The sequence below is a fragment of the Prionailurus bengalensis genome, chromosome A2 (genome assembly GCF_016509475.1).
Source record: "Prionailurus bengalensis isolate Pbe53 chromosome A2, Fcat_Pben_1.1_paternal_pri, whole genome shotgun sequence".
Taxonomy (NCBI): Eukaryota; Metazoa; Chordata; class Mammalia; order Carnivora; family Felidae; genus Prionailurus; species Prionailurus bengalensis.
Window position 1 is genome coordinate 103,868,105 of NC_057348.1, and position 72,089 is coordinate 103,940,193.

Here is a 72,089-nt window from a genome sequence, read left to right on the forward strand (position 1 = left end):
TGGCAATGCATGACTGCCACTCTTTTAGGGGCCCGTACAGTGTCTAAGAGTTCACGGATTTCCTTAGCGTATTTTATGTCCTTCCCTCCTGAGTTTATTAGACCCTTCTCTTTGTATAAGGCCCCATGTACATGGAGGATGGTGAAGGCATACTTAGAGTCTGTGTATATATTAACACGTATCCCTGCCGCCAGTTGGAGGGCTCGGGTTAGTACAATGAGCTCTGGTTTTGTGCTGAAGTCCCCTTTGTCGGGCCCGGTTTCAATGACAGAATTCAGGGTCACTATGGAATAACCTGCAAGGTACTCTCCCTTCTTTAGGAAACTGCTAGTATCAGTGAAATATTCAGCCTCGAGGTCCTTGAGGGGCTGGTCCCTTAAGTCTGGTCGGCTGGAGAACACCTCGTCCATGACTTCAATGCAGTCATGGTCTGGCTGGCCCAGCCCAACAGGAAGTAGGGTTGCAGGGTTCAGGGTCCGCACTACTTCTAGGTGAATGCGTGAGTTCTGACAAAGCATTCCCTGATATCTGACCATCCTGGCATGGGTTAGCCAGTATTGTCCTTTGTATTCCATTAATGTCAATACTGAATGTGGCACTGGGACTGTCAATCCTTGTCCCATGGTTAACTCATCAGCCTCAGACACTAAGAGGGCCGCGGAGTCAAGTTGCTTGGAGGGATATGCCACCAGGTGATGCCACGACCCCAACATCTGAGGTAGGACTCCCACTGCAATACTAGTGTGCTCCTGGACATGCAGAAAAAAAGGCTTGGTTGTGTCTGGCATTCCTAAACCAGGCGCATTAGTAAGGGCTCCTTTTATTTCCTCGAAGGCCTTTTGCTGTACTGATTCCCATATCAGGGTTCCCTCTCTCCATGCCTTTGTAGCCTCATTGAGGGGTTTTGCCAGGACTGAAAAGTTAGGTATCCAGATTCTATAGAAACCTGCAGCCCTGAGAAACTCCCGAGCCTGGCATTGGGTTGTTGGGGCCGGGATCAAGCAAATAGCCTGCTTTCTCTCTGGGCAGAGTTAGTGCTGCCCCTGGGACAGGTGGAAGCCGAGATATTTAACCTTTTCCTGACAGATGTGAGCCTTTTTCCTAGAGAATTGTACCCGGTTTTCCACAGGAGGGTAAGGAGCTGCTGAGTCCCTTCCATGCAGCCATCCTGGGACCTTCCAGCCAGCAGTAAATCATCTACATACTGAAGCAGGACACAGCAATATTGATCCACTGGGAAGCCTTTTAAGTCAGGGGCTAATGCAGTGCCGAAAATGGTTGGGGAGTTTTTGAACCCCTGAGGCAACCTGGTCCAAGTGAACTGGCTCTTGTTACCATTTTTAGAATCCTCCCATTGGAAGGCAAAGATCAATTGGTTCTGGGGGGCCAGGTGGGTGCAGAGAAAGGCATCCTTAAGGTCCAAACAGGTGAAGAAGGTAGCTTCAGCAAGAATGAGACCCAAAAGTGTATAGGGGTTCGGGACCACTAGGTGTGTGGTGACAGTTACCTGGATTACTGCTCACAGGTCCTGAATCGGCCAATAGTCATCTGTGCCTGGTTTTTGGACAGGCAAGATGGGTGTGTTCCAAGGTGACTGGCACGGCAGGAGGATCCCATACTTTAAAAGTTTCTCCAGGTGCTTTTGGATTTCTTTCTGTGCCTTGTGAGGGATAAAGTATTGTCTCTGGAGGGTGGGCTCTGCCCGGGCTTCTTCCTTGAGACTATAGAGACGCCACTCTTTTCCTTGGGGAATCGTGAGAGTCATAATCTTTGCTTCTGGTTTCCATAGGGTCAGAGCAGCCTGCCCCCAAGAGCTGAAAGTTATCGAAGCTTGTGCTTCTCCAACAGGTCATGGCTCATTAAAGCTGTGGGGCAGTTGGGGAGGTACAGGAATTCATGGATGACTTCACGGCCACCTAAATTGTATCACCGTCAGCAAGAAAGGATAGCACATCTGACTGCCTGTGGCCCCACTTGTCTCTGTGAGAGGGGGCCCATGGGTTGGGTCACTACTGAGTGTTCTGCTCCAGCATCCACCATAAAGTCAATGGGTTACCCCCCCCCCCCCCCACCTGCCACATTCATTCAGACCATGGGCCCCTGAGGGCCTAACAAAATAGAGCCTGACCTGTCCTAGTCCTCCTCACAGTCCTCCATGGCGGTTATCCCCACAGAATCATCTTTGGGGACCCTATGAGGCTTGGAGCCAGTTGGTACCGACCCTGGACTACATGTCCTCTTTCTGCTTGGGGCCTTGCTGAGAATTGTCCAGTCGCTGGGGGCGTTCACTTTTCCAGAGCCCTCCTGACTGCAGAAAGCACACTGATTCTGTCCTAATTTTGGTTCAGGATGAGACCCTCCCTGTCGTTCCACCATCTGGCCCTTTCCCCATGGGGCACCTTTCCAGGAGCATTCCTACCACTCCACCAAGGCAGCAGCTAACAAGTCTGCCTGTTTTTGCATCTTTTGGCGTTCTTCCTTTGGTGCTACCTGGTCACAGTTAACAAACACCTAGGTTGCTACTTCTAGCAACTGACTGGCATGCTGGTGAAACCCTCTGGTTTTTGCAGCTTGTGCCGAATGTTCCCCTGGGCCTCACCTACAAAAGCTGCACTATCTCCTGGTTAGCAGGCGCTTCGGGATCAAAGTGGGTGTGGAGACGAAATGCCTCACATAGTGTCTCATAAAACTGGCTCAGGTTTTTCTCGAGTCCTTGGAGCACTTCTGATGTTTTACTTATATTTATGCCCCCCCCCCATCTTCATGCCATTTAGAAGGGCTTATTAATACCTTTCAGTCCTTGCAAACCCTCCATCTATACTGGCGTCATTTGTATCCCATTTGGGGTCCTCCCCAGGGAAGTGAGCCCAAGTGTAGGCCTGGGGGCCTAGTGTCCCACCTGGGGCATTCTCTAACCATTTTAGGGCGGCATAGGTAATGCGGTGATGCTCCTCTGTATCGAAGAGGGTCAGAAGAAGTTGTCGGCAGTCCATCCAGGTAGGTTTTTGGGTGTGAATTATGGACTGAATTAGGTTGATCATAGCCTGGAGTTTTTCCATATAGGAGGGGGTATGTTGCTTCCAATTTAAGAGTTCTGTAGTGACAGACACAAAAACACGCTGGCCTCCTTGGGTCTGGCCTTCCTGATCATAATAGATGGGTCCCCTGGTTTCCCTCAGTGACATCTGTAGGGCTTCCCGGTGCTGCTGCAGGGAGTGGCTGCCTCCGCTGGCCTGATTCTCTAGTGCAGTCCAGGGGGCATATGCGGGGTTAAGACTGGTGGTCCGGGTGGTTCAGTCATGGTCAGGGAGGCTGGTGGTGTTAGAGGTGGTGAGGCCTCGGGACTAAGGGCAGACTCTGACAGGGTTTCAGCAGTGAGGGCTGCTGGGGGGCACAGGTGGCAGTGAGGGGTACAGTGCGGCATATGGTGGTGGGATTTCTTTAGGTTCTCCTGACAGTATGGGCTTTTTAATTTCTGGCCAGTATTTGGAAGAAGCCGTGATGTGAGACATCATAACTTTACAGCTTTCTTCAATAGAGACTTTTAGCCAAGGTGGCCGGGATAGGACCAGGTCTTGCCAACATTCAATGTAAGGAAACTGGTCAGAGTGGCCTGGGTCCCCTGCAATGACCCTGATCACTGGGCCAACTAGTTCCTTATCAAGTGAGCCCTCAGAGGGCCAGACCACCCCAAATGACGGCCAATCAATTTCACAGAATGTCCTGGGCTTTCTGGGAGTTAATTTCACACCATAATTTCCTGAATGTCCCTTTTTGAAATTCCTCATCGTACACTCTAGGGGAGTCAGTTTACTCTGTTTTTCACCCACTTCCTTCCCCTAACAGACAACTTTGATACACATGAGGGGAAAAAAAGAGGAAGGAGGGGGTACTATTTTGGAGAGGACACACAGTTGCTTTGTCTGTTTCTGGCCACTCTCATGTCAGAGATATTTCAGGCACCTCTTAGCATTGGTGGGTTCAGTTTCAATCCGTGACCTGGATCAGACTCTTAGGGAAGTCTGACGCTGCCTTAAGCTATATGAGGTTGCCACGGAACCTCGGATCAGGACTTGTCAGGACTCCACTCTCGTTTCAGCCTTTGGTCAGGTGGGAACCTTTCTGTTGTCGGTCTCATTCAAACACATTCACAGAAGGACTCCAACCCATTGCCCTACATTCAGCGCCTTACAGTTGTGGCTTTGTTCCTCTTCCCTTGTGGAACTACTAGGGCAACCTGGGGGGATGATCAGGCTCCCCTTCTGCCTCTTAGCGGCAGGTCTGCCAAAACCAACCTGGGTTCTTACCAGTCTGATGGGCAGCATTCCGTAAGCTGGTTCCTGGGCCTCATGGGTTCCTTTGTGCACACACAGGGCCTTTGCCCCTGTGCCTTGGTATAGGCTAATCTCTTAAGCAACAAATGGTCCACTGGCACCAGGCGAGGTTGCTTCTCCTAGCGCTCAGAGGTCATACCCTGGGGGCAAAGGAGGTGGAAACACACCATGGCAAGTTCCCAAATAACGTAGCAGGATTCTCTGTGACACTGAGGCTTACTTTCCAGGAAGCAAGTTTATTTGTGCTGCTCAGTTGGGTTTGTACCTGAAGAACTGAGGCCCAAACGCCATGTGGCATAGTTTTTTTTTTATACATTCTCTATTTTTTTGTCTCCAATATACGGTAACACACAAACATGCAGTCTGATTAAGTGGTCTCATGTTATAAGGTCGTCACTCTGTGTACAGCCAGGTTGCCTTGAGGTTTTGTTTTGCTTTTTTCTCCTTAGGGAGAGAAACTTACCACATGGTAACTTACATTGATTGACTTTCAAATGATAAACCAATCACATTCCTAGAATAAACATTACTTATCCATGATCTATTATTAATTTTATATATCCCTGGATTTGGTTTGCTAAAATTTTGTTTTAAGGGGCGCCTGGGTGGCTTAGTTGGTGGAGCGTCCAACTTCAGCTCAGGTCATGATCTCGCGGTTTCTGAGATAGAGCTCCGCATAGGGCTTGCTGCTGTCAGCATGGAGCCCACTTCTGATCTTCTGTTCGCCTCTCTCTCTGTCCCTCCCCTGCTCTCTCAAAAATAAAACATTTTTAAAAATTTTAATATTTGCATCTATGTTCCTGAGAAATAGTGATTTGTAGTCTTTATTTGTAATATCTTTGTCTAGTTTTAGTATCACAGTAATGTTCTTTCTTTTAGAATAAATTACAAACTGTTCTCTCTTTTTCTGTTTTCCAGAAGAGTTTCTGAGTAATTGATGTTTCCTTCTAGATATTTGGAAGAATGCACCAGTGAAGCCACCTGGGCTTGGAGTGTTCTTTATCAGAACATTTTTTAACTAAAAATTTAGTTTCTTTAATATGTAGGGGAATATCCAAGTTATCTATTTCTTTTTGAGTGAGCTTTGGTAGTTTGTGGCTTTCAAGAAATTCTGAGTTGGTAAATTATATTCAATTTATTGGTTCTCAATTCTGTGGAAACTCTATCAAAGTAGTTGGTTGGAGCAATCAAGGGATTTATCTCATTTATTTCCCATCTCTCAAGGATCATTTTCTTTTATTGCCTAATATCCAATGTCTTAAAAACTTCATGTATTTTGTATGTCTTTTGTTTTTTCAGGCAGGAGAGAAAATTCAGTTCTTGTTTCTCCATTTTGATCAGAGACAGAGGAAGGGACCCAACTATTTTAAAATTAAAATTTTAAATAGAATGAAAAGTTTCTTAGAAGTCAGTTTGTTGGGAGTCACTGTACCAGCCCACATTCATGAACTTGAGTCCACTTCCATCTATTCTGAGGAGTTATGTACTTGCTAAATTATATTCATATTAATAACACTTTCCCTAAATGAGATTAATTGGATTGGGCCTCTTGTCCTCATTTAACTAAGAAAATATGGAGAAGTCTATATTAACTCACTATTGGTAGTATCCCTCCTTTCCAAGACCAATCCTTTCTTAAAAGGAGAGGGAGTCTTTTCTTCAAGAGAGTATCAGAGATGATTTCGACATAAGAAACTCCTAGTCAGTTTTATTATTTGTAATTTAGGGCCTTATCCTGGATCAACAATGAAATTGTTGTTGGATAAAATCACAGTTCCAAAGAACAAGAAATAGCCACAATGTTGGCTGTGTTACTAACCAGAATAGCAATACATTATAACTACCAAAGGAATGTTTGCTTTATAGAAGCAAGAAATCCCTTATTTTCCTATTTGTTTGCTTATAATTGTTTATAGTTATGAAATATGGCAAAGCAGGTCAAATTCAATAAACCTTTTTAATAGTACACATATGCACTGTTTAAGCAAAAATCCTGACATCTGGGTAGAATATGAAGAAAACAAAAATATTTTTGCAGCCTTATATTTCAAACAGGTTGTACACTGAAAGACCAATTTTCTTTGTGAGCCACCAGTGCTCAGCTGCTCTGTTATACATAGCTTCTTTTAAAATTTAATCTTACTCCCTCCAAATGCTTTTATTTTAAATATATATACATATATGATACAATAATAAATGATACTACTTAAGTTTAAATCATTAGTTTTAAAATATAATTATTCCTATAAGCATAATTTAAGATAGTATTTTCACTCCACTAGTTTTATCCTCTTAAAAATATTAATAACAAATAAGAGTATATAGGTAAAAATTATTGTGTGGTGACTATACTGTTGCTAGTGTCCCTACTTCCCAAGTATCACATCCTCTGTTGTAAGAAGTTTCTATTTATTTTAATTACTTAAACATTTCTAAGCCTTAGGTCTTAAAGTTAATTAAGTCTGAAGTCTTAGAGTTAATTAAGGGTTTTAGAATTACAATTTAAGCTGACATTAAAGAACAGTAAGTCTACTTGCTCTTAAATGCTTATCCCTAAAATTTTACTCAGATAATACAAATAAGGTAATTGTGGAGTCAGGTAATTTTTAGCATTGCTTGAACTCTATAAAAACAATGTTTAAGATGTTCATTATTTTAACTCAACATGGTTTTATATACATATTTATACATCTTTGCAATCTTAAAATCTCACTGTAATTAGTGATTACTTATCTGATCTATATAACAAATGCAAGTTGTTGCCAATAAATTAGGCTCCTGTCAGAAAATAAATTAGAATCATAGATGAACTAAAATGTTGTTTGCATTTTATCCTGCACTGTAATAATATTTCATTTGTACATGTATTACCATAATTAGGAGTATTAAATAATGTAATTTTATGTAAAGTATTTATAAAACATTTATCAATAATTAAAACATTTCTGTACTAATATTTTTAAAAATTTTCTTTGAGTAATGATAAAAACTCAATACAGAAATGTTTCGTCAGGCGCTTGGATGGCTTAGTCAGTTAAGCCTATGACTCTTGATTTCATCTCAAGTCATGATGGTTGGTGAGACTGAGCACCAGCCCTGCATTGGGCTCTGGGCTGATAGTGCAGAGCCTGCTTGGGATTCTCTCTCCCTTTCTCTCTGTTCTGTCTTTGCTTGCACACACATGTGCTCTCTCTCTCTCTCAAAGTAAATAAATAAACTTAAAAAAATGTTTATTAAGGATGACCTGATGACTGTTTATCTTTCATTTTTTTGGTCTTAGTCACCAGGATCCTTTTTTTAATTAAAATTTATTTTCTTTAATGTTTATTTATTTTTGAGAGGGAGAGAAAGAGAGCATATTCAGGGGAGGGGTAAAGAGAGAGGGAGGCAGAGAATCTGAAGCAGGCTCCAGGCTCTGAGCTGTCAGCACAGAGCCTAAAGCAGGGCTTGAACTCACAAACTGGGAGATCATAACCCCAGCCCAAGTCCAAAAGGTGCCCTACCAGGATCCTTACCATTAAATATAATTCAGGGGTTTCCTTTTCAGAGATTTTTGTCCCTTTCTGGTAAGGGGAACATAATTATTTTTATGCTTTTAAAAAATGTTATTTATTTATTTCTAGGGGGAAGGGGCAGAGAAAGAGGGAGAAAAGAGAACCACAAGCAGGCTCTGCACAGTCAGCATGGAGTCCAAGGCGAGGCTTGAACTCACAAATGGACCGTGAAATCGTGACCTGAGCCAAAATCAATCATGACCTGAGCCTAAATTAAGTGTTTGACCCTTAACCGACTGAGCCATCCAGGCGCTGGAACATAATTATTTTTAGAACCAACCATGGAAAACTTTATTGCAACCCAATTAATGTGTAGGTTATTGTTTCTACTTAGGTTTCATTTTTTCAATCATCTATTTCTTTGCAAATATAGAGGTGAATCAAAAGGGCTTGACATTTACTGGGGATTTTGAAATGGATTTGGACTAATTCAGGCATCTCTGAGATCTCTGTACTTGCATGGATTTTCTTAATTGTTACATTTCTCTAACACTTATTTTTTGTAGATTTCTTATTGCCTTCTAAGATGTTATATTGGCAGTGTTCTTTTTGTTTTTGTTGTTGGCAATGTTCTGATGCACTTTCAATCTCATCCACAGTGGCTTTTTAGTAATTGAACTTTTGCTCTTCACTAGGCTTTGAATTTTAGAACTTAGCCTTAAAAAGTGTCAGTCAAAATGTTCCTATCTTATTTTAGGATATGAGATATCAGAATGTTCTAAAAATAACTAATAGTAGCAGACTTAGTAATTTGATACTGGCTTTCCAGAGTTTTGTATACATTTTTATATTTTGGTTCATACAGAGATAATTTAGGTTCCTTATTTGGAAGAGTAGTTTTAAAATTGATTTTGTTTATTTATTTAATCTTTTAATTATTTCAGGAAAAGTTATAAAGATTCTACAAAAACTTCCATATGAATTACCCTTCCTATAGATGCTGCAAATGTTAACATTTTAATCACACTTGCTTTGTTATTTTCTATGTAAATATGCATATAAGTATTAAAATTTTTGAAACATTTAAGAATAAGTTGCAGATCTATAATACTTTAAAGCACCATCAACACTTCAGTGTATATTCCTTATAAAGGGATACATTTTCTTATATCACCATTGCACAATTATCAAAATTAGGAAGTTAACACCAATACAATACTATTGTCTAATCCAAAAAATCTCATTCAGATTTCATTGTCTCACTAATATCCTTTAGGGCACACATGAGATTACTGGATCCAATCAAGGAACATATGTTGCATTTAACTTTCATGTCTTTTTAGTTTCCTTGAGTCTGCAACAGTTTCTAAATCATTCTTTTTCTTTTACTCCCTTGATATTTTTGAGTAGTGAAGTTCATTTATTTTGGTAAAATCTTCTTCACCTTAGTATTATCTGAGGTTTTTCATCTTGATTAAATTCAAACTCTATAGTTTTGACAAGAATATCACAGAAGTGATGTTTTGTTCTTCTCAGTACATACTATCATGAGGCACATGACATTTGTTTTTCCTATTACTGGTGAACTTAACTTGGATCACTTGGTTAAGGTCATGTTTGCCAGGTTTCTCTTTGCTGTAGCTAAAATGCCTTCATGGGGATTTACTTTAAGACCTTGTCAATACCCCTTTTCTCATCAAACTTACATCCACTAGTTTTAGTATCTATTGATGATATTTGCCTAGAGAAATTATTAAGTGGTTGTTAGATGGTGATTTGTCCAATTCCAGTATTCCTTCTTTATTTATTACTTGGACAACTACTGTAAGGAAGAACAGTCTTCTTTCCCTCTATTTCTTAGTATAAATTAATGGACTCATGGACTCATTTAATGGGATATAATCCATTATTATTATTGTTATTATTTATTTTTATACTGAAATTATTCTTCCTCTTGCCAGTGTGAACCTTTGTGCCCTTTTGCCATGTCCCCATCATTCTCTGAGCACTGCTCTACAAAGCAATCAAACAGTATTTAAGAGGACTTCACACTTGAGACTTGTGTTGTCTTTTTGAGAATACATTGCCTCCATGTTCTAGGGCAGACCCTGACTTCAAGAAATTTTGTCACTATTTTATTTGAAGCTTCTCAGCTTTGTTATAGTCATATTAAAAGACCACCTTCAGTGGCCATATTGATAGATTAAAAATGGCCATAGAGTCTTGCAGGCCCTTCCATCAAGCTTTGTGACTTGCTTTGACTAATAATATGTGGCAATTTCTACTTTCACCTTCTTGAAATTTTGCTCTGAGATCACCATGCAATAAAGTTAGTCTAGCCTATTGGAGGATGAAAGGCTACCCAAAGGAAAACAAAAGCTCCCAGTGAGAACAAGGACCAACATCTGACATGCAAGTGAGGCCATCATGTATGTTCTAGCACACATGACCCTCCAACTATATTGGCTGCATGAGTGAACTCAGGCAAAACCAGCAGAAACATTTGGCCAAACCACAGTATTGTAAAGAATAATAAACTTTAAAAAAATCTTTCAAATATTGGGATTGTTTGTTACATAGCAATAGTTAATATACCATTGTAAATTCAAATGATCTCTAATAATTACATGTTCTTAATTATCTTAGACCTTTTCTCTATATGCATACATAGATAAAAAGTCCTCTTGAGTCCCCTTGGGGGGGGACTTGACTGGAGATCTATTTGTTTTGAGTTAGATAACCCCATGGTTACACAAATGATGAACCCTGCAACTAATGACATTTTTCATGGAGTATTATTTTTACTTAAAAGAAAAACTCAGGTTATTCAGACTTGGGCAATTGGCAGACATTTCTCTGAAAATGAATTAAGTATCACTTCAAGAAAAACATCTGAGGAGTGCCTGGCTGGATCATTCAGTAGAGCGACTCTTAATCTTGGGATTGTGAGTTTGAGCCCCATGTTGGGTGTAGGGATTACTTAAAAATAAAATCTTAAAAAAAAAAAAGAAAACAGAAAAAAATATCTGATAGTATTTGTTTCCACTGATGAAATTTCAAGTAAAATTTTTGAATTTTAGAAAACTTGTATCCAGGGGCGCCTGGGTGGTGCAGTCGGTTAAGCGTCCGACTTCAGCCAGGTCACGATTTCGCGGTCCATGAGTTTGAGCCCCGCGTCAGGCTCTGGGCTGATGGCTCAGAGCCTGGAGCCTGTTTCTGATTCTGTGTCTCCCTCTCTCTCTGCCCCTCCCCCGTTCATGCTCTGTCTCTCTCTGTCCCAAAAATAAATAAAAACGTTGACAAAAAATTAAAAAAAAAAAAACAAAAAAAACTTGTATCTGTTATTAAGAGCTTCATAACTTAACAATCTTTTTTAAGTTTGGTGATGATATCAATTGAAATGATTCTTTTGTTTTATAATAAAATTTGTCAGCATTTGGAAGGTCTGCATAATTCAGTGAATACACATTGTCCAAATGACAGATGCGTGATATTATAAAATCATTATGTGTCAAAAAGATCCACTTAAGCAAAGTAGAACAACAGATTTTAATGTAATGACATATAAGAAGTTAATTCATACGGTATCAGGTTCCACATACCAACTAACATTTTAAAAACTGCCAGTTACAGAGTTTTAGTGTCAAAGAATATTCACAATTGTCTGAAAAGTTATTAAAGAATTCTCTCTTGGGGCGCCTGGGTGGCGCAGTCGGTTAAGCCTCCGACTTCAGCCAGGTCACGATCTCGCGGTCCGTGAGTTTGAGCCCCGTGTCAGGCTCTGGGCTGATGGCTCAGAGCCTGGAGCCTGTTTCTGATTCTGTGTCTCCCTCTCTCTCTGCCCCTCCCCCGTTCATGCTCTGTCTCTCTCTGTCCCAAAAATAAATAAAAACGTTGACAAAAATTAAAAAAAAAAAAACAAAAAAACTTGTATCTGTTATTAAGAGCTTCATAACTTAACAATCTTTTTTAAGTTTGGTGATGATATCAATTGAAATGATTCTTTTGTTTTATAATAAAATTTGTCAGCATTTGGAAGGTCTGCATAATTCAGTGAATACACATTGTCCAAATGACAGATGCGTGATATTATAAAATCATTATGTGTCAAAAAGATCCACTTAAGCAAAGTAGAACAACAGATTTTAATGTAATGACATATAAGAAGTTAATTCATACGGTATCAGGTTCCACATACCAACTAACATTTTAAAAACTGCCAGTTACAGAGTTTTAGTGTCAAAGAATATTCACAATTGTCTGAAAAGTTATTAAAGAATTCTCTCTTGGGGCGCCTGGGTGGCGCAGTCGGTTAAGCCTCCGACTTCAGCCAGGTCACGATCTCGCGGTCCGTGAGTTTGAGCCCCGTGTCAGGCTCTGGGCTGATGGCTCAGAGCCTGGAGCCTGTTTCTGATTCTGTGTCTCCCTCTCTCTCTGCCCCTCCCCCGTTCATGCTCTGTCTCTCTCTGTCCCAAAAATAAATAAACGTTGAAAAAAAAATTTTAAAAATAAAAAAGAATTCTCTCCTTTCCAACTATTTTCCATATAAGTCTGGATTTTCTTCGTTACTTAAACCAAAATAACATATTACAATAGGCTGAACATAGAAGCAGGTATGAGAATATGGCTTATCTTCTATTAAATCCAACAATAAAGAGTTTTCCAAGAAAATAAAACAATGCTAGTCTTCTCCTTCAGTATATTTTTGTTCTAGGGTGCCTCGTGGCTCAGTTGGTTGAGGAACCAACCACCTCTTGATTTTGGCTCAGGTCATGATCTCATAGTTCATGAGTTCAAGCCCCACAGCCAGCTCTGCACTGACAGACCAGAGCCAGCTTGGGATTCTCTCCCTTTCTCTCTGGCCCTCCCTGATTCATGGTCTCTCTCTCTCTCTCAAAAAGAAATGCATATATATATTTGTATATGTATATACATTCTGGAAAATGTTAGTTCTTTTTCATAAAATATGCTATTTAGGCTAATATGAAATTGTTTTATTAGTTTGTAAAATAATAAATATTTACAATTTTTCTTAGTTTTTATTTACAATATACTAAAAAATCAGTGGATGAAACTCCTATAAAAAAAAGCTGTTTGGAATCCTCAATTCTTTTTAAAAGTATAAAGGAATCCTAAGACCAAAAGTTTGAGAATAGCTGCTCTCAGCAAATGGGGAGTTATATATCTAAAAGGTTTTCAGAGAATTTCGCTGACCATAAACACAAGGGCTTACAAGTAACTTACTAGATATGTAGGCAAACATATAGAGACTCCTAAGTGAAATATAATATTCTAGCCAAAAGACAGACACAAATGTGTCCAAGAACAATCTCAATCTTGGCAGGAAAAAGACAATATATGATCATGAATTCCTCACATATGTCTAGAATTCCTGAACCAAAACCTTAAGATTTTGGTAAACATCTATCTAGTTCCCCTGTCTGAGGGAACCTGATATTCCCTATATGCCAAATCATGTGCTCTTGCTCTGGAGGAAGTCACTGATAGGACCCACACTACAGTCCCAAATTACCTTTCTAAGCTCTTACCTCAGATGGTAAGATGTCTCAAAAGTAGTCATCTTTTAAAATGGCTGAGTAATAGGCCTCCAAATATGCCAGTGCTCTAATCCCTGAAATCTATGAATATGTTATGGCAAAAGAGACTTTGCAGATATAATTAAGACATTAAGAGAGACATTATCCTGGATTATCTGGGTGATAGAATCTATGAGTTTGTAAAAGTAGAGACTTGCTCTGGCTGCAGATGGAAGAGATGGGGCTGAAAGAAAAGTCAGAACAATTTGAAGTATGAGAAGGACCTGATGCATTGTTGCTAGTCTGAAGATGGAGGGGGCACACATGACAAGGGAAGGAGGCGGAATTTTTTTTTAATTAATTGGGGTTAACTAATAACCTGAAAAAGGTTATTTCAGTCCTATAACCACACAAACTGACTTTGTTTAGCAACCTGAACGAATTCATAAGATTCAGCCTCAGAGCCTCTAGAATGGAACACAGCTAGCTGACACCTTGATTTCAGCCTATGAGACTCTTAAACAGAGGAACCAAGCCACCGAGTACCTGGACTTCTGACCTAAAGAATCATAAGATAATAGATTGGTGTTGTTTTAAGATGCTAATTTGTAGTAATTTGTTATTGTGGCAATAGGAAATGGATATAGTACCCATTGGACTTTGACATATGAGCAGTCTGAAAATGAGCCCAGTTTTTCACAGCTCAGCAGCACCTTCCAGTTGAAGTTCAGAATCTAGAAGTTTGGGACAATAGAAAGGATCTCACCAGCATGCTTGTACTGTTCCTTAATCCCTTTAACTCTGGTGGGTCCTTTTGAGAAAAGCTGATCTTAATGGGTTCTCCAAGACTGTTATAAATACTTTTGATGATAGTTACGAGCTCCTGTCAACATTTTATTATAATTTTGCAACAACTGAAAAGATCTCTAGCAAGCAACTCAGAGATTTACTTCAGTAGTGATATTTATAGAAAAAAAAAACAAAACAAAGGATGGTTCAATAATCATGCATGTAACAGACAGAAAGGGAAGCAAGTATCTGGTTAAAGGTCAAATGACAGTCAACGGGAATATACATATTCCAGATATAAACTGGATTATATTGCACTGAAGGTGCTGTCCAAGTCAAATGTGGGACTGTTTTTTCTTCTGCAATGCTCTTTACTTCCCTCTTGACTGAATTAACTTCTATTCACATTTCTTAGGTCATATCATGTATTACTTCCTCACAGACACCTGTCATGACCTTTCTAATTCCTAGATCCCTCTTTGCACCCATAATGTACTTCATGCCTCCAAAACTCTCCTTACACGGACAATTTTACATTTGTGCCATCCATTATGCAAACAATGCCTCTTTCACTTACTGGACTTTAATTTTTTTTTTTCAACGTTTATTTATTTTTGGGACAGAGAGAGACAGAGCATGAATGGGGGAGGGGCAGAGAGAGAGGGAGACACAGAATCGGAAACAGGCTCCAGGCTCTGAGCCATCAGCCCAGAGCCCGACGCGGGGCTCGAACTCACGAACCGCGAGATCGTGACCTGGCTGAAGTCGGACGCTTAACCAACAGCGCCACCCAGGCGCCCCTCACTTACTGGACTTTAAACTCCCAATGGGCAGGAGCTATGACTATTCTTGTTTATTATTAGATCTTCGGTGCTCAGTAGTGCTGTCCACATAGGAAAGGCTTAGTACATAGATTTAAATGAATAAATGAATACTATACCATTTAAATGAGGTCATATATATGAATATCCTTAATAGGAATATTGAACTTTTATCTTTCACAGTGGTTCACCGTCACTTGTGAAGACCAGTAAGAGGTACAGTATGAATGTATGAGAGCAATTGCTTTAGTTCACTGTGTTAAAAAAGAAATTTTGGTTGGATTTAGATAAACTCTGATGAGAAATTGGACCATTTTGTAGTTAGAGAAAATTTGGCCTTTAACAAGTTTACTGAAATCAAATAGAAAATCAGAAGTGAGATTATATTCTTAGGTTTTTCATCTATTACTTTAATAAACAAAAAAAGCACCCTTAGGAAAAGAAAATAACTTTTTACATTGCCAAGTAGCGACTGCAAAATGCTAATAGGAATGGGAGTATATCTATAAACAGAAAATTTAGTTTTCTTGATTATAAATAGGATAATATACTGGGTGTTCTACAAAGCTCATATATATATGCAGGGAGGGTTTTGTCAAGTCTTTGTTTTAGTGGCTTTCTATTCAGGATATGAAATATTGAGCCCACCATGCCTTCTCCCATTCTTCTCCACACTCCATTCTGCTGGTCACCTACTTATTCTTTTAGTGAATAGCTGTAAAATATCATGGTGCTTAGAAAAATCTCTTTGTAAATGTTTTTCTTGCTTTCTTTAGCCAGGAGCCAAAAATATCATGTGTTTCTGTTTTGGGAGTGTAACAAAAAGAGCTTCTGAAAAATACGGATGGTGTAGCTGAGATAGGATGGCAGTATTTTTTAGAAACACGTTTTTATAGAACCAGATGGTCTAGTATATTCTCAAACAAATATGTCACCTATAATTTGATGAATATCTTCCAAAGGAAAATAATTTTTTCAGTAGATAACAGATGGTATCAGTCAAAAGCATATCGAGACACTTTAAGAAAAACTTGATGGCTCAAGTGATTTAACCAACAGGATTTTCTTCAATGTACCAAGCATGTTTTAGGGTCTAAAATTTGTCATCTGCAAATAATTCAGCCTCATTTCCAAACTTCACTCCATGGAGAATTGAATGCAACCTGTTTTATATGCTAACTATAAAAATGATGAAAATTCTAAAGTTGTTTTCTGGCTGTGTTTTTGAAGTATCCATTATATTATGCTAAAAGAAAAAAGTACATATCTAAGTGTCTTAAAACTATAAACAATTTATACTCAAATATAAAAAATATTTTAATAGATCTGAACTACATTTTACCTATGGGGGTGTAAGGTTATGTTACTAGTGAACCTTTCGTTAGTGGTTTTCTTAAAGTTGTAGATATATGAACATAACAGAAAAAAGTTCTGAAGCTATAGATATAAATTATTAAGGAATACTTAGAATATAAGTATAATAATGTAAGTCATTTATTTTGCACTGGTTTTGGCACATGGTACTGTAACAGGACCATGGTTCAAAAACCCAACATAGTGGTATGTTGATAGTAAGATCTAATGACATATATAAACATGGGAGGTAGGAGGTACAGTGAAAATTGGAATATTGTCTTTTTTCATGCCTGATATCTATATATGTACTAAAGTGGGACCACATAATTTATCATTAACCTGTGATATGTTTTTGAGTAAAAGGGAAACTGCTTGTAGTTACTTAATCATTGTAAACATAAACTGGGACTGTCCAGGGAAAATTGGTCTGTCTATCTATATCTATCTATCTATCTATCTATCTATCTATCTCTCCCAGGTATACATAATTAGTGCCATGATAAAAGAATCTACTGCTTTCTAATTGGCATGTTTTGGAAAGTGGTCACATCTTTGCCACTTTAGACCTGGTTAGGTGGGGCAAACACAATTATTTTATATTATCTAGAGTATCATTACTATTTCCAGATACTGTTCAACATTATAGGCAAAAGACTTGTTTTTGAGACCATATGCAATTCTGTTTCTTAACGTGGATCTCAAATAATTAAACATGTTTGTTCGTTTAAGTGTAATAAGATTGAGATTATGATTACACGTATGAAATAATGGAGTATGGGAAGACAACAATTCCACTATAACAAATTTTAAAAAGAAGATAAATTGCAAAATTATGTTTACAAAATATTAGACTGTATATCAGTAAGGAGAATAGATGAACTGAAATTCCAGAGAGGGAAGAGACTTTTCCTAGATGAGTTCACAATTGCCAGTCATTTTCTTCTTTGGGGGCATTTGCTTACTTGGTACAGGTATATGGGCCTTAGTCTAAACAGAGGGTAATCATGGCGATGGGAAAACTGAGGATTTTTTTAAAAATTGAGATATAATTGACATATAACATTATGCTAAGTTTAAGGTGTATGATGTATTGATTTGATACATTTATATTGCAGTAAGATTGCCATTGTAGTATTAAACATCTCTGTTATGCCATATAATTATCATTTCTTCTAGTGGTAGGAACAATTAAGATTTAGTCTTTTAGCAAGATTAATGTTTATACTACAGTTTTCTTACCTATAATCACTTTAATGTGTATTGGATACTAGTATATACTCTTAAACAACATCACTCCTATTTTCCCATTTCTAGCCCCTGGTAACTACCATTCCACTGCTTTTTGATTTTGGTTCTTCTTTTTATTTTTTTCAAGTTTGATTCTTTTGGCAATTGTATAAGATAGTATGATTGATTGAATTCAGATTGGACTCAAAAGTATACTTCCTTTTTCCCATGAAACATAGATTAAGGACAAGGTCAAGACTTCTAAAACACAGGTAAAATTTCTTTCAGTTTCCTCATGTGTACAGACACAGCCCAGCTGGAACAAGGGGGGTTGGCATGGCCAGTCTCCACATCAAAATATTTAACACATCACTATATTTGATATGTATTTGAAATAGTGTTAAACAGGAAACTATAGAGTTAAGCTCAAAATCTGGAAAGGATAGAATAGAATCTCCTATAGTTTTTCAGGGCTAAACAAAGACCTGCCAGAGTCTACAGAAATAGTACAGAACATCCAGGCCCAAAAAACACTTTTGAAGTAATGGTATATACTGCATTTTACTAACACTGAAACCTAAGCCTGACTAAGTTAAATCCCTTTTTGGATTTAGGTAGCCAAATTTTCAACTTATCTGCCAAAGAGGGGAAAAGAATAACTATCCTTTGGGGGAAGTAATATCATCAGCAAGTGCTGCAAGTTACCCACCCCTCCCCCCACCCCGACACACACACACACACAATGTCAAGCATACAATAAAAATTACGAGACTATAACAAAGTAGGATAGTATGACCAATAAGCAAGAGCAAAAATAGACAATAAAAGCAGATTCTCCCAGCTATTAACATATCAAATATTGCTAACAAAGACTTTAAAATAATTTTTTAAATACATTAAGAAATAGAGGAAAATATGGACAAAAATGAATGAAAAAATGAAGTATTTTTCATTTTTGACGTCTTTATTGAGGTATAATTGTGAGTGTACAATTAAATTAGTTTTTAGTAATTTTATAGCATTATACAACTATGACTACAGTCAAGTTTTAAAACATTTTCATTACCCCTCCACATTCCCTCAACTCCTTATAGTCCACCTCCTGCCCCACTCTGCTTTCCTCAAGACTGAGGATTTTAATATAAGATTATAAATTATAAAAATAATAAAATTGACATTTAGGAGCAAAAATATAATATCTGAAAATCAGAATAGTTTGGTGGCTGAACACCAAACTGAATATAGTGGAAGATAGTGCTAGGAACTTGAAGACACATTAATAGAAACTATTTAAACCAAAGAGAGCAAAAATAATGATAACAAATCAAAGTGCAGGGGACACAAGCCACAGAGAAATTCTAGCATACATATGTTGGAATTTCAGAGGGAAAATTGAGAGAGAATCGGAAAATTGGGAATAAGCAATAATTGTAGAGATAACATCTGGGAATTTTCCAAAATTAAAAGAAAATATCAACACAAAGGTACAAGAGACTTCAGTCGACTCTAATCATGTACAAAGAAGTCTATATCTAGGCACATGATATTAAATAGGTGAAAGCCAATATATAATAAAAAGCTTTAAATCAGCCAGAGGCAAAATAAACACACCTCATCTTTAAAGTAACAGCAATAAGGGTAATGGCTAACTTTTTTTGTAGAAACTGTGTAATAAAATAGTCGAATGACATCTTTAAAGAGCCAAAAGGAAAATAATGACCAATACAGAATTTCATACACAGTAAAAATATTCTTGAAAAAAAGATGCTAGATGTTATACGCTATCTCAGATTGTATTCTAGGACAGAAGAACATTAGTGGAGAATATGGTGAAATATGAATAAAGTATGTAGTTTAATTAATAGTAGTGTTAGTATTTTTCTTTTGAAGTGTGCCATGGTTATGTCACATGGTAACATTAAGGGGGATCTGGGTGAAGGCTATAAACAGTACTACCTCTGCAATTTTTATGTAAATATAAAATCATTCAAAATAAATTGTAAAAAAAAGTTAAGATAAAATAAAGAAGTTCTCAGATAAAATCTGAGAATATTTGTCACGAGGTGAAGCAGACTCTATGATATGCTAAAGGAAATTCTTCACAGTAAAAGTTAGTGATTCCAGATGGATGCATAAAATGGCAGGAAGAAATAAAGGGCAATGGAAAGTGTAAATGTAGGGGTAAATATGAAAAGATACTGGTGTTTAAAACAGGAGAAATAATATCTTTGTGGTTTAAAATGGAAATATAAAGTACATGCCTATAAAGGCATAAATGTCAAGATGCATGTAAATGGAGTTAAGTTGTTGCCAGGTGATTTTATTGTTTGAAAGTGATGAAAGTACTAATGTTAGGATGATTGTGTGGAGGCAAAGATGAATATTGTAATTTCTAGGGAAACTTCTGAAAAGTAATAAAAATGTAAACAAACTAGCTAAAAGAAGAAATAAAAGGAAATTTAAAAAATTGATTAATTCTAAAGGAGGCAGGAAAAAATGAAAAAAGGAAGAAAGACCATATGGAGCAAAGAGAAATGACTGTTGAGATGTTGTTAAATGCAACTACATAAGTTATTACATATAAATGGATTAGGCGCTAGAAAGCAAATGGATTAAAAACCAAATCTGAGTATGTGCTCTGTAAAGAGATCCATTTTAAATATAGATGTAGATTGAAAAGAAAAGGATAAGAGTCAAAAGAAAAGAAAAGGGTAAGAGAAGCAGCCTGGGTCTCCCAGAGGCCCCACAGTTCACATCAAGGCACCTCACATGCCAGGCAAGGGGAGAGGAGCCCAGCGGTAGTTGATGCTATAAGCCCAGGAGGTGGCCAGGCCCTGGGCAGATGTAGCCAGAGCTGGCACTGGTCATGATGCTGTCCCCTCCATTGTCACAGCCATAGCCAGCCCCAGCAACCCCAATGGCCTCAGTGGCCATGCTGGACCTGGGCAGCCAGCAGGAGCACTGGGAGATGTCCCAGAAGTGGCTCATCTTCCAGAGCACAACCAAGCTGCTGCTGGATACCTTCCAATACCAGAGCCTGGTGAAGCACACAGGGGACTGCTACTGTGGAGCTTTGAAGTTTGGGCCTCAGCAACTTGCACATCTTTGACTGCAATGGCAGCATTTGCAAGAAGAAGAATAAACACTTCTTTGTTCTGGCTTCTTGCTTCAGGCTCAAGAAGGGCCCTAACCAAATGCACATTCAACAGGCACAAAACACAACACGCCTTCTGTAAGAGAAGTGGTATTCAGAGCTTTTACACTCCCTGTTCAAATCCCGGAGGCTCCAGAATTGCCCCCACACTGCCTGGATTGAGGGCACTGCCAGGGATGTGGTCGTTGAGAAATCCAATGACATCTATTGGGAGAAAGCCATAATAGAACATAAGACCATCAAGAACATGTCTAAAGGGTGAGCTCCTGCTTCTTCCTTCCTGAAAAGGAGGAATGATTGGGAAAAATAGCTTTGCTGTCCATGGTGCTCATGAATATGGCTGACCCAGGTTGCTGGTTCTGTTGGCTCATGGCCATCTTGATCTCTGCAGACTGCTCTAACTACCAGTCTCTCTAGGCAGCACTTTGTGCTGCCCAAACTTTGATGTTGGCTGGTTGACATCCTCCTTTCTCTTCCCAACTTTTGTATGATTTTTAACAAAATATTTTTAGCATTAAAACAAAACAAAGGGATGTAAGAAGATAGATCATATGGACAAAGAAATTTAAGGTGGCTATAATAATGTAAGGCACAGAAGACTTTTCTATAAGAAATATTGAAAGATATAAAAAGATAATTAATAATGAAAAAAGGTCAATTAAAAAAGAAGTCCAAATAATCTTAAACCTGTATGTATTTAATGACATAGCTTTAAAATACATATAAAGATGGACAAAATTAATCGTGATTGTGAATTTGTCTATTTCTCATTTTAATCTTGTCAGTTATATTCTAGATCTTGGTCTTGGCAGTGATTGAACTTAACATTTGTGTACTGTATATGTTATACCTTCATAAAAACATTTATTAAATAAGTTAATAAAAATGTATTATAGGCCAATTATCCAGGTAAAAATTTAATATAGTATATTTCTTTATTATTTTGCCAAATCCTTGAGACTGAATAATGAATAATCCTATATTAAAGTTTGCTAGCATGTTTAAATGATGTTTAATAGAAAGAAAAGGTCCTAAAACTCATTGTAGTAATAAAGATATTGTGACACCCAGTGTTTATAAATGTTCCATTGTTCTAAAAACATAATTAGACATATGAGTTAAACTGTGTTTTAAAATATTACTTAGCAAATACATGATCTTGTTTATTTTTAAATTAAAAAAAATTAAATTTTATTTTTTGATTAATTTTTTAAAGCATTCTTTTTTTTAATGTTTTTAAATTATTTTGAGAGAGAGAGAGAGAGAGAGAGAGAGCACAAGATGCAGAGGGGCAGAGAGAGGAAAAGAGACAGAGAATCCCAAATAGACTCCACACCACCAGCACAGAGCCCAACACAGGGCTCGTCCTCACCAACTGTGATATCATGACCTGAGCTGAAGTCAATAGTGGGGACTTAACCGGCTGAGCTACCTAGGTGCCCCTTAATTTTTTTATTGTAGAGAGAGGGAGAGTGAGAGAAAGTATAGGTGCATGCACTTTTGAGTGGGTGAAGGGCAGAGAGAGAGAGAGAGGAAGAGAATCTTAAGCAGGCTCCACACTCAATGCAGAGCCCTAGCAGGGGTTGATCCCACTATCCTGGGATCATGACCCAAGCTGAAATCTAGAGTTTGTCACTCAACCAAATGAGCCACCCAGGCGTCCCTATTTCCCATAAATTTTTATGCTTACTTCTTCCTAAGGATCAGTGGGCTTTAAGATTTGTGCTAGAAGTTTGAACTCTTACTCAAAGTATCTGAAACTCCTATGATATTAGATGATCTGTTAGGTTATTATCTCACTCTCCACCAAGTATGTCATGGAAAATTGCTCCTCAAGAGAAATAAAGGCATTAAGAGTTGGTATGTTTCCTTCTCATTTGAAGAGACAGATGTTGAGATTTTGTTAATCCTGAAAGCCATGTATTAGGAAGGGTTCCTTAGTTTTTAGCCTAACATGGCCCCTACTGATTCTTCACACTTCTTATGATTTGCAAATCAGTGGCTTTGGTCTGACATGCTAGAAATCTTGATGTTCTAGGTCTGTCATCTTCTCTGAAATGCTGATACATACTCTTGACATCTACTTCCCTTTTATTCTTTTGTCTCTAGAGGGCTATCACTGTAGTCTCACTAGAATTAATCACTCTCTATGGCTCTGGTTTGATAAGATTTAATGAGCTCTCTTGGATTCTCCAGAGAAATAAAGTTCTGTATGTTTCATATGTTCTATATGTTTTTCTTTTTGTCAGAACTCTGGACCACAAACTTTCCATAGTCTTTCTAGGGTTTACAGGGGATAACCTACTCTTATTTTCCAGAAGTCTTCTGGGTTTGGTATTCGATTGGTTTGGCATCCACTGCAGGATAGTTTTCATGCACTAGAGGAATATGTGTGTATTGAGAGTAAGGACTAAGCTTCAGCTTCCTATTGCTCTCAAGGACAAACCTATAAATCTGAATTACAGGATCAAAGGGAAACCTAGCTTATTGATTATAACAAGAAAATCTTGGGCATTTAAAAGGGCTCAGAAAAAATTCATAAGCCTATTTTCTTTTTTAAAATATTACTTAATATAATATCTTAAATCAATTTGTATTTTCCTGTTCATAGTTCTAAGTATGATCATTCCTTCAGTAGTCAAAGATTTCCACATTGTCTTGAAGAGAGTCAATATTGTTACAATTGGAAAGCAAAGAGAGAGAATCAATGGCTGTTCAGTTTTTTACTTCTAAAATAGGCTCTTGAAATCCACATCAAAATCAATATTTTCAAAAGCTGAAGATTTTGTTTTATAAAAAGCTGAATTGAATTGAAAGCAAAACAGTCTCTTGAGAATCAAAAGGAAAGACTTTGAAAGAGGCAGACACACAGGCATTAGGACTATAATAATAGGGGCGCCTGGGTGGCTCAGTCGATTAAGTGTCCAACCCTTGATTTCAGGTCAGGTCATGATCTCAGGGTAGTGAGATTGACCCCCAAGTCAGGCTCCACACTGTCAGCGCCAATTCTCTCTCTCCCTCTCTCTCCTCCTCCCCACTCATGCACATGCTCACTCTCTTTCTCTAAAAAATAAAATAAAATAAATTAATAAAAAAGACTGTAACAGTAAAAGAAATCCAGAAAAGTCTGGCAAGGCAGTTCCATGATATCAAGGCTCTGGCTTTTTGCTCTGTTATCCAGTTATCTCTGGTTCTCATTTACATGGTGATTTCATGGTCACAATAGTGCTCTTTCAGCCCCACATCTGTGTCCTACCTAGGTAGGCAGAAAGAAGAGGAGGGAAGCAATGAGGGAAGAGGAAAAGGAAAACACTCCCAGAAGTATGCTGAAGTATTATAGGCCAGGGGCGCCTGGGTGTCTCAGTAGGTTAAGCATCTGACTTTGGTGCAGGTCATGATCTCTTGGTGCATGAGTTTAAGCCCTGTGTTGCACTCTGTGCTGACAACTCAGAGGCTGGAGCCTGCTTTGGATTCTGTGTCTCCCTCCTTCTCTGCTCCCCTGCTCACACTCTGTCTGCCTGTCTCTCTCAAAAATAAATAAACATAAGAAAAAAAATTAAAGTATTAAAGGCCAAAGTTGGTTCTGCTATACTTAGTTGCAAAGGAGTCTGGAAAATATACATTTTTAAAATAGAATTTCCCCGGGGAAAGAATTACATTGGGTTAGGGGTGGAAAAATGAAGAGTTGGATGGGAAATACATTAGGGGATTTGGTGAGACCTGAGACAAAGGCCCTCCTTGGGGATACCATGTGGAGACAAGCTGAATGAATGTCATTGTGCCAATGCCTTGTGCTTCATGCAGTTTGTGCAAAAAAAAAAAAAAAAAAAAAAAAAAAAAAAAAAAAAAAGAACCAAAACAAACAAACAAAAAACCATTAATTTTGGGGGTGGAGGAATAGGGAGGGTTTTCCACTGACACTTGCCCAAAGCTTTTATAAGATGTACTTGAATTCCCTCCTTTGAAACCAACCTTTTTAATGGTTACAAACTCAGAGCCTCAGAAATAAAGGGTGGGCTTCATGATGCTTAAAGATGCAAGCCAGGATAAAAGGGAAAAATGCTAGCTCTTACTCACAAACTGGACTGGGTAGGAACAAAATCTCCTCCTGTTCACTGCTCTGCTAATAATTTATACACAATATCTCTTCTGTGATTTAACCTGTGTTCTTCTTTTTTCTTAAGTGTATTTACTTATTTTGAGAGAGAGAGAAAGCATGCAGGTTGGGGAGAGGGGCACAGAGAGAGGGAGAGAGAGGATCCCAAGCAGGCTTCATGCTTAGTGCTGAGCCCAACATGGGGCTTGATCTGATGCCCAGGAGATCACGACCTGAGCTGAAAGCAAGAGTCAGATGCTTAAACAAATGAGCCACCCAGGAACCCCTAACATGTTTTGTTAAATTCCTTGTAGCTCCAATTTCAATTTTAAGAAAATATCAGTCATGAACAAATTTGGAAAAGAAATAGGAGAAACCCAAGAGGAAATTTCAAATAAAACTGTATCTGAGCTTAATACTACAATAAATTCAAGAGACCTTCACCAACTATTCTAACTATAAATGCACTTAGGGAATGACCTTCATCATTGTTTTTAGCCTTTGTGTCTGTATGTGCACTTCCCATTACCTTTACTGCCAAAGTTGTTTTACTTCTATTATGGGGACTTTCAGTAATGGATGTTCATGTGCTTATCATTTTTTAAAAGAGTGTTGGGCAAACAGGATGATGTCTTTCACAGACTCTCATAGGGAGAATGCATTGTAAATAAGTAATGCACCCTAAAAGAAGAAGGGACCAAAGAAAGTGTAGATTTGGATAAATATAAGCCTTTTTAAAATTTTACTTCCATAATTTCAGAAATGAGATGCTTTTGGTCGCCCTAAAATGCATTAGATGGATACTTCCATAAGTGTGTGCTTTTATTATGCTATTCACTTGATCCATGATTCATAAAGCATCTTTGTAAGAAAGCTGGTTAGTGTCTAAGCCAATGCATTGACTTTAAAGGTAATGCTTTGGCTGTATTTTTGTGTGCTCTGACTCGAGCAGTCCAGAATGCCAACAGAATTTAAACTCAGTTTCTTCAAAGTGAAATTTGATAAAGAGAAGCCTACCTAAAATATTGTTGGTAAAAGTAAAAGGAAGACAGCGATTAGGGAAGGGAAAAAGAAACAGACTTGTTCCCTTTTGGAGTTGTATTTTGAAAAGAGTATGGTTAATATTTTCATTTTTGGTATTAAATTATTTTCTCCAACCTTCAGAAAAAATAGCATTATATTTTCAGGAAACAGTGGTTAGATGCTTTATTTTTAACTGGAGATTGAATATTGTGATTCTGATTAGTTACTGCAAGTTTTAAAATCTGAGAACCTCATCTGAGCCAGGAGTACATAAGGGCTTTTAGTGGATGGGGAGTTTGCCTGTTGATATTCTTCTTGACACAATTCCAAGGGTGCTGAATTCCAACCATCACAGACAAGTCTGCTCTCCATTTGTTTTGATGAGCAGAGCATTTCACACAATACCGATAAATTCTTTAAATGGTTTTGTGTAATGGGCTTTTACTCTCTTTGGTAACAAAATCAGAGAAGTAAATAATCGCAGTTAGAGCAGAATGAAACAATGTAGTCAAGGGGAGAACCCACTATTACTCTTAGGACTCTATCCCTCTAGCGCTGAAAAGCTTTGTAATAAATGCTTTTTACAAATCATTAAAAATTTTTCTACTAACAAAAAAGGGCACCATTTGGGGGATAACTTTCATAGTAACCTTATATTCATAAGCTTTAAATACATACAAAGCTGTGAATAGGGAGGAAACGTTTTGTGTTCAGCACAAGCAGAATTCTTTGTATTCTATATTTAGAGTCTTGGTTAGTAGTTGACATTATTGATGAAGGATAAGAAAGTAGAATCTCCAATTCTATTCTGCTTTGCTAGAGTCTGTCTGAAAATGCTGCTGCAGCCTGTTACCTTTTCTCTCTGTGACTCCAGCACCAGGCATATAGAAATCACACAGTTTAGGTCCTTCCAAATGAGCATGGGAATGGCTCTTCATTTTTCCCCCCAAATAATAACCACTTAAATAATACATACATATATGTGGCATTTTTATCTTTTGTTTTACAACAATACCTTATGATAATCAGAATATGGATATTCCCTTTTGCAGATATGTATGAGATCTTAAGGTTTGAAAAGGTTAGGTGACTTACCCACAAGCTTAGAACATCCTAGAGCTAAGACTAGGGTGTCCTAGAGTCTATAGTTTCTTCTTGATGTTAATATTCTATGGTTTTCCACAACAGTAAGATTGGGTGACCTCCAGAAATTCATCTGAGCCAGTGCCCAAGATGTCAGGCCAATTGGCTTGATTTCCAGCATTGGTGGAGCCCAGCTGCTCACTCCCCAACCTGAGAGTGAGGGAGATCAACTGAAAGACAAATATCAGATTCCTTTCTGGAGCCCTCCCCCTGCCCCCCCCCCCATCTTAACATTGGCCATTAAAAGTATGGATTCTGTCTTCTGTGGTAGTTTTATGTCTGGCATAGAGTTCTGGAAAGTATTCTTATGAAATACCTGTAGAAAAAGAGAAAGAACTATTTGCCTCTCTCTGTAGTTCTTAGCTCATTCTGCTGTGAGTAAGCAATGCCTAATTGTATGGAGATTGTCATGAGGAATAACTAAATCAATTCACACATGATGCTGAGGAACAAAGATAACAGCACCTATATAATATCCAGTTAAATGCACCATTCAATGTTTTTACTTCCATGACATGAAGTTGATATGTTGATTAAAATAACTTTCTGTTATTAGGTGTTCATTTCAGAAGGAAATGCTTTATATTTGGGTGATATTTTCCATTTTATTAATGAAGTGCTAATATATAAAAAAATTAAAAACTCATTAAAGAATCCAAAAGATTAATATTTTATAAATAGTAATCCCATCACATAGCATCATCTCAGAGTTGGAAGTGTCCTTGGATAAGTTGAGAGTCTTACCTTATGCATGAATTTCCTCCACAGCATGCTGAGTGCACTATCTCCAGCCTCTACCTAGCTCCCAACATGGACAAAATTATTTTCTTACAACAGTTGATTTGAGTGTTGGATTGCTGTAATTGTTTTTAGCCTTTTCTAATACTGAACTAAAATCAACTTCCTTTGATTTCCACCCTGCTAGACTTTTTTTTCCTGTTTCCTTTTCTTTCTTCTCCATTCCTCTCACTTCCTTCCTTCCTTCCTTCCTTCCTTCCTTCCTTCCTTCCTTGTAGAATGGCTCTAAATGCCAGAACGGTCTGGCATTTAAAGTTTAATTGAGAAATCAGTGTGTGGTGTAAGGCATATGAGTGCTTAAATGTGCTATGTGAATGATCATTTGAACTGGGTCTTTCAAACAATGCAAAGAGGGTAAAGAAAAAAGTGAAAATATTTCATTCCCCTCACCCCTCATTTGTTGTGTTTTTAAGCACTCCCAACACATTGTTTTACTTATCTGTGTGAAATAGAGATCTCAGTTTTGGACTAAAGTGGAATTCAAACATGAATGGGCATGATTGCCATCTGGTAGGTGAGTCTATGAGAAGGGCATTTGTATTTCAAAAAGTGAGGTGGTGTGAGGGGGGGGGCGTTTATGAAAAAAGTGGTTTGCTTTGCTTGTGCAGTTGATTTAGGAATTGAGACATAGAGAGCAAGAATGGCATTTGCCTGTCAGTCTGTTCCTACATGAGTCTATGGAGCTGCAACCAGAGGTAGAGGAACTCTTTGCATAAAGGACTCCATGAAATATGGGACTCCATCTGGGACTCCATGAAACCTGATAGTGCCTTTGGCTTCACCATGAGTTACAAAGTGTGAGTCAGGGAGAGAGGTGTTACCACTGTATCCCTTTGAGTCCCTGGAGGTTTACTGGTCTGAGAGTTTTTGGCAGTGGCACTTTTGCTCTGGAAAAATTGCACTGATGGAGTTAAACAGGCAAAGTGAGTGATTCAAGACCATCGTAATAGGGGAGTAAGACTGAAACTCAACTGCACTGAGACAAAAGACGAGAGAGTTTTTAAACCCTGGGGTGAACTTGTGGAAAGTAGCTAGAGGATGTTAGTGGGGAGGTTAGTCTATAATAGTGGTGAGTCCATCTGTTTTTGTTAATTGGCACTTATCAAGGTCAGGCTCCTACACTCCCACAGACAGGGAAACAGGTGCCCTATCTTTTGGGATGATTATATTTCAAAGAGATGGCTCCCAAGTCCTATAGAAAGACTTTCCTGGTTTGTAAAACTGGCAAGAGGCTGGGAGAAGATTTACATCTCAAAGGGGCAGGAAAGAATTTATAATTACAAGTCTTCTAAAGTGAATGCCCTAAGAAAAGGGAAAGAGAGGGTGGGGGGCTAGAGTCAAGAAGAAGCCTGTCTGAAGTTTAGTCAAGCTGAGGGGCTGGTAAGGCCAATTTGGTCAGACATCCACATTGTCATGGGAAACAGCTATACGAGTGGTCCTGAGAGGCACTGCCTTCAGGTGGTTTCAAGAGAGTGGGCATCACTGAAAAGACAGAGCTTGAAGACAGTGAGAGAACAGCTTGTGATAACTTGCGAGACACCCTCGAAACTCCTGGATGCATGTGGAGGGGTTTGCAAAGGGCTGAGAGTATGTGTAACAATGGTAGGAGGCAAGACCAGTGAAATCTGAGTTATTACCATTAAAAGCATCCTACAGATTGCCAATAACTGGCAAGGCCTGAGGAAATACTGATTACTGCAATAAAACATTTCAGACTGACTTTAAAATTACTATGCTCTTCAGTACTAGAGTGCTTCTCTGTCCTTCATTATCTGAATGCTCTGGGAGAGCAGAAGTGGCATTGATAGACAGCTAAAAGATCTGAGTTTTTGTTTTGTTTTGTTTTTTGCTTTTATTTTTATTCTACCTTTTATCAGCTAAATGAGCTTGTATGAGTCACTCATATTTCTTTTACTTCTTTATCAAGAAATTGGTTATAATATATCTACTTCATATGGTTGTTATCAGGATGAAATCAGTGTATGCCTTCAGTAAGATGCCTTTCTTTTGACCTCTAATGTTGCATGCATGACTTAAACACAGCCTTAATGTGACCCTAAGTAGGACTATTGTAGCTTTTCATAATCAGATCACTTCTCCTATTCTTTGTTTATGCAAATTTATTCCAGTTCCCATCAATTTCAGCAGCACATGCATGTTTTAAATAGTTTTTTTTTTCCTATTTCATCTGCCATGCTTTATCTATCTCCCAGCTTACCAAGTGTTGGACTTGGGCTTCCTTCGTGTCTACATAATCCATCTCGCAGGAGGGCCTTTAAGAAAATGTAAGTCAGAAAGAATCTTGCCCCATACGCTCCCACCTGAACACACATGTCACTATTTGCTTGTCAGTGTTTTGGTGTTTTGTTAGTGGTTTTTATGTTCTTTATGCATCTGCTGGAATCTGTCCAAAGTATACTATGTAGCCATAAGCTGTTGGATGCCATTATCTATTATGATCAATGATCCAGTTTAAAGAACATCTAAAGAAGATGCCAAGGAAAAGTGTGTAATCTTTGATAGAAAATGTGGGTGTTGATAAAAAAAAATCATTGTTTGATGAGTAAATTAAACATTTGCTTATCAGAAAAAAAAAGAAATTCCTAAGTTCAAAGGAATTGCTTATTTTTTCATTAAATCCTCAGGATAAAAAAATAACTATTTTGAGAGGACTGTCTAAAGATGCAGTCACAGTTACTTTGGTAGCTGGCCCTTGTTCTGTACTAATTTAGTCTGAACAAGACCCGAGTGTGTGCTATTCTTTGGCTTTATAGTCCTCTAACCATAGGCACTGATGGCATTCATGATTATGGATTAAATAGGGCCAACTCTTGTCAGTAATTTGTTAGAAAAGTCCCACAGAGATACCCATGGTGCTGCTGAACAATGATGTTGGTAGTGTGTTGTTTTGCTTTAGGAAAAGCTATAGCATTCCAACATGAGATTCAATGCCTGGTTCTGGAAGCCTCCTCTCTATTTGATGTAAATTAAGCCCTGAGTACACTCTGCCTGGTATTGCAATTAGCTTCTGCGGCCTGACCAAATTCTAATGTGTGCAATTGCAGATTACTTACCACTGGATAAGAAATACACTCCGCCATAGCCTAGCTTTGTTATATAATTTTGCCTGGGGTTGTTAAATCACTGTTGCATTCTGACACTGTGTGTAGCCAGTGGGCTTTTAAAGATTTCAGCATGAAAGGCTCTCAAGAAAACATGAAAATCTTTTAACATAAGGTTATCTCCAGGAGACTACTTTTTGGTTTAGTTATGTGATTATATTTGAACAAATGTATTTTTCTTCACTTCTACTCAGTGTTTTTTAAATCGATGGACTTTCACGATAGGTTTTCAGATCTTGTGCTTTCAATATCATTTTTAGGGGGTAGAAGTTTCAGAGTGAGATACTAAGTGTTTTGTGAGATGAATAAATTAAAATATCAATTAGACAACATTTTGCTGATCTGATTTTTTTCTGGAAATACAAATATTAGAAAACTGGTATTCTTAAGAGAAAATAAAATTTTTGGAGGGTAGCTGCTGGATAGTCTAATATTTTACCTACTGATGAAGTCACATTTTGAAGAAAGTATTAATTGAGGTGCAGTTGGATTCTTTGTGAGGGGGCAACAAAGGGCTGCTTGGTTAACACCAGGATCAGCAAACTACAGCCCACAGGCAAAATCAAGCCCACCAACTCTTTTTGTAATCAAAGTTTCAATGGAGTATGGCCACACCCATTTATTTATGTATTTCCTATGTCTGCTTTTATAGAGACTGTATGGCCTAAAATATTTATAGCTGGCTGTTTCTAGAAAAAGTTTGCCAAGGTGCCTGGGTGGGTCAGTCGGTTGAGCGTCCAACTTCAGCTCAGGTCATGATCTCATGGTCTGTGAGTTCGAACCCTGTATCGGGCTCTGTGCTGACAGCTGAGAGCCTGAAGCCTGCTTCAGATTCTGCATCATCTTCACACTGCCCCTCCCCCTCTCCCACTCTGCCTCTCTCTTTTTCAAAAGTAAATAAATATTACAAAAAAAAGTTTGCCAACCCCTGGTTATACCATTAACTTTATCTTGTTGAATCAGAATTGAGTGTGCGCATCCTCCAAACTATGGGAGAATCAAACCACATATTTGACAAACAGTATAACCTAGGACTTTCCCTTCCTTTGGACTCTGGTTAGACATTGATGGCAACTGCAGGCTTCCCTTTGTCTTTCCTCTTTCTCAAGGTACTGGACCCTAGCTTTCATTTGTAATTGTGGCACCAGTAATTTGGAGTTGATAAACTATTGTTGGACTGATGGTGTGTATTTTTACCCAAATCATTGGAGTTATGTTTTGAACCCAATGAAAACATTATGTGTTTTGCAGCAGCTTCACATTTTAGGTGGCCTGTTTAGAACTACCCTTGTACTATAATTTGTTACATTATAAAGTAGAAAAACATACTTCTCTTTTATCGTTGGCCCAAGCTGGTCACACGTCCTTTTCTAAAACATTACTATAGACTTGATCAGAATTGTTACCTGCATTTTGGAATAGGCTTACTTACCCCTGCATCACTTGGGAGATGGAGGGACACTGAGAATGCTTATTCTCCTTTGGCCCCTCCAGAACTACCCATTCTTCGTCTATTTTATCTCGAATTCTTCCAAAAGCAGAACTTGAGAAAATGAATACATGAAGGTAGTTATTTTGGGATATGATGTTAGGGAACACTAACTGGGGACTGAGATTAGTAACACCGGGAAGGAGGTGAAGCTAATCCAAGAATGGAATTATTGAAGTTGAGTGTTAGTTACTGTTATGAACGACTGGGGCTCAGTCTAGCTAAAAATTCTCTGAAGAACTATGTAGTTCCACTCCCAGAATGGTTTGCTCAAGACATGGAAGAGGATATATTTATTGACTGGCTTCCAATCCTGATTGGTTAAGGGTTGCCCCAGCAGCCACTAACTACCTTGCATGTACACTTTTGAGTATGCTGCAGCATGGATAGGCAGTCTAGTTTCACGTAGGGGTCTCACCCAGTGAAGGCAAAAGATTGCGAGGAATAAGAGATAGCTAAGTCCAGGGGCTATTGCTGCAGCTGGTTGACATAGAAATGGCCAGAAGAGAGTAGTGGGCCAGGGGAATGTGAGACAGAACATAAAAGATGTATGTCTCACTGCCCTTCTTAACCTGCTCCATGCCTCAGAGGGCTGATCTCTGTGGCCTAGATCATCTGAGCTCCCTTGCCAATTTGACTTCTCATTGAGTCTTGGTACTAGGAGACATGACCAGAGATCTGAAGGCAGGAAAATAGAATGGTTGGGGTATTTATTTCCCCTGCTTCTTCCCTCCCTGTACTGCCACTGGATGCAAATCCAACTGGGTAGTGCTGCTTCTGAGGTTCCAGCTCTCTTTCAGTTTTGGTATTGCCATTCTCTTTATACCAAAAGCCACAGATACTTCCAGGAGGCCTTCTCCCACAGCTGTTGCTCTCCCTTGGATACAATAACCTCTTGTCCTTTTTTTTCTTCAGGCCTAGAGTAGGTTTTTAGTTTTCTGCTGCTGCTGATCCTTGGATCCTGCCCAACCACTCTAAACAGTCTTTTCATTAAACTTTCATCTGTTTAATCCTTTGTGCTTTGTTTTCAATCTAAATAAAATTGAGATTCTGTTAGCAGTAAAGAAGGGGGAAGTGTTTTTGGGGTTGGCATTAAAGAGCATCCATTATTCCTGTTATAAGGGCCAAGATCAACAGAAAGCTTGCCACCAATGTAATGACTTCAGTACACTTTGAAAAATAGCATAGAGATTAAATTCCTATTCTGGGACAGTTTTCATCTTCAATGGCCCCTATTTCCACATTTTGGATTATTGAACTGAGGCAAATGCTATATTTTAAATGCTGTATTTTAAATTTTCATTGCATTATTTTTTCTTCTTATAACATTACTGTTTTCTTTTCAGTGTAAAGAATTAAAATAATGCAAAAAGGTTTAAAGATGAAACTGAAAATCTCCTTTAATTCAACCTCCCACAGAGAAATATTAATATATTGGTATGTTTTCCTTCAAACATTCCTGAATGGAACTATAAAATAAGTCAGCACTTCCATTTTATGTGTGGAAGGAGGACACAGAAAATATGTAGGTGGGGGAGAGTAAAGGAGAATTAAGTCACTTTGTTGCTGGGCAAGCACCAAGTTTAAATATCTCTTATTATTCAAGGATGCACAAACAAGAAAAAAGAAAATAGAAGGAAAAAAAAGAAAAAAAAGCAGTAAATATTTATAATTTCCCCCCCAAAACATAAGTCAACAATCAAAGGAAGACCATGCTTTTCAAGAACATTTTCTATGGTTAAATACTTGTGGCAACTTAAATGCCATCATGGGGATATGGATAAATGAATTATGGTGGGTTAATTCAGGTGTGCTTGCTCATTACTTTGAGAACAGTGTTAAATTTTTGAGAACAATGTTATTTCAATGAATGGATATGATAGCCATTCTGTGATGCATATGAAGTATTTATAAGCATGTTAAGATATTTGTTCAAATGCTATTTGTGCACTACTTTGAGAACAGTGTTATATGTCATACTTTAATAGAATGAGGTAGACTACTATATGATAATATGAAATGATCTTCAAGATGTATTAAGTGAAAAAATCAAGGCTAACATAAAATGATCCCATTTGTATTAAAACCAGAAAACATAGGGGCACCTGGGTGGCTCAGTTGGTCAAACATCCAACTCTAGATTTTGGCTCAGGTCATGATTTCATGGTTCATGAGTTTTAGTCCTGTGTCGGACTCTGTGCTGACAACGCAGAGCCTGTTTGTAATTCTCTCTTTCCCTGTCTCTCTGCCCCTTCCTTGATCTCTCTCTCTAAATAAATAAACTTAAAAAAAAAGCACAGAAAACATAAATATGCATTTACATGCTCTTGTATACATAAAATATTTCTGGAAGGAAATGAAAAATTATTAACAAGTTTTGATTTTAGGAAAGGGGTAAATATTTGGGATGAGAGATTTGCTTTTAATTATATATATTTTTGTCATGTTTGATTGCTTTTTCTGTTCACATATTACTTATTCAACTGGAGGAGATTACTTGAGGGAACAAAATCACATTTTAATTGTGTACTCAATTAACTTTCAGAAGGCACAGAATCTCTGAAAATGAGAGAAGAAAGAGGATATAAAAAAAGTAGAAAGGGGTTTCTACACAGTTGTAAGTAAAAAGGGAACTGACAAGAAAAGTTTAAATTGGAAAGAAATTTAAAATGTAATGAGGAAATTAAAGCATATGTTAGAGTACAGATAAAAATCATTTCTTAAGAGAAATAATGGTGACTTGAAAGACTTCTTTCAACAATTTCCCGGAATTCATAAGATAAGAATAAGAAAAAAGGAGAAGATATTAACAAGAAAGAAGAGGACAGGTGTATAAGGCAAAGAAGAGAAGTTCAACCTACAGAAAATTGTTCTTCCAAGAGAAGAGAAAAAAATTGAACAGAGCAACATCAGGAAATAATGGCGTAAAACCTTCTTGAGGTGAAGAACATCCTGCAGCAGCACATAAAAATTGGGCAAAAGAAAAACAACATTTAGACATATTCTAGTGAAATTTCTGAATTTTAACAGGAAATAAAGAATCTTCAACGAAGAAGGAAAATGCAGTGAGAACTGAAAATGTAGTGAAGCTGATCTTAATCCAGCATAATAATGAACATTAGATGTCAGTGGAGTAATGTCTACAGAATTTTAAAGTAAGTAAAAATAATTTGAGATCTAACCCTGAATTTCCTGTTTAGTCATGGTAACTATCATGTATAAAGAGAGACTTTTTATTTAGTATATATTGATGTACTTATCATGAACTTTAGAAAATATACCCCACATATTACTCCTGATGAAAAAAGATTACATTAAGATACATTTAAACCAGACAAGATTTTAAAAATAATTTTATTTTTAAAGAAAATAAATGTTTTTCATCCTTTCTTCTCCTGAAAGGATGAAATAGACATGTTTCTCTTTATTCTTCCTGCTAAGTACAAACTTCCTGCACATTACATATAAAACAACTATAAGAAGACTTTGAAAGGTAGAGAGAAGTCACTAACTGACGATCTTGGGACCCAAGAAATAACACAGTGCTAAATTCCCTTGGATTTCCTCTTTGCCTCATACATCCCAGATTTGGAGCTAAAGAAGCCAGCAACCCAGAAAAACCAATGGATACAGATTTAAAAATCCCACCAAAAGCTTCTTCCTTCTAGTCAAAGGACCAGGTAAGGGGAAGCCTAAAAATACTGAAAACTTTTAGACAATAAACACTCTATTATAACAAAAAAACTCAGAAATTCTCTGACCTCTCTCTCACCCATGACACCAAAGTTTGAGTGGGGATCCTAGACTTCTGTCCTTGCCAGAATGGGACAAGGTTTTCATTCTTTAGGTCAGGGTGGTGTCAGAGAAGGCTGGGTAAGGGCCCAAACTTCCATATCTGTTGGGCAGTAGTAAGGAGGCCTCACACACTCTGCTGTGCCAGTGGAAACCACATAGAAATCTTGGACTTCCAACCCAGTGCAGTAATGAAGCACTTCTACTCCTCCTTCTGGAGTAGTGTCAGAGGACATCTAGAATGGAGTCAAGGGTCTCATCACTTCCCAGGTTAAGAAGGCCACTCATATTTCCCATGACGTCAGTTGAGACCACAATGAACAATTTTATACACATAAATTTGATAGTTTATATGAATGGACCAATTCCTCAAAAAAGCAAATTACCATAATTCACCCAGTACAAAATAGATAATTTGAATAGCTCTGTAACTATTAAAACATTGAATTCATTATTTTAAAACATTCTAAACAGAAATCTCCAAGCCTAGATGGTTATCCTGGAGAATTCTACCAAACGTTCAAGGAAGAATTCACAGCAGTTGTATACAATCTCTTCCAGAAATGAGACAAGAGGAAAGTATATCCCAACTCATTTTATGACACTAGTATTACTCTGATAAAAAAAAAATTAGTCAAGGGGTGCCTGGGTGGCTCAGTCAGCTAAGCATCTGACTCTTGGTTTTGGCTCAGGACATGATCTCACAGTTCATGAAATTGAGTCCTGAGTCAGGCTCTGTGCTGACAGTGTGGAGCCTGCTTGGGATTCTCTCCTCTCTCTGTCCCTAACTCCCACTCTCAAAAATAAATAAATAAGCTTAAAAAATTAGTCAAAGACAGTACAAAAAAAGAACTATAGACCAATCTCCTTCATGAATTTAGAGGCAAAATTCTTAACAAAATATTAGCAAGTAGAATTCAGCTAAATATAAAAAAATTATGCATCATGAATAAGTGGGATTTGTTCCAACAGTGCAAGGCTGGTTTAATATTTGAAAATTAACCAGTGTAATCCACCATATTAACAGAATAGACAGAAGAAATTACATGCCTATAGCAAGCAATGCTGAAAAAGCATTTGTCATAATTTAGTACCTATTATGTCAAAAAGCACTTTACATAATTCAATACATATTTACCACAAAGACTTTCAGAATAAATAGGAATAGAATGGAGCTTCTTAAATTTGATAAAAATCATGTACAAAAATCCTACAGGTAATATTTTACTTGTGAAAGACTGAATATACTCCTCTAATATTGGAAGAAGGTAAAGAGATATCTACTCTCAACAATTTTATTCAATATAGTGCTAGAAGTTCTACCTAAAGCAAGAAGGCAAGAAAAGGAACTAAAAAGTATTAGATTAGAATGGAAGAAATGGAAATGGAATTAGAATGGAGGAAAAAGCCTGTTTCTGTTTTCAGAAGACATAATCATCTACAAAGAAATCTCAGAGAATCTACATAAAAACTCATGAAATTAGTGGGGCACCTGGGTGGCTCAGTCAGTTAAGCGTCTGACTTCAGCTCAGGTCATGATTTTGCAGCTCGTGGGTTCCAGCCCCACGTCGGGCTGTGTGCTGACAGCTCAGAGCCTGGAGCCTGCTTCAGATTCTGTGTTCCCCTCTACTACTTGTTCTCTCTCTCTCTCTCTCTCTCTCTCTCTCTCCCAAAAATAAATAAATAAATAAAATAAGCATTAAAAAAACTCATAGAATAAGTGAGTTTAGTAGAGTCACTAGAGAGGCATAGAAAAATCTATTTTATTTCTATATACTAGCAATGACCATGTAGAAATCAAACTTAAAAATAAAATACCATTTAAATTTGCTCAAAAAACCCCAGAGAAAAATAGTTAGGTGTAAAACTATCAAATCTATCAAAATGTGAACAAGACTTGAATACTAAAAACTACATTCTAAATCCAAACATTCAATGCTTTCATAAGAATGCTGATGAAAGAAATCAAATATTACCTAAATAACTGAAGAGATGTACTGTGTTCATGAATTGGAAGACTCAACATAGTAAAAATGTCAGTTCTCTACAGATTGATGTACAAGGTTTTCTTTAATATCTTTAATTTATTTTTGAGAGAGTGCAAGTGGCAAGAGGGGCAGAGAGAGAAGGACAGAGGCTCCAAAGCAGGCTCTGCACTGACAGCCGCGAACGGATGTGGGGCTTGAACTTATGAACCAAAGATCATGACCTGAGCCAAAGTTGGATGCTCAACCAACTGAGCCACCCAGGTATCCCTTGATATACAGGTTTAATCAATTCCTTTCATAATCCCAGACATATATTTTGTAGATACGTGCAAGGTTATTAGACTTTTTATTTATATTATTATTCTTAATTAGTTATTTATTTTGAGAGAGAGACAGCATGAGTGGGGGAAGGGAGAGAGAAGGAGAGAGAGAATCCCAAGCAGGCTCCACACTGTCAGTGTAGAGCCTGACGTGGGGCTCAAACACATAAACCAGAGATCACGACCTGAGCCGAAACCAAGAATCGGACACGCAACTGACTGAGCCACTCAGGTGCCCCAAATTTTATTTTTAAGAGAGAGAGAGAGAAAGAGAGAGATGCCTGTGTGGCTCAGTCTGTTAAGCCTCTGAATTTGGCTCATGTCATGATGTCATGGTTTGCAGGTTGGAGACCCAAGATGGGCTCTGTGCTGACAGCTCAGAGCCTGGAGCTTGCTTCGGATTCTGTGTCTCCCTCTCTCTCTCTGGCCCTCCCCCACTCGCTGTCTCTCTCTCAAAAATAAATAAACATAAAAAAGAAAGAGAGAGGCAGAGTGTGTGTGTGTGTGTGAGAGAGAGAGAGAGAGTGTGTGTGCTTGCATGTACACAAGTGGGGGAGGGGCAGAGAGAATCTCAAGCAGATTTTACACCCAAGACAGAGTCTTACACAGGACTCTATTACACGAACCATGAGATCATGACCTAAGCCAAAATCAAGAGTCGAACGGTCAACCAGCTGAGCCACCCAGGCACTCCAAGCTTACTCTACCTTTTAAATGGTTAAGTCAAAGAACCAGAATAGCTAGAACAACTTGAAAAACAATAAATTAGGAGGAATCAGTGTACCCAATTTCTACAGCATCCTGACTGTATGTTATTGGCAGGATAGATACATAGATCAATGAACAGAATACAGAATTGAGAAATAGGCCCACACAAATATGCCTACTTGATTTTTTACAAAGGTACAAAAGCAGTCCAATGGAGGGAAACTAGTCTTTTCAACAAATGGTGCTGGAGTAAAGTGGATATCGATAGAAAACCAGATATATAAACCTTTGGAAAACCAAAAGTAATCTACTAGTTAAAAATAGAAGTAAAACAAAAAGTATGACCAATATAGCAAAACATGGGAGAAAAAAGAGTAGACATAAAAGAATAAGTCTAGCAAGTAGGGGGCATAAAACATGTTATATATATAAAAGGAATAGAGTAAGACCCAATATATAAATTATGATAATACATATAAGTGGGTTGACCTTTCTAATAAGAAAACAAAGATGTTCAAGTATAGTTAACAAACACATATCAAATAAAATTGCAAAAAAAATTCTAAAAAGGTAAATGCTAAAGAAGAGATATATGAAGAAGGAGTATTTCAAAGTAAAAGCTAGTAAGAAGATACATTAGGGAAACACAAACAGATATAAAGCACAGATAGTAATATTAACATCAAAGAAAATAGAATTCGTGGCAAAAACCATTAAAGGGGACCAGGAAGGTTTTTTTTTTTTTTTTGTATAGATGTAATAGTTATTAATTTGAATGTACTGAATAAAATCAAAATATATAAGAAAACACTAAAAATATGAGATTTTGAACACACCTCTCAGGTTTTTTTTAATGTTTATTTATTGTTGAGAGAGAGAGTGAGTAGGGGAGGGGCAGAGAGAGAGGGAGACACAGAATCTGAAGCAGGCTCCAGGCTCTGAGCTGTCAGCACAGAGACCGATGTGGGGCTCGACCCAGGAGCCTTAGAGCTGTGAGATCATGACCTGAGCTGAAGTTGGCTGCCCAACCAACTGAGCCACCCAGGTGCCCCCATACCTCTGAGTTTTGAACAGATCAGTCACACATAAGGAAAAGAACATTTTAATCAATTAATCGTAGCATTTAATAGTATAATTTATAACATTTATATTTATAATATATAATAAATATCCTATGTAGTATTATAGTATAATATGGTATATAAAATAAAATAATAGTGTCTGAATTAAATAATTTATAATATATTTAATTCAAACTCTATTTATTACTAACAGAGTATACATTTTTGTCAACCCACAATCAAACATTTACAAAAAAATTGAGAACTTATTAGTGCACAAAGAAACCATAAGTTCTAGAAAGCAGAATATAATGGGTACATTTTTGGCTCTAATGAAAATAAACCAGAAATTAATAATAAGGAAGCAAAATATCTCCAATTTTTTGTTTGTTAAGATTAAACAAACATTAATACAAACTGGTGTTCTGCAAACTCAAAGAGAAGTTCAAATCAGTTATTAGAAAAAAACAATGGCAAGGAAGTCGTTAAGTAAAAACATTAATGGCATCTTATCAAGCCTGCAATCAGAAGCAAATTCATAGTTTTACATTTTTTCATTATTAAACAAGAAAAAAATAAAGCAATTAACTCAGTAAATTCTTAAAGGTAAAGCCAAATAACAGGAAGTTAAGCAGGACCTTGTGTGTTCTGTTCAGAGCTGGGGGCGCAGGCCTGTGTCCTGAAGCTAGGACATGTGCTCTGTAAACATTTGTTAAGTTGATATGTGAATGAGTGATTAAGCAAATAAAAATAGAATTTGTGGAATAAAAAGAATATTAATAGAACTGAAAATCTATGACTTCCTAAAGAGGCTCAGTCTGCATTCTTCTTAAAAAAAAAAAAGTTTATTTATTTTTCCTGAGAGAGAGAGAGGGGGGCAGAGAGAGAGAGGGGCAGAGAGAGAGAGGGACAGAGAGAATCCCAACCAGACTCCAAGCTGTCAGCACAGGGCCCAATGTGGGTCTTGAACCCACGAACCTAAGATCATGACCTGAGGCAAAACCAAGGGCTGGACGCTCAACCAACTGAGCCACCCAAGTGCTCCATCAGGGTGCATTGTTGAAGAGGACTCCACCCTTTGCTCTAGGAAGGTGTGAAAATGGACAGAACGGTGCAAGTACCTGTTTCTAGGGCAAACGGGTGAGCCGAGCCAAGTGTGGTCTCAGATGTACGGGTGGGGGTGCTAGAGGCCTCATGGTTCATTTCTGGAATGTTCGGCACCTTCTAGGGGGAAATCTGTCACAGTGGGAGGTTTGTCTTAGAACCTATCCTGAACACGCAATTTTAAATAGGAGAAGGTTGTTATACTGCTGGGCCTGAGAAACGGAAGGAGAGGGAGGGTTTTCATTGCTACAGGAAAGAATGTAGAATCATTAAAGACTCATTTTGATTACTCACTTCCTTCCAGAAAAGAAAGAGCAACAAATAGTATCCCAAGCTAATGACACATTGTGAGGTATATTAACTGTAGAGAAAGTCACTTTTCACAGTTTCCTGTTTCAAGTCACTCTGACTGGCTGCTTTCACTTCTATGTGCAACATCCCCAAGTCTTCTGCTGTTGAGGGGAAATGATATATTTTTATCCATTATCAGTCCTTAGCTCTCAAAAAATTCCCATTCCTTTTACCTGTGAAAAAAATCAGCCAAATTGAAATGAAAGTCTTCAAATTTCAAAATATTGAATAATATAGATAATTAAAATTTCCTATCATAACCTGGCCTCCCACTTAAAAGAGCCCAACATACTCCTTTTGAATTAGATAGTATTTTTCAAGATCCTGTTTAGACTCCTAGTCAACCCCTCTAACTTCTCAGGTGCTTCACACAAAAGACTGGTTTGCCTTTTTGCTTTTGTTTGGAAGGTCACCTTTATCAGGGCTATAATTAATTCTTGCCAGGCTAATAGTGTTCCCTGTGATTCACACAGGTCTTAAGGGGAGAAAATTGATAATCTAATAACCATAGCAAAGTGAGACATCTTCACCTTCCAGACCAGGTATCTGGCTTTCTCTTTTTTGGCTTACAATGTGGTCTGTGGTTATGAGTGCTGCTAGCTGTAGGAGAAATTAAAAAAAAAAAAAGTTCCTTGGCTTTCTGCAGGTTAGCAGCATGTCCCGGTTTTCAAGTACAAAGTCAGATTCTGAGTCAGCCCATCCCTGTACCTGGAATCAGAGGCTTTTCATGCAATAAGATACAACAGCTTAGCTTGCATGAGGTTTTTGGGAAAAAGCCAAATATTCAAAAAACCATCTGCTTGCACTGCTCATAAATCACAGAAATGATTGCCCTTGATCTGCAGCCATTCCCCATTATAGAGGATATTGGTTTCCAAAAGATGTCACAGCATATTGAAATGAGACAGTCTCTTCCAAGCAGAAAATTCCTCTTCACAATTGCATGATATAGTGGAGTAGAATTATGTCATGTTAGCCCTCAAAGGCAGATAGGATCTCAGAGAAGATGCAGGTGGAGGAGTGGTTGTAAATTTTGCAACTAGCATAAAGAACAAGCCACTAACATTTTTTATGCTTTGCTCCAGTCAAATGTTGTAAGAGTTCGAAATGATTGGGAGCGATGAGTTGTATTTCTGAAGATGTCTTTTAACCAGGTGTCCGTCTTGTCACTCGTAATACTGTTTCTCACCAAGAGTGAAGACAACGGCAGTTAATAGAATGAGTATAAAGAATGACTGTACTGCAAACAGCCCTTGAAATCTAGACACCGTTATTATTTAGCACTTGGGGAGCCATCTGCAGAATACTTGGCATTGTGCAAAGCATAAGGGATGGCAGGACAGCTGGCCGATGGCTCTGATGATCTAAGTGAGGCACAACCTTCCGAGGAGCTGGCATGGCACATGCATGCTCCACTCATTTACCCTCTGTTGTAACAGCTAGTGAAGGACTGGGCCTGAAATCCACAAAGCATTGGGAAATTCCTACTTTAACACCCAGGGTTCATTCCAGCTGGGCTGATCTGACAGCATGTTTCTGGGTGATCTGTAGGGAACAACTTGCAGTAACAGGCTCATAAGTAGTATCTTTGTGGAGGAAACGGTTCCAATGGGGGTTCTCTTGTCCTAAGTTTACTTCAGCATCTGGCCTGAAGTCACTCATGTGGTGTATACCTATCTTGATTGACATGAAAATTCTATTGTTATTAAGTGGTGTTATGTGTCTCTGGTAAGTATTCAGATGGTCTTCAATAAGCAGTAAGTACTATGAGTGTTAACCAACCTTGATGATCATTTTTGGTTTAAATTTGTTTTTCATGATGGTCCTGTGAGATTTTATTGACCTGTTTTAGCTACTGAGGATGTTGGGCTATCTTATGTCTCATGCTTGGGACTGGGAAGTAGGGAAAAGTCCAGAGTGGGAGAGAAAAGAAGAAGACAGTGGATAAGCGAAAGATTTTGGTGTTTTACAGACTTGGGTTTGCATTCCAGTTCTACTGCTTAGGAAATACATGATGTTGGACAAGTTATATAACCTCTCTATGGCTAATTTTCTTCATTGATAATAATAATGCTACCTCATAAGAATGTTATGAGGAATGGGGCGCCTGGGTGGCGCAGTCGGTTAAGCATCCGACTTCAGCCAGGTCACGATCTCGCGGTCCGGGAGTTCGAGCCCCGCATCGGGCTCTGGGCTGATGACTCAGAGCCTGGAGCCTGTTTCCGATTCTGTGTCTCCCTCTCTCTCTGCCCCTCCCCCGTTCATGCTCTGTCTGTCTCTGTCCCAAAAATAAATAAACGTTGAAAAAAAAATTTTTAAAAAATAAAATAAAAAAGAATGTTATGAGGATTAAAATATATATATATATATATATATATATATATATATATATATATACAGCCAAATGAGTACTCAATAGTGGGTAGTTATTATTACTCCCATTCAAGAAAGTGATAATTCCAGGACAAACTCTGATAGAGTAAAGTTAGTGTCTGAGACAGAATTGAACAACCAAAGTGAAAATAAAGACTAGGGCAAGATCATTTCCTTTATCCCTCAATTCCTTATGTGTTTCATCAGTTCTTATGGGGATAGATTGTTCAGACCGAATTAATATTGAACATTCTGTGTGTGTGTGTGTGTGGGGGGGTGCATGTACACATGCATGTGCCTGTTTCTGTGTGTACATGCTTCAAGGAAAAGAAATAGGCTCTGTACCTGAGGGATGGAGATCTGTCTCAAGGACACATAGGAAGTAAAGAAATATTGGGAGCTCTTTGCAGCTACCTTGGGCGTCAAGAGCCTGGAATGAGGTTCCCAGCTGTTTAGGCTACAGCAGCAGCTCCAGTGACTGCTGTGTGTGTGAAGACTCAAACATTCATCATTCCTCAGAAAGATGCCCATTACCCACTGCCCCCGTGCTTTAGTGAGCACAATTGTCTTGGCTAAAGTTGTACCTTACCCTCCTCCTCTTGACTTTCAGAACAACTCGTTGTCTGCCTTCTATTGCTTCTCTCTGAGGACCAAGTCTCCAGTTGTCTTGTATGTACTCCAAGAACTTGCCTCCTTGGCATAGTTGAGTGATCCAAGGATGGACGCCTAAGCTGAGACAATGTTATTCTTTCTCACAGGAATTGCAAATTCAGGATGGATAGGTAGGGAGGAGCAGCTGAGTGTTGTTAACAGCCACCCTCCAGAGCAGGGTTTCTCAACTCTGGCACTTTGACATCTTGAGCTGGAAAATTTGTTGTGGGGGCTGCCCTATCTGAGCATTATGGGATGTTTAGCTGTATCCCTGGCTTCTACCCACTAGATGTTGGTAGCACACTCTCCGTACCCCTCTCTCCCCATCAGTGTGACAATAAAAAATGTATCCAGATCTTGCCAAATGTCCCTTTGGGAGGGAAAAGCACTTCTGGCTCGGAACCATCACTCTAGAGCAGTGCTAGAAAAGTGTGGCTTAAGGACTGACAGCGTCAGCATCATCTGGGAGCTACTTACGCATAGAAAATATTGTCTCTTACATCAGAACCAATGAATCAGAATCCAGTGGTAGAGTACCAGAAGATACATTTCACAAGGTTTGCAATGACTTTTATGCTTACTAAATTTTGAGAACCACTGCTCCATACTTTGTTATCCCAGGTGTGATTGGAGTGTCCACAGCCTCAGGTCATATGAGAGTTTGTTAGGAATACAGAATCTTAACCCACCCCAGACCCAGGTTCAGCATCACCTAGGAACTTGCTGTAAATGCAAATTATCTCTAATTGATTTTTATGTATATCAGAAACTCGGATTGGAGCCCAACAATCTGTTTTAATAAGCCTTCTAGGTGATTTTGATACAGATACCTTCAACAATGGCTGCGGATTGGAATCACCTTTGGGATTTTAAAGAATATTGATACTTGGGTCTTATTCCAAAAGATTCTGATTTTAACTCATTCAGGGTATGGACTGAGTATCAACACCAGAATTTTATAATTCTCTTGTAATTATCATGTGCAGGAAAACTCGAAAACCACCACCAAAGGCAGAGGGTCTTCAAACTCAACTGAAAATGTCTGGAGTTTCCATGGCTTCTTCACATCTCAAATCTTCATTGCTCAACCCCTATTTTAATTTGGGGGCCACTTCTATACTCTTCCAATAACGTTTTCAACTAAGCTAGCCAGAACCCATTTCTGTTGCTTACAACCTTAATAACCTCAACCCAAATAGCCATCATATAGGGGAGACATTGAGGTAGACTCTCAGGAAATCTATAAAGTCAGGTATTTGGAATTGGTCATTGGATTGTGTGTGTGAGGGGAAAGCACCCCAGTATATTCTGGGATAGAAAACTAGAAGTCTGTGATACACAGTCAGCCATGAGGGACACTGTTCAAAAAGTATCTTCCTGCCTGTAGCCATTGGGCAAAAGGTTGCAGCTAGAAGTCATTAGCTTGTAGTACTCAAAGGAGCTGAGGGATTGGTGCACTGGCTTGGACATGGAGGTTTGGGTAAGCCATCAACAATAGCTTCTATATGGGTTCATTACACTGATGATGTTAAAGTGATGGGCCTCGGAGAACAGGAAATGGGGGATACCTCAGATGTTTGGGTTCAAGGGCTAGGAGATAATGCCTACAAAATTTCTGGGGCTTGATACTTTGACATTTCTATGGCATTAAAGATTTAGAGTATTCTGGGATATTATTTCTATTTTATTTTTTATTTCATTTTAATTTTTTTTTGAGAGAGAGACAGAGAGAGCATGAGCAGGGGAGAGGGGCAGAGAGAGAGAGGGAGACACAGAATCTGAAGCAGGCCCCAGGCTCTGAGCTGTTAGCACAGAGCCTGATGTGGGGCTCGAACTCATGAACTATGGGATCATGACCTGAGCCAAAGTCAGAGGCTTAAATGACTGAGCCACTGAGGGCACCCCTGGGATATTATTTCTAAAGTAAAGGGCAAGTGTATGTACCTGGTGTCTCCTACCATGGAGAAGGAGGCACAACACGGGGCACAGTGGTCTTCTACATATTCTGAAGATAGTTTATGATTATTTGAAAGAACATGTTGTGTATTGTCTGTGACCTATTTATTTGTTAATTTGAGTCAGCTTTTGTAGGTTTTACTGTGTAACAAAAGCCTTGAGAATCTGAATGGCTTGCAAAACTAAGCATTTACTTTTCCTTTCTTTGAATCACACATTGCCATGGCAGCTGTCCTACAGGTAGCAGGAAGGCTCAGGTGTGCTCTATGTCTTTTCATTGTAGGCCCAAAGCTGAAAGAGTGCCACCTACTTGGGATGTTCTCCTGGTGCAGGGTGGGGGCACAAGAGAACAATTCATACACGTCACATCTTAAAGTCTCTTTTAGGAACTGGAATACTGTCATATTCACCCATATTCCATTGACCAAAGCAAGTCATATGGTGGTGAAACCCACAGTCTGTGAGAGAAAGAAACACAGAGTAAAACATGGCAAGATAAGACAGAGAAAGAATTATAAATTTATCTGAAAATCTCCCAGACCAAGAGATTTGGCTCTTTCATAGTAAAGTTCATGTTGTTTTTTACTCAACCCTAATTACCCAGCAGTTCCAAAGGTACTGTTTGGAGACCAGGATGCACAACGGAGTCTGTGATAAGCCCTCATGGGACAATCCAGTCATGATCTCTAGAATTTGAGAGCAGAGCCATGCTCATCTTTCTAGGTAACTCCTCCTTTTTAAAGGGACTCTGGTGAAGACAGAATCCCTGCTCTGGGACAACTACAGGCTTTGAACTATTTATAAACAACTAATGCTATTTGATATACTTAGCTTGAAAGCTGGGTATAGCTAGTAATATTCCATCATCAAATCAGATACCAAAGGCATGAATAGTTTGTACAATCAGGTTGCACACGTTCCCATCATTCACATTGCCATGAGTTCCTCAGTTTATACCTATAGATAGTTTCATGTGTAGTTTCCCATAACACGTGGCTAAAGATAAAACATTCTCCTTGGCTCTCTGTAAAATACTGATATGAATTGGAAGTAGCCTGTTGTATTACAGCTCCAGATAGGAGTGGCCCTGAAAGATGGTGGAGAAAATTAAACCTCTCTCTGGCCAGAAAACCAAACATAACAATTTGCTATTTACTTTGCCTAGAAGGAAATTTGGCTTAAAATCAGGATTTTTATTGATTTTTAGGCGATTGTTTTTGTCTGACCCTTGTTGGGAAAGAGCAAGATTAGGATAGTGTTGACAAGATAGTTAAGGAATAGTTTGACTGGATCTCACAGAATGAGCATGGAGCATGAAAACAGTTGTGTCTCATTTATACCTTTCAGAAGACTTTCACTGTGGAAGAGACTCTTAGTTGTCAGGTAGACAGGATGGCCCATAGCTACCAGTCTTTTTCCGTTATTAGGCAGTACAGGTTTTAATCAGCCGGCTTATGAATAAAGCAGGCATGGTGGCAGAGATAGATGCTATACTTGCTATAGGCTTAACTTTGTGAATTTCACCTCACTAGATATGACTTGCCTAGTTAGTATCATTGCTGAGTGACCAATTTTTCAAGCAATGGCTTCAAATCCTGAACCACAATCTGGCACCAAACCTCAGGGGTGCTCCCTGGATACCCAGTAATTAGATCAACTAAACTGGGCACCTGTCATCAGTGAATAAATCAGATTCTTTCTTTTCTTTCTTTCATTTTCTTTCTTTCTTTCTTTCTTTCTTTCTTTCTTTCTTTCTTTCTTTCTTTTCCTATAAGAATACATATGCATGTTCTGGACTTATATTTCTTTTTCTTCCTATACTCGTCTTTTTTGAGTTTATTGAAGGTCATATACTCTATCAGAGTAAACATGTGACCCCTAAATTCACAGCTAAAGTAGTAAACAATGGGATGATACCCAAGGGATTACTGGACCCTATCATATGCCCTGTCATTCAGAAAATACTGGCCTTATAAGACGATTCAATGACCTAATAAAAACCCAGCTGTGACATGAGCTGGCGGTTATCACCTTGCAATTTTAGGGTGCTATTTTGTAAGATGAACTATTTGGTCTATATCTGTTATTGGCAGATTTGTAGAGGAAAACTCCAAGACATCCTTGGAACATCCTTATTTTTTTTTTTCTTTCTGAGAGTAAGTTATTCAAACTTTTCTTCACTTTTATGAAATAACTTGGTACATGTCCAACAAGCCACCTTCCACTTTTTTGCCTTAGTTTGTCAGTTGGTTTCAGTTGCTTGCAACCAAGGATTCTTTTTTTTTTAATATAATTTATTGTCAAGTTAGCTAACATACAATGTATACAGTGTGCTATTGGCCTTGGGAGTAGATTCCCATGATTCATCGCTTACATACAACACCCAGTGCTCATCTCAACAAGTGCCCTCCTCAATGCCCATCACCCACTTTCCCCTCTCCTCCTCACCTTCCCATCAACCCTCTGTTCTCTGTATTTAAGAGTCTCTTATGGTTTGCTTCCCTCTCTCTTTGAAATTATTTTTCCCCTTCCCTTCTCTGATGGTCTTCTGTTACGTTTCTCAGATGCCACATATGAATGAAATCATACGATATCTGTCTTTCTCTGACTTATTTCACTTAGCATAATACCCTCATGTTCCATCCATGTTGTTGCAAATGCACCCAAGGATTCTTAATGAATACACCCTACTACTAAAGTATGTTTCTTCTTCTTTTAAATAACTATAAGAGAAGCCATAATGATCATTTTCACTGAAGCAAATAAAATAGTTGACAATTTTTCAAAAATATGGTGGACATTTTAGTTGTACACTCAGTATCCATTCTTCTTTACTTTATTCCTAAAAGAAATCCTGATATTCTTTAAGAAAGAAAGGTGCCCACTTTTAAAACATGAATTGCCCAGCCTCTTCTGCTGCTGGGGATGACTAAAGAGAGACATAGCTCTAAGTAGATGCTGCTTTCGGAAAAGCATTTGAAAGGGAACAAGTAAGTCTTTCACCTTTTGCCCTCAGCATTTCCTTCTTTTCTCTTGCCTAGAATTCAGAGTGAGTTGAAGTTAGAGCATCTATCTTGTATCCCATGGATTAACAATGTAACGCAAAGCCACTTGCTGAGGATGACGTAGCAGAAGATAGGAGCTGAGACACTGATGTCATTGTGAAGTCCTTGGACTAACCACAGATTGCCAACCTCTGAACTTACTCTAATGAGAGAAGAGCTGAGACCTTTTTGATTAAACCACTATATTTTGGGTTCTGTTACATTTAAATGAAGGCAACATTGAATTGGCACACATAACTTCCCTTTTTATTAGAGTTTCAGGACAGAACAAAAACCTTTTTATTTCCATATAGATGACAGAGCTGTGCAGATTATTTGAGGCTGTTGAAAGAACAATTTATGGCCATTTTTTTTCTTTTTTAGAGATTGAAATAACTAATAACTTTCATTAAGATTGCTATGATTTTAGCTGACAAAAGGAACATAGATGAGGAATTTAGGAGAGGAATATGTTTTGATGTGCCAATTTCAGGCACATCTGCTTATCTTCAATTTATTTCCCAAACACAGAAATTACCTTATTTGTTAAAAGGTGCTATTTTTTCCCTGTTACCATTGAATTCTACCATCACCAGGGAATGTGCTCTTCCCTTTAGTGGTGCTGATGGCTTTGTGTTTTACCTTCAGCTCTGCAGAACTCTCTCCAGATTTCCTTGAGGAATATTCACATTTGCTTCAATAAGTAGTCCATTGTGAAGATTTTTTGCATGGCTAATTTAAGGGCCTTGTCTTTAGCTTCTCTAGTTCTCTTTCTTACTAAATAATCTTTGAGGTTTTATACATGACCATCTGTGGGTTTCCTGCATAAAATGCAGGATTTTATGTCACTGTATCTACCATGCCAGAGCACAGGAAGGTAAACTTTAAGAGCCCCAGGGTTGAACACTGAAATATTTAGGCCAAAATCCAGACAGAAATTTGAGTATCACAGTATCCTAGAGCTGGAGGAGGTCTTCAGGATCATGTCACTTAAGTCCCGATGTCAAAGATGCCTAGACAAAAGCTAAGAAGGCGAGAGGACCTACCCTACTCTGTAAGTAGAATCAGGAACAACGGAACCCTAATTTCTGATGTAGAGTTCTTTCTAGGGCCTTACACCTCTCTTTCCTTCTCTGTTCAGGTTGAGAAACCTCATACTTGGTTTCTCTTTGAACTTCCTCCCAAGTCACCATTCATTGCTATTCCTACTTCTTTTGAACCTTTCCCCCTTAAAGCAGGAAGCATTTGTATCTAGTTGTTCAGTCATAAGGTACTTTCTTTGCATGTGTCTGAAGTTGCTACCTAGAAGTCAGACACTGGCTAACACTGGGACACTCCCCTCCTGAGGCGGGATTGTGGAGGCTTCTTCTGTAGTGACAGCTCAGAGCTTTACCAAGAATTCTCATCCTAGGCATTTCCACCCCTCCTTGTATTTTAAGAACTTCTACATTAGTTCCCTATGGCTGCTGTAATAAAATGCCACAATGTTGGCTTAAAACAGCACAAACTTATTTTCTTACAGTTCTGGATGCCAGAAGTCTGAAATGGTTTTCACTGGGTTGAAATCAAGGTGCCGGCAGGAATGTGCACTCTTCTGAGACTCCAAGAGAGAATCTTGTCTTTGCCTTCTCTGGTGTCTAATGCCTGCTTGTCTTCCTTGGTCTGTGGCCCCTCCTTTCATTTTCAATCATATCACTCCACTCTCAGCTTCCATCTCCTTTAAGTGGAATTTCCCTCCACCTGTCTCTTTTAAGAACACTTGCTTCCATTAGGGTTCACTTGATCATCATGGGTAAACTTCCTATCTCAGGACCCTTAACTTAATCACATTTTCAAAGTCACTTTGGCCACATAGGTAATATTCAGTTTCCAGAGATTGGAGCCTGGATGTCTTTGGGGACCATTATTCATCTTACCACAACCATCCTCTCTCTTTTTGACCTTTATCTGGCCATTTGGTTGCATTGGGTACTGACATCTACATACACCTGAACACAGTGTACATCCCAAGATTAAGGTGCCTTCATAGGAAAATCAAAGTTTTAGCCTGCATTTTAAAATTTGTTCTGGGAAAGATAATTCTGTTGTGTGTTTCTGCCTTAGGAACAGAGAAAATGATACCAGCATTGGCGAGAGCAAAATGAGAAAGACTGAAGAACACTCTGCAGACATGGGGTGCGGAGCCTTGCCATGGTCCTGCTTCCATTCATGAACCCCATCTGAGTCTCTCCCCTTGCTGTGGTCTGCTGGTCAACCCTTTCTTGGTTTCTGTGAGATGCCTTCTCTGAACCACAAATTCTTTTCTTTCCTGTGAGTCCACTTTTGCCACTCTCAACCAAGAGTCTTAACAATTGCAAGATTAGAAAGACAGAGAGAGAATGTCGCTGTTCATGGGGTAGAGAACACAAGACCTGTAGGTAAGAACCTGACTTTGATTCCCTTGATATTGGGCAGCAGGAGGGTAATGACTGGGACTGGAGACAGAGCTACCAGGATGCTCTGTGAGTGTAATATTCTGGCTGTGGTAACTAGCTTTCAAATGTCTAGGCACTGTGTAGTGAAAGCAGATAATATGTGCAACCAAAGAGTAGGGAGGGAGGTATTTGTGGCCTTAACAGAATAGTTCTTTTGATTCCCTGAAGCACTATTACTTAATCTCTTGAAGATTCTATAGTTCAAGGTGTTCAAGCCAAAGGACAGGCATTTTATTACAGAAAGGCTATTAAGATGAAGGAAGGGGAGGACACGGTGAAGGTCCTTGCTCTCTTGAAAGTCTCTAATCCTGGATAACATCCTTGGAGTCACTTCAAAGACTTTATTTAGATCACGGAAAAGCAGCCTTCCAAGGTCATACAGCAGGCCTTCCTTGCTTCTCCCTCCCTGGAAATGGCCCCAAATTAAGCTGGTTTTAATGATCTTTTAGCTGGCAGCAGACAGCCAGCCAGAAGGAAAAATGGGGAAGAGGTGCCTGGGCAAAGTGGGCTGATAAAGGTGGAGGTAGTTTTGCCCCAGGTGGGCTGTGCCACCTCCCAGTCATCTCCTATGTCTAAAGTACAGGGATGGAAACCCATGCTTTTTTGAGCTTGATGACTGGAAATCAAGTTTTCTTTATTATATACTATATTATATGGCTATTATATATACTAATATATACTATATTATAGTCCTATAGTCACTATAACACATATAGTCTCACATTTTAGTGAGGGTTGAGAAACTTGTGAATTGAAGAGGAAAACTCAAGTGGGATATGCAATGTAGAGCCTGGGAGGAGAGACGCCCTGCCATGTAGTTCTAGGACACCATTATAAGCCCCCAAATGACTTGATTTATCAATTCTAACTAGCCAGGTTTCCCAAGAGGAAATCAACAATTCCCACCTAATGCAGAATGAATGAATTATGGCATCTAGGACATTGGAAAAATAAAAAGGATTCTCTCTCCTGTGAAACAAAAGGGTTGGAGATGATCGAGGTCTTTCCAGCAATAGAGGTGGGTAGGGGGAAAGAGAGAGAGTCAGGGACCTGGGGTACGTGCACGTGGCAGTGGGGATGCTGGATCCTGTTGAGGCATAGGTGAGGGAAGATACTATGGTGAGTTCAGAAAAAGGGAAAAGCCTCTGAAGGAAATGGAATAACAGTATAGTACACTCTCTCCTGGAGGAGATAATCCCTCTCGAATCAGTGTGCCCACTTGCTTCCTGTGAGGGATGAGGACTGCTCATTGCTAGGGTTGTGTTACAAATGTTAGCGCGACTGACACGACATCTCTTAATAAGGGGTGAGTCCTTCGTGTATTTTTGATGGTGCACCGGTGACACAACCCCTCTCAGTTAAGCAGAGAAACAGTGCAAGAGTAAATTGTCAATGACAATATCAGAGTCCTCACTCGGCTTCAGGGATTAAGTGAACAACAGCCTGGCCAGGCCCCGACATGGCTTTAGGCACCTTTAAAAAAAGAAAAAGAGCAACCAAATTAAAGCCACATATATGAGAGAGGGAAGCCTTTCGGCCCAGCAGGGAGATACCTTTGATTAAAGCTCAGTCTGACCTTCCTGCTTCATCTGTGCAGAAATTGAGACACGATTCCTAAATGGCAGGACTTTGCAGAATCATAATGAGCAAGGACCGGGATGCTTTGGGTAACATTTCCATCATCATTCCTGGAGTAGGCAAAGGTGAAATTCAGGGAGGGTCTCTGTTATTTGTTATCAAAAGAACAATGCACTCCTCTTCCCCCTGTTTCTTTTGTGCAAAGGCAGGATTATCTGCGGAACAAATAATTCATTCCTGGACACTTCAGATTGCTTTTCTGCACGGCTGAATTCTTAGGTTATTAGTGTTTAGTGGATGCCAATAGTTTGATGGGAAATCTTCTATTTGAAGGGTGATATGTATTAGTAAAGAATTCACTCTGGGAAAGCAACTCAAGCTTCAGAGACTTTAAAACAAAAACAAAACCCAATCAAACAAACCTGTTTCATAGTTAATGAGGGTAAAATAAACCAGAATTTTATTTTAAATTCTATTATGTTTCATTGAGTTACAGTTACTTAAATGGCAAAACGCCCAAGTAGTTTATGTGGTTAACTTGGCTTTCACATTAATGGTGTGGGATTAAAATAATTTCTACCATTTTGGAAAATACATCTATTACAGCATTGTCTTCCTACAAATTAAAATTAAAAAATTAATAAAATCTGGACTCTTACATTATTAATACCCTCCATTTAACTTTATTTTCTATAACTATATGAACTATAGTACCTAGCGCCCTTTTGGTACTTAGAAGATTAAAACATTGTAATATAATATTTATATTGGAAGCAAGGTCCTGGCGAAATTGTATAGATATTTTTGAAACTTGAGAAACAGTACCCTTATCCGTCATATTTTTACACTAAGGAGTATATGTTGCTATAAGATTTTGGTGAATATATACTCACCCAAGAGAGAAGGGTAGATTTTTCTGAAAGTCAACAATGCTTATTAAAAAGAAAATTTCTGCCAACTTGTGTAGAATGAAATTACAGGATCTCAAACAGCTTCTCCACTGTCAACCGTTGTCATTTAACATGCTTTTTATGCCATGTCAGGTCTGTGTTCCTGAAAATGGCGAACATGTGTCCAATAAAATCTCACCTGTGTCTGCATCGGGAAGGAATGTATTATGTTCACATCAGCGTTCCCAGATGAAACCAAACACGTTTATGTTTAGCAGTGGTCTGCTAGGGGAAAAAAAAGAATTTTGACTGGAGAAGGGAATGGAAACCAACCGTAAGCCAAGCCCTATTCAAAAATGAGGACATGCTGCCCTCTTGTGGAAAACTGTCGTGCTAACATGTGCAGCCTGAATTGAGTGCTTTTTATTTTCCTGAAGAAATTGTTTTAAGGTGGCACTTAATTCATCGCCCAGAACAACACTTGAACATTTCTAGTGGCATCCATATACTATATTTATTCTTTCACCTACCCTTCTGATGCAGAAGTTCAAATCTAGACCCAAAGGCTAGGCTTAACAGTTGTTATAAATACATACATACATACATACATACATAAATAAAATCATTGATGTTCCTTCCCCTGAAAGAGAATATCCATCCTTTTCCTTTAACAACCTTCTCTTTCTCATCTTCACTGTCCTCACCAATCATATCGTGAATAAACTTTGCAGCTTTCTGTGTGAAGTAAACTAGAGAAATCTGGACATTTCAAGCTTTGTTCCAAGGCATGGCTAATCTTTTCCTCTTTTGTAATATACACTTCTAAGGCGTGTTTGCATTTTGAAATTCTGCCCCTCTACTCACCCATTACCAGTTACTACTTACAAACATATACATGTGTCTTCCACATTACAAACAGAAACAGAAAGAGAACCCACAAACAAAGCAGTACAAAACACACCTGCCCCCAATCCTATACTGCCCTCTCTCTCTGATCCTACTTCTTTGAATTTTGCTAAAAGAAGAGGCTACACTGTCTTACTTCTTTATTGTCCACTCATTGCTCAATCTGCCTGCCCACTACCTTCTCAGAGACTACCATGCTGTTGGCTCTTCTGTGGAAAGAGGTCGCAGCCATTTTCTCACCACCAAGTAGCTCAGCATACTCTCCAAGTTCTTTCTCTAAACCACTAGTTCCTCGTATCCGTGAAAGATTTTGGTAATTCAGTAATTTTTTAAGTGCTGCCTGCTATTGGTCTTCATAGACTCAGAGTGCAGGAAGCACATCTGATGCTCTGAGAAATCCCATGGCAACAAAGTTGGGTCAGTTTAATTTAACTTAAGAGTTTCCTCAACCTACCTGACTGAGAAATCCTTTTTTTTTTTTTTTTTTTTGCTTAATACCAGTTAAGCATCTGGGGAGATAGTGTTTCTCTGCACAGATTTTTTATCATACAAACAATTCTTGACGTATCCTTGAAGATTCTTCTTGTGGAGGTGTGCGAGTCTTCTAGGTGGCATTCAGAGGAGGAATGCAAGGAGTCTTAGATACAGTCAGAGAGACTGCCCTCCAATGGCCGCCATGCCACCTTGTAGTGCCCATGGTATGCAGTGATCTGTTTGCTCACCCCGTGCTCAGACCGTGGTGTTATCAGTTTTTTTTTTAATTTGATGGGCAAAAAAGGAAATATTGAGCTTTAATATCTAATTATCCAGTTTTTAATGAAGTAGAGTTACATTTATGTGTTTTCCCCTTATCTGTGAGTTGCTGTATATATGATTTGATTTGGGGGGGATGATTTTTATTCTTTATATATATTCTGGATTCTGGTCTTTTGCCTTTTATGTATAATGGGAACATTTGTTTTTTACTCAATTTGTTACTTATGTTTTAATTTTTATGGTGCCTTTTGCAACTTAAAAAAAATGCCCTTTGCAAAGTTTTAAGTTTTGACATTGTCAAAATTATTAGTATTTCCTTTCCTGTGTTTTAAAAAGACTTCCCTGTCCCTAAGGAAAAAATGTGTGTTGTCTTATGTTTTCTATATCAAACTTCTTAATTCAACATTTTCATTCAGTCTATTGATATTATCTCAGTATCAACTTGTCTTGGCACATTTGTTCAAGTAAATACATGTGTTTCTATAGATTTATTTTACGGTGAATTTTATTTAAAGCAATTTCTTTAAGCGTATTAATTTATTTTTGAGAGAGACTGCATGCAAGCAAGGGGGAGAGAGAGAGAGAGAGGGAGAGGGAGGGAGAGAGAGGGAGAGGGGGGGAGAGGGAGGGAGAGGGAGGGAGAATTCCAAGCAGGCTTCACATTGTCATCATGGAGCCTGATGTGGGGCTTGAACTCACAAACTGTGAGATCATGACCTGAACCGAAATCAAGAGTAGGATGCTTAACTGACTGAGCCACCCAGGCACCCCTGTAGTGAATTTTAAAACATAATGCATGGAAAGTGTTGAGGGGCACCTGGCTGGCTCAGTCAGTGGAGTCTGTAACTCTTGATCTCGGGGTTGTAAGTTCCAGCCCCATGTTGGGTATAGAGGTTACTTAAAAATAAAATAATTTTAGGGGCGCCTGGGTGGCGCAGTCGGTTAAGCGTCCGACTTCAGCCAGGTCACGATCTCGCAGTCCCGGAGTTTGAGCCCCGCGTCGGGCTCTGGGCTGATGGCTCAGAGCCTGGAGCCTGTTTCCGATTCTGTGTCTCCCTCTCTCTCTGCCCTTCCCCCGTTCATGCTCTGTCTCTCTCTGTCCCAAAAATAAATAAATGTTGAAAAAAAATTTTTAAATAAAATAATTTTTAAAAAGGCTTGAAAAGAAGACTTTCAGGTGCACATTTTGGTACATATAGAGGACGATTTGGATGAGAAAGGACATCTTTATTTTTCTTTCAAATGAAGAATATTTGGTTAGATAGAAAGATATCTAGTCACCACATTTTTGAAATAGGCTAGGTACTTATGCTTATGTTATTGTATTCCACGTAATTGATAATGTTGCATTGCTTGATAGCATTATTTTTAATTTTGGCAGTTGAAGTTTATCTAAGTTTTGATTGTTCTGGTTGACTATGTTAGAATTTAAAATTCATGTCCTGAAATTCAGTCCAACATTCTTGAAGATGTAACTGGCAGTTGCCTGACATTCTTCTTCTTCTTTTTTTTTTTTATGTATTCATGAAATCTCCCTGTTTTACTGTTAAGAATTGCAGACAAATATTGTGCTGCTAAATTCTGGAAGGGGCAGACTAAAGGATTAGTGTTTTGTAGAAGAGTGAAATAGAGTCACTATCCTTCTTGACCCAGCAAATGAATGCCATTAGGTGATTTCTACAGAGGTTTTGCACTAGCAATTTGGTCTCAATTAATGATGATTTTAGTGGAAGGGTAAGGACCAATTATCAGAGCCTCAGAAATATTTCTTTGTCCAGGTAGTTTAGTGTTGTTGGTAAGTTCATCTGTGACATTCTTGAAATAACCAGAGACTTAATCCCATTCCCAAAATGGGAAAAAAGTAAGGATCCAGAGGAAAAGCATAGAAAGCCACGTAAAAGTCACCTGCAATCTGAAGGCTGACGACAGTGTGGGGCACTGTTGCACATCCTTTCTATTCTCAGAAAGAAGAGTTACTCAATTTGAAGGCCTGGTAGGGCCAAACTTTGCTTCTAGTTTTGACTGCAGCCAAAAGGAATCAGTGAAATTGTTCCAACTGTTGGGGGTTCAGAAATGGCCTAATTTAAATTCAAAGAAATTATCTTTGGAATAGAGGTGAATCATTTAATTAGCATAAGTTAAGGTGATATCTTGGGAAGAGAGGAGAGATGAAGGTATATGATCAGGCTGCCATTCTGAGTTGCAGATTTGTGTCTTTGTGTGTTTTGTTCATGTCCTTGTGTGCCCCTAATTTTACTTGCCATGTGTGGGAGCCATCACCAAGTGAGGATGATTCCAAAGCCAGAGAAAGATGGCCCCTGGAAGGCCACACTGAATCTGGTCCACCCATTGATGGGACTAGTCCAGTGAGGACATGATTATGGGATGATAAACACTGTGAAGGGACATTGCTGGCACAATTCAGACCCATGACACGAGCATGGTCAAACATTGGCACCTTCACAGCGCAAGTGCAGACTATTGAGATGTGGAAACTGACCAAGGGATAATCCTTGTTCTTTCTGACCAGATACCCTGTTACTAAGCACAGTGATGGCAGCCTTCTGGAACTTCTCCACACAGTCTGCATGGAAGGCCAGGGTCATCTTTGCTGCACTATAAAGCACCTTACATTCACATTTTATTAGCTATATCTCTCCTTCCAGTGAACGTGTTCAAGAATTCAACTGCTTTCCACCTAGGTTGTGGGATGTCAGAACAGATAACCCTTAAGAGGAGAATTGCCCTTTTTGGGTCACCAAATGGAATGCACACAATACAGTCTACTTTTTAGCTTTGGAGTCCAAAAGCCTTTAGGAGAAGTGATCTCTGGATTCCAGCCACAGTTAAATCTGGGAACTGTCTTAGCTGTCCTCAGAATCATGATCTATGCCAATACGATGGCCTTTCTTTATTATGCTCCAATTTATCCTTCTAATTTTATTTCTTTTTATCCTTTTTGTGTGTTCCTGTCTCAGGACTTTGGCACATCCTGTTCCCTCTCCTGGAACACTTGTCCTTCATTTTCTCTTCCTTGATGGCTGTGGTCCCCTCCAGCACAGCTCTATCTCTGGTTAGACATTCTTTGTTCATTTACCATCATCTGATATATGTATATTTGACTCATTTATAATATGCTACAGAAACAGGGATTTTTAAACTATATTGTTTATTTTAAATTACGAAGTAGACACACTAATCAGCCCAGACTACTCCCTGCTCCCTCTGCCCAGTTCATGATTTATGAGCCATCACTTTGCCCAGTATCACAGTCCAAGTCCTACCCACCCTTCAAGGTTTGCTCAGTGTCACCTCGTTCATAGAATGTCTATTGATTCTTCCCAGTTACAAATAATGCCACCTGTCTGGCCTTCTAGAACTTTTATGAAAGTAGCACCTTCTAAATGGTACATATACTTACTTATCCCTATTATTAGACTATAAGTGGTTTAAAGGGAAGATATATTTCTTTTTTTTTAATGTTTATTTATTTTTGAGAGAGAAAGAGAGGGCAGAGAGAGAGAAGGAGAGAGAATCCCAAGCAGGCTTTACGTGGGGCTTGAAACCGTGGACCATGAGACCATGACCTAAGTCGAAATCAAGTCAGATGCTTAACTGACAGAACCACCCAAGCACCCTGGGAAGACATATACCTTATTGGAATGTTATGATATCAGAAACTGAATATACTGCTTTGCATATAGTATATGTAAAGTAGGCCAGAGCTTAAAGCCACAGGCTTTGCAGTCAGACGACCGTGGATTAGGTATTTGTTCCATTTCACATGTGATAAATGGTTTTGTGTATGTCACACCCCTTTGTTATGGGCCCTGGGTTCCACTTGTGAAATCATGATATGTGGTGTCCCAGCCCTCCCTCCATTACTCTGTGTCAGCACTTCCCCTTCTCCCACCACCTCTCCCCTTTTACCAGGTAATAGTTCTAGAGGGCATTACTGGAACTTTTTCCTTTTAACCCAATTGAGTGTCTAGGGTGTAGCAGAGATTCAAGAAATATTTGTAAAAGAAATGAAGTAGTAATCGTGAGATCTTAACTTTTAACAAACAAGTATGTTTACCCCCTAAATAGCTGCTTGGTGAGCTATAGTACAGTGATGGTGGATATTAGAAAATGTCAGCCTGAGAGTAGTGTGTTCTTTGTTACATCACACAGAGAAACTGCAGCAGGGTGGTGAGTATAGATCACAAGGAGCTTGGGAGTGGAGTCTTCACTCAGTTACTGACTCACTGGGTGACCTAATGAGTAACGCTCTCTTTGGGGCTGGATGCAGGCACAGTTAATCACTGGTAGGACAGGATTGTGGAATGCATACATTTTAGTGTCACTGAAAATCTGGATTGCACAGTGCCTGCACAGAGACAGTCACCAGTGTTTGCTGAATAGAAGAAAAGTGAATGGGTCATTATTAGTAGGGACAAAGATAATGTTATTAAGATAACCACTGATAGCAAAGATTATTTTTTCATCAGCATGTCTGTGATTCATACTTGAAGACATTCCAACATTATTTTTCAAGGTTGCTTAGTTACCTCTCTTTCTTTGTGGAATATATGTTTTTCTTTTCTTTTTTTTTTTTTTTATTTTTTTTTTAACATTTATTTATTTTTGAGACAGAGACAGAGCATGAACGGGGGAGGGTCAGAGAGAGAGGGAGACACAGAATCTGAAACAGGCTCCAGGCTCTGAGCAGTCAGCACAGAGCCCAACGCGGGGCTCGAACCCACAAGCTGTGAGATCATGACCTGAGCTGAAGTCGGACGCTTAACCGACTGAGCCACCCAGGCGCCCCGGAATATATGTTTTTCTTAAAAACATTTTATAATCAAAGAAAGCAAAGTATGAATGGGAGTGAACTATATACTGAAATTGTACACTTAATAAAAATAGAGATTTATCACTTTTATTTCCCAGTATTCGTCTCAGCTGTGGTTATTCAATATTTCCCCCTTGCTTGTTTGTATTCCTTCATTTTAGCATTTTCAACCTTATTTTACCCTCTCATGGTCTTTTTTCTTCTTAGTCTTTCAGTTATTGTTCAGAAATGACTCGATTTGTTACTTGTAGCATCCCACGTCTGCCATCTAGTGGAATAGAATGGTCAACACAACTTTTAATCATGATCCTTGAAAAAGTCTGAATCTGTGGCGCTGTTGCTTGGAATAGAAATTACTCCTTTCATCAGACTTCAAAGCAATGCCTAGACTCCAATTTATAAAATTTCTATAGCGAAACTGAAAGTTGCACTTAATTGTCTAAAATGGTTGCTGGATATTTTACTAGGTTTGTTATTTTTTATTAAATTTTGCAGAGCCTCTGAAGAGTTGAGTAACCAGAGGTAGATCCATTGTATTTGTTGGGAAAAGTGGGATGGTGACACTAATGACAGAAACGATTTTAGAAGAAAGGCTGAAATTTAAGAGTATCTGGGGACCATCAAATATCACAGCCATTTTGTCCTAGGGAAAGAAAATTATAAAAATATGTCATTAACCTCCTTATAGTAACTGTATGCCATGGGAAATTTTAGGCTGTACCCGATGCACTTCAAAGGATAAAGGGAGCTTATAGCTGTTCTGTGGAACCATACCATGTCAAATGACTTTACTTACATCATTCACTCATATTTTTCTTCATAGATGAGTGAAAATGTATTTATTTTTATCAATTTGTAATTTTAAAAATATTTTCCTTATAAAACAGTGCAGTTTCATTATAGCTAATTTTTAAAATTCAGAAATATTAATAAAAGAAATAAAGAATAAAAAAGACACCTGTAACTTTGCTTTCCAGGCATAACCACTTAAAAAAAATTTTTTTTTTACATTTATTTATTTTTGAGAGACAGAGAGACAGAGCACAAGTGGGGGAGGGGCGAGAGAGAAGGAGACAAAATCCGAAGCAGGCTTCAGGCTCTGAGCTGTCAGCACAGAGCCTGACGTGGGGCTCAAACTCACAAACTGTGAGATCATGACCTGAGCCGAAGTTGGTCGCTCAACCAACTGAGCCTCCCAGGTGCCCCAGGCATAACTACTTTTTAAAACTATGGTTACTTATTTAATTTTGAGAAAAAGAGAGAGAGAGCACAAGCAGGGGAGGGGCAGAAAGAGAATCCCAAGCAGGCTCTGTGCTGTCAGCACAGATCCTGACGTGGGACTTGATCCCACAGACCATGAGAATCAAGAGGTGATTGCTCAACCAACTGAGCCACCCAGGAGCCCCCAGACATAACCACATTTTATCATTTTGATGTATTTCCTTTCAGCCTTTGTAATTTCATACTATAATGTATTTATAATTTTTCTTTAATGAAACTTTAATCAATATGGTTCCAATTATCTTAACTAACATCACAAGGTGAACATCTTCATTCATGCAATTCAAGAATACAACTTTTAATGTCTGTAAAGTATTTTTTGTATTTATATGTGAAAGTTATTTAACCAATTCTAATTATTAAAATTATAGGGTTTTTTTTCAAAATATTTCGCTCTTAGAAATACTGCCACCTTGATCTAACGTGTATATATTAGTGAAAATTTATTTCCTGAGGACAAATTCTCTTGAAGTTTAAGTGTTCAAGATTATAAAACATTTTAAGGCTTTTGATTTAGATCACAAAGTTACCTTTCACAGTTAGAATAATTTTGTTTAGGCTAGCGCTGTATCAGAGGATCATTTCATGTCACCCTTGACAACGTTATTTTTATTTGACTAAATAGAGATATAAAGAATATCTCGTTGAAGAATAATTTGCATTTCTTTGATTATTAAACACACTGGATTCTTTTATGTTTACCAGAAATCACATTTCTTTCGCAATTATTTGTGCTTTTTTCCTCCTGTGGCATTTTTTCTTGTTGATTTGCTAGAGCTGTTTATAAAGTTAGGCTATTAATCATTTTTCATCATATATGCTGCCAATCACTCCCCCAGCTTGTTGTATGTGGCTTTTTTGATTTGTGAAGTTTTAACTTTTTTTGCGTGTAGTAAAATTCACTGGTCTTTTCCTTCACACTCCATTTTCAGCTTTTATGTTCAGAAATGTACCTTTCATTTTCCACCTTCATTTCTATCTTTTGCTTATGCTTTCCCATTTTCACTTCATAGAGGCCATGCCTGTTTACATCTTTTTGAAGATATCTTTTAGAAATGAAAATCATTTTCTCTTTTTTCTTTTTTTTTTTGTCAGCCATTTCCCAATATAGTTTTTTCCCTTTAGTCTTTGGGATTAATGCAGCACCACCTTCTATAGGTCATAATTAGTGAAAATTTCTCCCTAATTATAGAAAAGTTTTTATTATTAGAGTTAATTTTCAGTACTGATAGGAGGGTTTTTTTTTTCTTTTTTTTAATTAAAATTTTAATAGGACACTGGGAGACTCTGGGACATGAATTCCTTGCCATCATAAATCATACATCTATTTTATATCTTTTATTGAGTAAGGATCAGGAGACAAGGAGAGATGAGTGAAGGGTGGGAGTCGTGGAAAATTAAGGTAATCCTAAATGACACTGAAAATTCATGTCTGATGCTGATGACAGAGATATGCTTGCCTCCCTTCTGGGATTGTGGGTCAGGTTAATTCCTTTAATCAAAAATATGGAGTTCTGAGGAAATTTAGACAGTCTGAATGACTGGTATTTTTATCATAAAATATTTCTCCCACCTACACTCTGCTCAGCAATTACGGAACGGGGGCATCTCATTTTTCTCCAACCCCTGCTTACCAAAGAGACAAGTAAATGAAATTGAGCAGTGTGACATTTTGAGCCACAGTGTGCCCTTCCTCTGTTGTCCATCTGATAACCTGATTTTTTTTGCCCTTTTGTGGTAGGAAGTCACCTTGAATAGCATTACGGCACAGCACACTTTGTGGTTTTATATCCTCATTCAAAATGAAGGCAAATGAAGGTAGTGCCCATCAGTTATTTTTTGTTCCTTCTCTTCTCTTTTCTTTTCTTTTCTTTTCTTTTCTTTTCTTTTCTTTTCTTTTTTCTTTTCTTCTTTCTTTTCTTTTCTTTTCTTTTCTTTTCTTTTCTTTTCTTTTCTTTTCTTTTCTTTTCTTTTCTTTTCCTCCTCCAACTTCTCTCATAACACCACAATCTAAAGTTTATAAGCATCTAAATAAATGGTGTTGGGAAAACTGGACAGCTACCTGCAAAAGAATGAAACTGGATCTGGGGCGCCTGGGTGGCACAGTCGGTTAAGCATCCGACTTCAGCCAGGTCACGATGTCGCGATTCGTGAGTTCGAGTCCCGCATCAGGCTCTGGGCTGATGGCTCAGAGCCTGGAGCCTGTTTCTGATTCTGTGTCTCCCTCTCTCTCTGACCCTCCCCCGTTCATGCTCTGTCTCTCTCTGTCCCCAAAATAAATAAATGTTGAAAAAAAAATTAAAAAAAAAGAATGAAACTGGATCATTTTTCTTACACCATACCCAAAAATAAACTCAAAATGGATTCAAGACCTAAATGTGAGACCCGAAACCATAAAACTCCTAAAAGAAAACAGAGGCAATAAACTCTTAAACATCAGCCTTAATAACATTTTTCTGGATTTTTCTCGGGTAAGGAAAACAAAAGGAAAAAGAAACCATTGGGACGACACCAACCTATAAAGCTTCTGCACAGCAAAGCAAACTGTCAACAAAATTAAAAAGTAACCTAGTGAATGGAAGAAGATATTTGCAAATGATACCTCCAATAAGGGGCTAATATCCAAAGTATACATAGAGCTCATACATCAAAAAACCAAATAAAAAATTAAAAAATTGGCAGACGACCTGAAGAGACATTCTTCCAAAGAAGACCTACAGATGGCCAACAGAGACATGAAAAGGTGTTCAACATTGCTAATTATCAGGGAAATGCAGATCAAAACCGCCATGAGGTATCACCTCACACAAGTCAAAATGACTAGTATCAAAAATAACAAGTGCCTTAGTAAGAATGTAAATTGGCACAGCCACTGTGGAAAACAGTATGGAGTTTCCGCTGAAAATTAAAAATAGAAATACCATATAAACTTAAAATTCCACTAATGGACATTTACCCCCAAAACCCCAGAAACACTAATTTAAAAAGATATATGCACCGATGCTTATTGTAACATTATTTATAGCAACCAAGATGTGGAAGCAATCCAAGTATCCTCCGATGGATGGATGGATAAAAGAAGGTGTGGCATATATATATACAATGTAATATTACTGAGTCATAAACAACAATGAAGTCTTACCATTCGTGACAACATCATTGGACCTAGAAGGTATTAGGCTAAGTGAAATAAGTCAGAGAAAGACAAATACAATTTATATTTCACTTACATGTGGAATCTGAAAAACAAGTGGATAAGCAAATGAAACAGAAACAGACTCATAAATAGAACAAACTAGTAGTTGCCAGAGGGGGGATAGGTAAATTAGGTGAAAGGGATTAAGAGGTACAAACTTTCAGTTATAAAATAAAAAGCCTTGGGGGTGACAAGTACAGCACAGGGAATATAGTCAAGAGGATTGTAATAACTTTGTATGGTGACAGATGGTAACTATGCTTACTGTGGTGAACGTTTGATAATGCATATAATTGTGGAATTGCTATGTTATACATCAGAAACTAATATAACATTATATGTCAACTATACTTCAATTAAAAACAGATACATAAAAGGGAGAAATTTGCTGGTTGGAAAAAAAAGCCTTGGTCAGACCCCTAGGTTTGAGTGCCTGACCCACCACTACTGCTACCCGTGGGCAAGTGTGTAAATTCGTGCTGTTGCCTCCCTTTTCTCATGACTGGTTATAACCGTACCTACTTCACTGAGTGGTTGTGAGGACTGACTGAGATTATGCATCTAACATATTTAGAAGAAAGCCTGACACATGTTAAGGGCTCTAGAATGTTATCGGTAGGTTACAGATTTGATCTCTTTTAAATGAAATACTCTACATATCTAAGTGGAGCTTCATTACATCAGAGATAATCTAAGGGATGATAATTTTATACTCTTCCTGCTACAGGTCTCTGTTACTGCATTCAAATGTTAATTTGTGTTGGGGGGGAGGGGAAGCTGAACTTCAGGTGTTAGAAATTAAAGATAACTGGAGATCAGAGATACATACCTTGTCTCCCTAACAGTACAGATCTAGGAATTTTGGGAGTGCAATCACGGTGGCCTCTTTGAACTAGTATAATTAAATTGGGGCTGGGGGGGTGGGGTGGGGGAAGGTTAACAGAGCTGCAGATGAACTTTATGAACCAAGAGAGTTAAAGCCTTGCACACTCTGAGGATTTCTTTCTCCCTTGTTTCTGGCTTTACTCTTCCACTTCTCTGTTGACTGGCTCTCTGCTTCCTAGGCCACATGGTCAGAAATACTACTCCCAACAATTCTAAATTTCTATGTTAATGCTTTAGTCATTAAAGCAACAGAATGAATCAATTCTGATTCCAGTTCCAGTTCTACCCATCCCCCCAGATCCATAGATTGAATTAACTCATGTGACCCTCTTTGGTGAGTATGCTTCCCACCCTGGTCCCATCAGCTGTGACTCTAGTAAACGTGTCCCCTGGGAATGCTCCACACAATGTGTGCTTGGAGGGAAGTGAGAAGGCCCAGAAAGGAGGGGCCAGGAGTTAACCCAGAGGGTGTCCACTAAATGTTGGTTTATAAATCTCTGTTGGGACAGAGAAACTAGAAGTGCTAGATACTACAGGTAATAAAGCCAGTTCAGAGGAAATGACGAGAACTCTGAAATAACAATATAACCAAAATGTTGTTAAGTTAGGACTGATAACGTTATACCTTAATTCTGTCCACAAAACTGATGTGGATAGATAAATGGCTTGATTTACAGAATTTTATTTTATCAAATAATTTTTTGGGGGGATACACCGATTAGTAAAGCAAAATGGCATGCATAGCTGTGGTTTATGTCAAATCACATTCACATTTGACTGTTCTTAAAATCAGTATTTATGAATTATTAATATAGCATTTAAAACTGAATCTTTTAAGAGACTATACTCCTTGTAGCTGATATTCAGCAAATTATTTTTTTAATAGATTTAATTTATCCTACAACCACTGACTGTGGGATTTAGAAAACCTAAAATAAGATGTATGTTGACCACAAAGATGAATGTCTATTCTCATTATATAAGATCTAAAATAAATATAAAGTTCCCTGTCCCAGTAATCAGATTAAATAACAAAGTGTGTTTTTCCCCCCCAAACTCCCCTTCTCACTCCCTGCTTCTCCCTCTGCCAACCCATAGGTACCCAATGTTCTCTTGTGCCTCCTTGGGGCTGTTGGGATTTCCTAGAAAACCAGTTTACAGAGTTGTTGTTGAAATTATATGTTTCCTTCATTTTCAAAAGTTAGGTTTTATTTCAAATTACAGAAAAATAGAAATTAACAAAAGCCACTTATTTATTCACCACTTACATTTAACAAGCATTAACATTTTACAGTTTTGCTTGAGAATTTTATTTTCTAAACTGATATAAAATTTACATGCAGAGAAATGCACATATCTGAAGCCTAACGTTGAATGAGGTTTGGTAAATACTTATTTCCATGAAAGCCACACTGCTATGAAGAGACAGTTTTCCCGTTACTCTAGAAAGGTCTGTTATGCCCCTTCCTAATTAATCATTGTCCTAGACCCCCAGAGGTAATTCTGGTTTCTATCAGTGTCATTAGTTGTTCTAGAATTCTGTATAGTTGAAATCTTACTATAAGGATTCTATGGCTTAGAATAATGTTTTTGCGATTCTTCCATATTTGTCATGCATTAATAGAATATTCCTTAAAAAAATTGCAAGTAGTATTTCATTGTAGAAATATTCCAATGTTTGTTTGTTTGCTTATATTTTATTGGAGGGAGGGAGAAAGAGAGAATGAAAGATGAGAGACCAGAGAGAAAGAGAGAGAGAATCTTTTTTTTTTTTTGAAATTTTAACGTTTATTTATTATTGAGAGACAGAGAAAGACAGAACATGAGCATGGGAGGGGCAGAGAGAGGGGGAGACACAGCATCTGAAGCAGGCTCCAGGCTCAGAGCTGTCAGCACAGAGCCCGACACGGGGCTCAAACTCACACTGTGAGATCATGACCTGAGCCGAAGTCAGATGCTCAACCGACTGAGCCACCCAGGCACCCCAAAAGAGAGAGAGAATATTAAGCAGGCTCCATACTCAGCATGGAGCCCTATGTGAGGCTCAATTCCATGACTCTGGGATCACTATTTGTGCCGAAATCACGAGTTGGACACTCAACCGATTTAGCCACCCAGGCGCCTCCCAGAGTTTGTTTATTCATTCTCCTATTGGTGAACATTTAGGTTGTTTTAGTTTTTGCAATTATGAATAAAGCTACCATGAACATTCTTGTACATTACTTTTCGTGGGCATGTTCTTTCATTTCTCTGGGTAGAATTCCTAGAAAAATGTCTGGATTATATAGTAGGGGTATTTGTAACATGATAAGAAACTCATAGTTTCCATCCATAGTTGATGAACTGGTTTATAATCTGACCAGTAATATGCGAGAGCTCGAGTTGTTTTGCATCTCCACCAAGGTAAGGGGGCCATCAATTTTTAAACCTTTACAATTGTAGCCTTTCAGTGTATGTATAATGGAATCTCACTACGGTTTTCATTTGGATTTCCCTAATGTGTTATTTTGAGTAACTTTTCATGTGCTTATTGGCATTTTTACATCTTCCTTTGTGAAGGTTTATTCCTGTCTTTGCCCATTTTTTTGGATTGTTACCATTTGTTTATTTTTGTGTATTTATTTATTTTATTGAAGTATAATTAACATATGATGTTACATTAGTTTTAGGTGTACTATATAATGATTCAGTAATTCTATACATTACTCAGTGCTCATCACGATAATGTACTCTTAATTCCCTTTATCTATTTTACTTATCCTCACCCGCCTCCCCTGTGGCAACGACCAGTTGGTTCTCTGCATTTATGAGTCTGGTTTTTTTTGTTGTTATTTTGTCTCTTTTTTGTTTGTTTATTTTGTTTCTTAAACTCCACATATGAGTGAAATCATATGGTATTTGTCTTTCTCTGACTTATTTCACTTAACATTTTACCATCTAGGCCCATCCATGTTGTCTCAAATGGCAAGAATGAATTGTTTTTATAACTGAATAATATTACATTATATATATGTGTATATATATATATATATATATATATATATATATACACACACACACACACATAGTATGCTTTCTTATCCATTCATCTATTGGGTTGCTTCCCTGTCTTGACTGTTTTAAATAATGCTGCAATAAGCATCAGTTCATATATCTTTTCAAATTAGTGTTTTTGTTTTCTTAGGGTAAAAGCCCACTAGTGGAATTACTGGGTCATATGGTAATTCTGTTTTTAACTTTTTGAGGAATCTCCATACTGTTTTCCACAGTGGCTGCACCAGTTTGCATTCCCACTAACAGTGCACAAGTGTTCCTTTTTCTCCACATCCTTGCAGCACTTGTTATTTCTTGTCATTTTGATTCTAGCCATTTTGACTGGTGTGAGATGGTATCTCATTGTGGCTTTGATTTGCATTTCCCTGATGATCAGTGATGTTGAGCATCTTTTCATGTGTTTGTTGGCTACCTGCATGTTTTCTTTGGAAAAATGTCTCTTCAGGTCCTCTGCCCATTTTTTAATTGGATTATTTGCTTGTTTGCTTGTTTGTTTTTTGGTGTTGAGTTGTATGCATTGTTTATACATTTTGGATATTAACCCCATATAGATCTATCATTTGAAAATATCTTTTTCCCATTCTGTAGGTTGCCTTTTCATTTTGTTGATGCTTTCCTTTGATGTGCAGAAGATTTTTAGTTTGGTGTAATACCAATAGTTTAATTTTTTCTTTTGTTTCCCTTGCCTGAAAAGACATCTAGAAAAATGTTTCTATGGCTCATGTCAAAGAAATTACTGTCTGTTTCCTTTTGACATTTTATGACTTCAGGTCTCACATTAGGTCTTGAGTCCATTTTGAGTTTATTTTTGTATTTGGTGTAAGAAAGGGGTCCAGTTTCATTCTTCCACATGTAGCTGTCCAGTTTTACCAGCACCATTTGTTGAAGTGATTGTCTTTTCTCCATTGTATTTTCTTGCCTCCTTTTTCATAGTAATTGACAATGAAATCATGGGCTTATTTCTAGGCTCTCTATTCTGTTGATCTATGTGTCTGTTTCTGTACCAATACCATATCATTTTGATTACCACAGCTTTGTAGTATATTTTGAATGTGGGATTGTGATATCTCCAGCTTTGTTCTTTCTAAAGATTGCTTTGGCTCTTTGAGGTTTTTTTATGGTTCTGTATAAGTTTTAGTGTCATTTTTTCTAGTCCTTTGAAAAAGTTGGTATTTCGATAGGGATTGTATTAAATCTGTAGATTGCTTTGGGTAGTATCACATTTTAACAATATCGATTCTTGCGATCCATAAGCCCATTTACTTTTAATTGCATTGTTCTCTTTTTAATATTGAATTATAGTTGCTATGTATTTATTTTTATATTCTGGAAACCAGAATTTTGTGATATAAAGATAGAAAGGAAAAAGCAAAAGTGTTTCTGTTTTCAGATGATAGAATTATTTACGTAGAAATTCTTGTAGCAACACTGGAAATTATGCAGTCTAAATTTTTGATATTTTTATTTTTCAGGATTTTTTTTGATGTTGCTAGGTTCTTTGCATTTCCACATGAGTTTTTTTTATTTAATTTTTAAAATTATTTATTTATTTTGAGATAGAGAGAGGGAGAGGGAGAGGGGCAGAAAAAGAGGGGAGGAGAGAACTCCAAGCAGGCTCTGCACTGTTAGTGCCTGTTAGTGTGGAACTCCATGTGGGGTTCGATCTCACAAACCATGAGACTATGACCCAAGCTCAAATCAAGAGTTGGACGCTTAATTGACTGAGCTACCCAGGCACCCCTCCAAGTTTTAGAGTCAGCTTGTCAATTTCCTCAAAAAAACCTTCTGGGATTTTAATTGCTACTGCATTGATTTTACAAATTAATTTAAAAAGAATTTATATCTTAATAAGTAATAGTGATTTTTCCAATTCACAAATATTATATATCTCTTCATATAGTTGATCTTTAAAGTTTCTCTCAGTAATATTTTGCAGTTTTCAGTATAAAGATCTTGTACATCTTTCATTAAATTTATCTCCAGTATTTTACTTTTTTTGATGCTATTATCAATCATATAATTTGTAGATTTCATTTTCTATTTGTTTGTTGCTTGTATATAGAAATGCAATCAAATTTTATAATTGACATTGTATCCTGTGATCTTGTTGAATTCATCTATTAATTCTCATAGTTGTTTTCCTAAATTCCCTGCAAGCTACTATGTGAACAATTGTATCATCTGAAAATAGAAAGAGTTTTAATTCTTCCTTTCTGATCTTTATATATTTTATTTTATTTTTTTGCCTTATTGCATTTTTCGTGTCCAACATAATGTTGAATGAAGTGATGAACTCAGACATCCTTGCTTTGCACCTTATCTTAGGGAGAAATGATTTATCATTAAGTGTGATGTTAAGTGTAGGTTTTTTATAGATGTCTTTTATCACTTTGAGGAAGTTTCCTTGTATTCCTAGTTTAATGAGAGTTTCTATCAAAAGCAGGTTTTGAATTGTGTTTAATTCTTTTTCTGCATATGTTGAGATGATCATGTACATTTTCTTG

General features: G+C 38.1%; 1 pseudogene; it reads left to right on the forward strand.

Annotated features, from left to right (window-relative positions):
• Positions 1 to 4,042: 4,042 nt before the first annotated feature.
• Positions 4,043 to 52,781, forward strand: LOC122488275 (annotated as a pseudogene).
• The last annotated feature ends 19,308 nt before the right edge of the window (positions 52,782 to 72,089 follow it).